The sequence below is a fragment of the Zingiber officinale genome, chromosome 8A (assembly GCF_018446385.1).
Source record: "Zingiber officinale cultivar Zhangliang chromosome 8A, Zo_v1.1, whole genome shotgun sequence".
NCBI classification, from domain to species: Eukaryota; Viridiplantae; Streptophyta; class Magnoliopsida; order Zingiberales; family Zingiberaceae; genus Zingiber; species Zingiber officinale.
In genome coordinates this window covers 9308424-9380512 of record NC_056000.1, presented here as the reverse complement: position 1 = coordinate 9380512, position 72089 = coordinate 9308424, and the positions used below count along the sequence as shown (strand labels likewise).

Below are 72089 nucleotides of genomic sequence, written 5' to 3'. Positions count from 1 at the left end.
CGGCTGATGACACAGGCGGTCCTACCTCTTCTTTTCTTAACTGCTGATTGCCACGTTCTCCTAACTGTTGACTGTCATCCCCCTTGACTTCTGACTGTCATGTCTTCTTAACTTCTAATGACCTAACCCTACTATTATGCACTGTATTAATAACACGCAAATCATACTTGTACCAGAATCAATTTGATTCAATGCAATTTAGGTCATACATTCTCACCCGTGCGCACTCACGGATGAGCGAACAGCAGATATATATATATACCATGAGATTTCAAATACGGCCATACGAGACTTAAACACTCATGCATAATAATGTAATTTGTTTCATCCGCCTATTATTATTTCCATTCAAATTTCCAACAATACAGCTATAGAGGGGAAAAAAGTAATTAAGAAAGCTGATCGAGGGAAGTTTGCTAATTTGCTGGTCAGATTACATGTCATAGTTTGGAGCAAGGAGTCACTCTCCAAGCCCAGTTACTCTTTCCAGTTTTGTATAATTGATCCCAGTGTCCCAAACTCATGTCTTTATGATCTCTTTTTTGTTCTGTATAAATCTGTCCATGTGGCCGTCGATGCTGCATGGGAGCGGGGAGGAAGAACGGCGTAAAGGCTTTTGAGCTGTAAACAAAGTCCGTGTCTCGCGGCATTCGACCTCGGCGCCATGACACAAACCACGCCAACCTCGTCGTTCGACAGCATTCGCACCGGCACCGCGCCACGCGCGATGTGTAAACGAAATGGAAATGAACCTGTCCGTTTCTCTCCACCCACCAACCGTCGTTTAACTGCCTCTTCCACGCCGCAGCACGCTGAGTAGATTCGAAACACGAGTACGATACTTACCTTGTCTTTTTTTCTTTTTTCTTCTAGAGAAGATCGTCGTGGGTCATCCTACGTCTCTCGTTGTAGTATACTTTGTCTTGGGAAATGTTATTTTCGTTAATGCAACTCTTCAGATTTTCAGCTGATAAAATGCGAAATTTTCAAGCAGATCTAATTTCCATTTGTTTTTCGTCACAAGAAAACTAACCCTTTCTTTTTTTCGAATAGGAAGATCAGTTTTTTTTTTTTAATAAAAAAGAGAGACAGAGAACTCAACATACCCACAGGGAACCTTTTTTAAAAAAAAAAATATTTTGCATTCTCTACGTTTTCGCCAGATTGAAAAGGAAAATATCTCTATAAATCAGTATGAAAGTCCCTTCTTTCTGCTACTGATCGAGTGCACTCGGGATCTCGTGGATATGCTGCAACTGCCATATGTCCTGGTCCTCCTCTTCCCACAAAAGGCTTCCAAATTCTCCACTTCCTCTGTTCGGAGAACAGAGGAAGTCATCGGCAGCGAAAGGGAACCACCCCGAGAGCCTTTCCTCCTCCACGCCCCACCACCACGCAGTCCCACCGAAGGAGTGCTCCGCCGCCTCAAACCATTCGACATCCACCACCGCATCCGGCACCGCTGCCACCGTAGGGGGAGTCGGTTCCGCAGCTGCACTTCCCACTATTTCATCTAGGGGCACCGCCGGCTTCTCCACTGGCGTTGGCGCTGGCGCCGCCCCTACTTCCTTCATCGTCAGTCCCGTGGAGTCCTTTCCCTGCCAAAGAGATTTGGCCGGAGGAACTCCCGGTGGTATTTCGCGGTTGGGCGCGAGCTCTGCTCTGTTGCGTTTCATCTGCCGGGGTGCGAATCAACCGTGGCAGCACGAGAAGAAATCCAAGTCTTTATATAGAGAAACTGAGAAACTCAATTAATGCAATGCGATCAATCAAGCTCCAGTTGAGTTAGCCAAAAAAGGGTATAAATTTCACCCTACCTGTACAGGTACTGCCCCAACCTCTCACAATGAGGTGGTGGGACCCACTACTTAAATGTGGGTCCCACCATCCCAATGTGAGAGGTTGGGGCAGTGCCTGTACAGGCAGAATCGAATTAACCCCAAAAAAGATATTACTTATTAGGTCATCCTATGCTAATTACCAGGACCAAACTAATATGAAAAGGTTTCGAAGACCTATTTCACACTCTTCATATTCTGAATTTAAATGGTGGAAGATTCTGCTATAATATTTCCTTTCAGACACAGCGGCAAGTCAAGATCACAATGAGGACAGATCAAGCAAAACCCATATGTTAGGGGTCTTTTTAAGCTGACCAAGCCGGGAATCAAATATCAAATCAGGAGTTAGACGCCGGCTGGAGCAATAAATGGATCCCGACATGCGACAGGAGGCTCAATTATTTGAAATCTATCTATCTATCCAACGGCAATTATTTATATAAATATAGAACACTTTCGTGATTCATGATTACATGTTGCCGACTGTTTGCAGTTGGTTTATTATTGAGAGGACAGATAAATTCGTTGGGTGATCTTAACCATCAACAATCCAACGTCCTCTAATTTCCTCACATACACAAATGGTTTGCATTGCTTTGGTTGACTTGTGTGATAAAAAACAACGCAGCTTCTAGGTGCAGTACTGGTTGAAACTAACACCCCATTGTCCTTGATCGTGTTTCATGTTCGAGGACATAGAAGCTTCTTTTTTGTTTTTTTTAATGCTAGTAATCATTAGATACTCCTTTCTAGTGTTTGTTATATATATTTAAATTTACTTGTAAACGGGTGTAATTATTCTATTGTTTTTCATCGTCGTAAAGTAAGTAATTAAATTGTCATTTTAGTATAAGCGTGATGATGATAAGGGAAATGTGTTTGGCACCCAAACAAATTAAAGAGGTCGGCAGCTAGCGAAATTGTAGGCCTTCGTGGTTATCCATGAACAGATCGATTCCTTTAATTTGCATGCGCAACTGGCGTGCAGCTTACTGTACTCACTATGATTAATATCCGGTATGAAGGGAGATATGTAGTGAAAATGATTGGTAGGTGGAAGAGATGCATTGTCTCCAATCCCTTAAGTGAAATAAGTGACGAAGATCGTGAAGCATGTGCATGTGGGTGTAGGCTGTGTAGCCATTTAATTAATTAATTATTAGAATTGGCCGAATGCAACTCAAAGCGATATATAAGAAATAGAAATACTAATTAAATTATGTATTTTCAAGATAGACATGTGCATATGCATAGAAAAGTTAAATAAAATTAGAATATTATATCGTTGCCCATGGTGAGCGTTTGATTTGTAATTTTTTAAAACTTTATGCGAGTGTTTTTCTTTCTTGCTAAATTAAATAAATTAAACTGTAATTAATCACATCTTTAATATAACTTAATAGTATTTATACACAAATAACTAATATTTTAAATTTTATTTTAAACCATCTAAAATTTGTATACAAATAAAAGTTAATGATCATAGCAATAGAAGAGGCAAAATAAAATGATAAGACACTATTCGAGTCCAATCGACATAAAGTATGTGATAAAAAAATAATTTATTCGTTCCCAATGTCTCCATTAATCTACCTCTAGATTAATACGGAGATGATAAATTACCAATAATTATTAGTATATTAATTGGTCAAACCATGATAGAGATATATCACATAAAGTAGGAATCATCACGTGTGTGTGCAGGACGCTAACTCGTAATGGTTGATTTTGGCATTTGACGTGAGCATGGACTCTATTATCATTATTTATTTATTTTATAATTCAAGTGACTAGGCTAATTCGTCGGATTTATTTGGAGGTAGATGATCGTTTTTCTGATTCACGACACAAAAGTCAAATTCGAATTACAGGCCACGTCATGCCTGAACAATCCACGATTAAATCATATCTAATTAATCTAATCTCGCCGGGACAAAAGATGAATATATTCGTCGTATCTTCGTCAATTTATCTCAGGATCAATACAAAGAAGATATATAACTAATTTGATCTCATAATTAAATTAGAAAAATAATATGTTCAAAGAAAGAATTTCAATGAAATATTTAAAGATAAACATATAAAATAGTGCTAAAAAAAATAAAATAATGATATCCTTAAATATTTTATTAAGATTTTCTCTTGAACTATATTATGACTCATTAAACTATACCCGAACCTACCTCATGGGTAAAATCACGTTCACTTGAAACCCTCATGGGACTAAATCTGGTACAGTTTAATATCTGTAGAATCTTGTTAGATAGAGCTAAAAGTCATGGACATTGGAGTCCGATTGTCTCCTCTAAGTAGCCATGAGGCTACTCGTATCCAATTTTCCACAAATGAATATTTGTAGCTCCGTCCACATATTGTACAAAAACATGAATTAAGCAGGCCCTAAACTTCTGGGGCAATGGTGGTGGATGCATTCTTTGATAAATTAACGGATAAAATTCTCTTAATGAACGATTAACTTAAGAACATTGGACTGATGAATATATCGTTGTAAACACTTATTTACTTTAATGATAAGTGAAAAATTTCTATGGGACGAGCTGAATCAATCATTCTTAGGATTAGTCGATGTAAACTAGATATTTGGTGTCAACTAAAATTAAAATACGAATAAAATGAGCTCCAATATAACCGGGGTTTGAAACTTACGCAAGACATCTCATATGTCCATGGTGTTTAAATTACTCGTGATGCTAAATCGTCCTGTGCTTTTGGATTTATTTTAGTAGTCGATAAAAAACTTCCGAATTAATCATTTCTAGAATTAATCCGCTCAAAAAAATTAAATAACCGGATTAAAAAAAAACATGAATAGGATTCTAGAAAGCTGAAGATAGTTATGTTGTAGAAAATCTAAAATGGAAGCAATAAATACTGAAATAGAGGCATGGGAGCATCTTCATTGCAAAGTTTTTGAAATAAAAAAATTCTAAACGTAAAGGTTTGAAGTTTATATAATTCAAAAATAGTAATAAAATTTTAAAGTTGTTTTTTTTAAATTAATGTAATATGTACATAACTATATAATTATATGTTATGAATTTGACCATATAAAAATTATTTAGAGCTTTAATTAATGGTGGTGTTTTATTTTTCGAATATTGATGTGATATAATGTGATGTATTAAGATATATATTTTTTTAAAAAAAAACTAAAACTATGGAAGATGCCCTAAATCAACTACTAAAATTACCGAGATAGCAACAGCCAAATAATAACTAAAATAAGCAATGTGAGAATCAGTGTGATCTGGTAGATAAATAAATAAATAAACAAAAGGTCTTCAGTTTCCCACGTGTAATTTAACCCGATTCCATAGCAATCACGTCACACCCAATTAAAAGGAAAACAAAAAAAGATGCCTAGCTTAAAGACGTGGTCGGCAATGTTACATGCGAGTGGTAGATATTGATGCGACGTGTCAAGGTTCATTAATCCTAATAGTCACATCATCTCGCACATATAAAATAAAAAAAATAGTATAGTTCTGTATTTAATTCAAATTTATTATTCCGACTTCAAATAAACAAATAGTATAGTTCGGAGGATTTAAGAAGTAATTTTCGATTGTTTGGCTCAAACTGGATGAAGAACCTAAGATATATATTAAGGGAACTTGGGAGATCAAGCTATCTTTATTAATACACTTAATGAAAATGGGAAAATCGTGACCAGATATGAAATGGATTTAGTGAAATGAGTGGACCATTTTCTAAAAAAAAATCCAAATATAAAATAAAATTGTGAAAAAAACAATAAAATTATTAAAAATAAAGTATTGGATCCTAATCCATTTATACTTACCTAACACAACCAAAGTGTTTATACAACTCTTTTCTCACTTGCATGGAGGTCTCCCTCCTACAAATAAGATGGTATTATTTTTATAAATCAGTACCAAATTAGAATTGATCTTTAAAGATCAACCCAATGTGTTAGTCTTTAAAAACGAGCATCAATACATTGGTGCTAGTTTAGACCACGTTGATATTAGTTTATGCAAACCAATATTATTATTGGTGTTGATCTTTAAAGATCAGTACTAACATAGAATAAACCAGCACCAAACCAACACCAATAGTGGTGCTGCAAGCTTACACAAACAAGTATCACTATTAGTGTTGGTTTTATATATATATATATATATATATATATATATATATATATATACCTACTGCGGACGCGCTGCCGTGTGACCCTACTGACCTCGGGCGCCTGTATTTAATCCAGGTGCCCTATGTTGGATCGAGATCACGCTAGAGAGAGGGTGAATAACGCTCGTGGCTTTCACGCGTTCTGGATTCGTAAAACTAACGAGTTAAAGCAGCGGAAATAATAAAAATACAATCACCCACAAGAAGACCAAGATTTACTTGGTTCGGAGCCTGTGGCGACTTCTACTCCAAGGCCTGCGATCGTTGATCGCTTTCGGTGGGCAACAACTATAATATCAAAAAATATTACAACTGAAGTACAATAAGGTTTACAATAAGCTGAAAACTAATACTGAATACAAAGGATTGAAGAATCGTAGCTCCGGGTCATCGGTGACTTGTCGTAGCACTTCTGGATCGTCTTGTTAGCAGCACACAGGAGAAAGGGCACTTGCTAATTGATGCTTTTGATGCTGCCTCGAGACTGCCTTTTATTAGGCGTTGAGGGCGCCTCCAATGCCCTATGGAGGTGCCTCGGACCCAAAAAATTATCCCGAGTTGACCGCTGTGATAAGCTCTCATCGCTGCCTCTTATCCGCCTGAGGGCGCCCCAATGCCCCATGGAGGCGCCTCTAATGCCTATGGAGGCGCCTCCAAGCTCCATGGAGGGCGCCTCGGGTACTGTTCATCCGAGGTAAACTTTGTGTTTTAGTCCCTGCAAGATATGTTAGTCCCAAAATATCCTGCAGCACAAAGTTAGTACATAGTAAATATAATAAATGAAATGTTTGACAGTCTTCGGGCTGTCCGGTTCTGATTTCGAATTTCCTACCAGAAACCCTAGGTTGAACCGACGCCTACTGTTCCCTCTTCCGGGGAACGCATCCTCACCTACTCCACTCAGGAGAGTTTACCTTTTGCCAGTTCGGTCCTCCAGATCGACTGGACTTTTGCTTGGCGCTCGAGTCTTCCGGTCTTCATGCTGGACGTCCGTTCCACGACTCGTCCAGTCTTCTACCCGGTTCGCGACACCAGGATTTCAACCTAGGGTTACCGCTCCCTAGGATTTTTACCCGAAGACCTCGACTCGCCAAGGCTTTCCGTATAGGGTTACCACCCCCTATGATCTAGGGTTACCGCTCCCTAGGGTTTTCCACTTGCCTAACCGCAGATAGGACTTTTGCCTAAGTACACTTAGGACTTTTCCTGTAATGCTCATTCAACATATTAGTAAACATACCACCTTAACTTTGAACCCTTTAACATAATCAAAACATAGGTTCTATCGTCGGATGTTTCTCGCACCAACAATCTCCCCCTTTTTTATTATGGCAACACAATTCAAAGTTAAGTAAAACATAACAGTAATTAAGAAAATTTCTAACAAGAAATAGGAGCATAAGTAAACTAAAAATATTTTAAATTACAAACACTTACTCTAAAGCTCCCCCTAATCAAAGGTTATATATTTTAAATATGTTTAAATTAACTTTGACTTTTCTATCCCCTTTGACATAAATCAAAAAGAACCCAAGTAGAGAGAGGTTTGTTAAAAAAATATTAACTTTGTTTAGTTTTAAGCTCCCCCGAAGGGTAGCTAAGTTTTGACCAAAAAATGTTTTAAATTTTCATAATAAATGTTTTGAAAAAAAAACCCTTAGCTATTTTTGAAAATGCTTTGAAAAGACTTAGTTTTTTCCAAAAAAAAACATAGTTTCTTTAAATACTTTTTCAAATAATTCTTAAAGAATTTTCAAATAATTTTTCAAATAATTCTTAAAGAATTTTTGAAATAATTTTTAAATTGATTTTAAAATGATTTAAAATAATTTTTAAATTGATTTTCAAAAGGATTTTGAAATTGATTTTCAAAAGGATTTTTAAAAGATTTAAAATGATTTTTAAAAGAGTTTTTAAAAGATTTTAAAATGTTTTTTCAAAAGATTTAAAATGATTTTTAAAAGAGTTTTTAAAAGATTTTAAAATGATTTTTCAAAAGATTTAAAATGATTTTTAAAGAGTTTTTTTTTAAGATTTTTAAAATGATTTTTCAAAAGATTTAAAAATATTTTTAAAAGAGTTTTTAAAAGATTTTAAAATGATTTTTTAAAAGATTTAAAATGATTTTTCAAAAGGGTTTTTAAAAGATTTTTAAAATGATTTTTTAAAAGATTTAAAATGATTTTTAAAATGTTTTTTCAAAAGATTTAAAAGGATTTTTAAAGGATTTTTAAAATAATTTTTAAAATGATATTTAAATATTTTTTCAAAATATTTAAAATGATTTTTCAAATGACTTTTTAATAGGGTTTTTAAAAAAATTTTAAAATGATTTTTTTAAAAGATTTAAAATGATTTTTAAAAGAGTTTTTAAAAGATTTTTAAAATGATTTTTCAAAATATTTAAAATGATTTTTCAAAATATTTAAAATGATTTTTCAAAAGGGTTTTTTAAAAGATTTTTTAAAAGATTTAAAATGATTTTTAAAAGAGTTTTTTAAAAGATTTTTAAAATGAGTTTTCTAAAGATTTAAAATGATTTTTAAAATAATTTTTTAGAAAGATTTAAAAAGATTTTTAAAAGGGTTTTTAAAAGATTTTTAAAATGATTTTTCAAATAATTTTTAAGATGATTTTTAATTAATTTTTCAAATAATTTTTTAATGATTTTTAGATAATTTTTCAAATAATTTTTAAAATGATTTTTAAATAATTTTTCAAATAATTTTTAAAAAGATTTTCAAATAATTTTTAAATGAATTTTAAATAATTTTTCAAATAATTTTTAACTTGATTTTTAAATAATTTTCCAAATAATTTTTAAAATGATTTTTAAATAATTTTTCAAATAATTTTTAAATAATTTTTCAAATAATTTTTAAAATAATTTTAAAATAATTTTTAAATGATTTTTATATAATTTTTCAAATAATTTTTCTAATATTTTTTAAAATGATTTTTAAATAAATTTTCAAATAATTTTTAAAATGTTTTTTAAATAAATTTTCAAATAATTTTTAAATGAATTTTAAATAGAAAATTACATATTTGACTTAGTTAAGTTTAAAAGATGGTATTAGATTAATTTGAATTGATTAAGTTGATTTGGTTAATTGAGTTGTTTAATTATTGAAATTGAATTAGATTCAACTAAGTTCAACTTATATTCATCTCACACGATTCTAAGTTTTCAATCAGGGAATCTTATGTATTTTTGTGAGATGGTTAATTTTATTCTTTTAAATTGTACTCTAAGGGTTGGTTTACAATTGGAGTTAGACTCAGGTTTTACCGAAATTGATTAAATATACATTTCGAGGATTGGCTTCCAAGCAGTGGCGAGGCACTAGACCTTCTTGGGTATGGGATCATCCACCACTTTCTAGACAGAGCCGCTATAAGAAATTATATATTTAATTTTCTTACAGTAACTCCTAGGTTTAACTACAATGTAAATCAAACTCATGTCCTTATACTATCCTAATCTAAGCATGTCTATTAAAAAGCAAGAAAAACAAGCATCAAACAATTTTAAAAATAATTTTTCTATTGGCTCCCCCTGGATCATAGCCTCGATATGGTCTATCAAGGTAATAGACTTGATCCTTGGGGACCCAATATTGACCAAGTCCAACTTGATTGACCAAGTTGGACTTAGGTACCCATGCTTGGACTACCTTTCTATTTGATCTATTAACTAAGGATAGATATGCTTTGTATTTTCTTTTGGTTTTAAATCTAAGTCTGGATTTGTTGAAAATAGCTCGCTGTTTTCTAAGAATCAGATAAAGGTTCTTGAAACTCAGGGTGAACCGTTCCAACATGTCCTTGAGTTCTTTAATTTGAGTTTTCAAATTAGAATTTTCTTCCTCAAGTTGTCGGACTTGAGTTGAACTTCCAATTTAAACTGTCTCAATTAAAGAACTCGAGTCAGTCGCTTTCTTAAGGGTTGTTATCTCCTTTTGGAGTGACTTGACCCGGACGTTGGATTTAGCCAACTTTTTTAATAAATAAGGAACTAAATTCTTTAAATCATCTAATTGAGTTTCGGCAAGTAGAGAACTTACAATGGGGTTCGATCCTTCGGAAACAGATGTGGATTCGTGGCTTCGCTCGGACTCGGTTTCTAACTCGCTCTCGCTTTCAGACTCGAACTCGGACTCAGTTTCGACGATGTTTGCTTGCACTGGTAACGCGAGGAAGCTTGTCGGTTCTTCTTCGTCTGACTCGGATTCATTTGACGACTCGGACCAAGTTGCATTTAATGCTTTCTTTCTATGTTGCTTCTTATTTGGACAGTCCGGCTTGTAGTGCCCCTTCTATTTACAACCGTAGCAGGTGACTCCAGTCTTATCCTTCATGTTTGTTTAAGTCACCTTTTTCAATTTGCATATCTTCCGTACGAGCTCTACCAGTTCAGAAATAGCCTTGTCGTCGTCTTCTGCGTCTGATTCGTCTTTGGACTCAAGTTTGGTTTTACGCTTTGATTTAGCTTCCCGGGTTCTGCTTGTACCTGCAATTAAGGCAATACCCTTCTCGGCTGGGTGGGCATTAGTCTGCTCATGTAATTCGAATTTAGAGAACAATTCATCTAACTTAATTGAAGATAAGTCCTTGGATACTTTGTAAGCATCAATCATGGATGCCCACAAAGTGTTCCTCGGAAAAGCGTTAAGCGCATACCTTATGACATCACAATTTTCTATTCTATGGCCAATTGCGTAGAGGTCGTTAAGAAGATCCTGGATGCGTGCATGGAGCTGGCTTGTCATCTCACTTTCCTGCATTTTGATGTTATATAATTTATTTAAAATTAAGTCGCGTTTGCTTACCTTAGCATCGGGAGTGCCCTCGTGCAGCTCGATCAACTTTTCCCATAACTCTTTGGCGCTTGAGAAGAGTCCTACTTTGTTGAGTTCCTCCTTTGTCATCCCACATTGTAGCATGCAGGTTGCTTTGACATTGGCTTCAACCTTCTTCCTTATGTTGGTGTCCCAGCTGATGCATGAAACTAGTTCTCCGGTGTCATCACGTGAAAGCTCGAGACCAGTCTGGATAATGATCCACATCTCGACTTGTATCTTGAGGTGGTATTCCATCCGGTTCTTCCAATAGCCAAAATCGTCTCCAGTGAAAAGCGGGGGTCGAGCTGTACTGTAGCCTTCTTAGAGAGCCATGAAAGCAGAATCTCGCACACAAAGGAAAAATGGAAAGAATGTCCCTCGACTTAATCCTAGATTAGTAGTGCAGAAAAAAGATAGAAATGGAAATTCAGGATTTTTGAGAAAAAATAATAAAATAATAAAATATTATTAAAAAAATATTATTTCAAAATTTTCTAAATGTGATATTTTATCAATACTAATAAGTGGTGAAGAGATGAAAGTGAGTTTTTCGAAAATAGTTTTGGAGGGAAAAAATAAAAGGCGTAAGGTTTTATTTTTACCCTAAATGAATGAGAAAGCGACGAAAAAATGCTCGAACGGTAGTTGTACTAATTCAGAGCAACTCTGCTCTAATACCAATTGTTGGATCGAGATCGTGTTAGAGGGGGAGTGAATAGCGCTCGTGGCTTTCACGCGTTTCGGATTCGTAAAACTAACGAGTTAAAGCAGCGAAAATAATAAAAATACAATCACCCACAAGAAGACCAGGATTTACTTGGTTCGGAGCCTATGGCGACTCCTACTCTAAGGCCCGCGATCGTTGATTACTTTCGGTGGACAACAACTATAATATCGAGAAATATTACAACTGAAGTACAATAAGGTTTACAATAAGCTGAAAACTAATACCGATAACAAAGGATTGAAGAATCGCAGCTCCGGGTCGTCGGTGACTTGTCGTAGCACTTCTGGATCGTCTTGTTAGCAGCACACAGGAGAAAGGACACTTGCCAATTGATGCTTTTGATGCTGCCACGAGACTGCCTTTTATTGGGCGTTGAGGGCGCCTCCAATGCCCCATGGAGGTGCCTCGGACCCAAAAAATTATCCCGAGTTGACCGCTGTGATAAGCTCTCATCGCTGCCTCTTATCCGCCTGAGGGCGCCCCCAATGCCCCATGGAGGCACCTCCAAGAAGCAATCCAAGGTCCCTCTAATGCCTATGGAGGCGCCTCCAACTTCTCTTCGCAGCCAACTTCTGCCTTGTACTCGAGGCGCCTCCAAGCTCCATGGAGGGCGCCTCGGGTACTGTTCATCCGAGGTAAACTTTATGTTTTAGTCCCTGCAAGATATGTTAGTCCCAAAATATCCTGCAGCACAAAGTTAGTATATAGTAAATATAATAAATGAAATGTTTGACAGCCTTCGGGCTGTCCGGTTCTGACTTCAGATTTCCTATCGGAAACCCTACGTCGAACCGATGTCTACTGTTCCCTCTTCCGGAGAACGCATCCTCACCTACTCCACTCAGGAGAGTTTACCTTTTTCTAATTTGGTCCTCCAGACCGACTGGACTTTTGCTCAGCGCTCGAGTCTTTCGGTCTTCATGCTTGATGTCCGGTCCACGACCTGTCCAGTCTTCTACCCGGTTCGCGACACCAGGATTTCAACCTAGGGTTACCGCCCCCTAGGATTTTTGCCTGAAGACCTCAACCCGCCAAGGCTTTCCGCATAGGGTTACCACCCCCTATGACCTAGGGTTACCGCCCCCTAGGGTCTTCCACTTGCCTAACCGCAATTAGAACTTTTGCCTAAGTACACTTAGGACTTTTCCTGCAATGCTCATTAAACATATTAGTAAACAAACCACCTTAACTTTGAACCCTTTGACATAATCAAAACATAGGTTCGATCGTCGGATGCTTCCCGCACCAACACCCTAGATTCAATCCAGGTGTCTGGATTTAAGCAGAATGTTTTTTTGTATTTTATTTATTTTTTGGGTATATTATATATATTTAGGGTTCAAAATTTTAGAAATTAGGAGTTGAGTTATAATAGGTGGCAGATCCTTTGGTCCAAAAAAAAAGTGAACTAGGGTATGGACCACTTGTAATTGTGGTCGGATTGTGGCCGCGATCCTACTGCAATTGATTCTGATCCCTTCCTGGGTCCACCGTCCCCCAAGCTATAGTTTGGATCGAGGGAGGTGGCTAGAGGCCGCCGGCGTTGGGCAAGTGGGCAGGCAGTTTGGTGTCGAGCGGGAGGTGGCCTTCGGCCACCTACCCCAACCCAAACTATAGCGCGAGGGGAGGGGGCGGTGAACCCAAGAAGGGATTGCAACCAATTACGGCTAGATCACAACTACGGTCCGAAGCCCAAATCTTCTGGTCCATAAAAAAGTGAACTAGGGGATGAACCACTTACAATTGTGGCTAGATCGTGACTGTGATCCGACTGTAATTGACTGTGATCCCTCCCTGGGTTCAACATCCCCCAAGGTTATAGTTTGGATTGGGACAGATGACCGAAGGCCACCTGGAGGCAGTCTCCCACTTGGCGCTAGGCTGCTTGGCCACTTGCCCACCCCCGATGGACTTCAAGCGGTCTCCGGCCACCCGCCCTGATCCAAACTATAACCTGGGAGATAATGAACTTAGTGAGGGATTGCAACTAATTACGGCTGGATCACGACCACGATCCGACCGCAATTGCAAGTAGTCCATCCCCTAGTCCACTTTTTTGTGGACCAAAGGATCTGCCCCGTTATAATTGTTAGTACCCTAAGGTTATTTTGATGTGATCAAACAAATTAGATTAGGTCCTGTTGTGTTTAATCATGTGTCTAAGTGTGTAGGAACTTAGGAGCATAGGGAGTCGAGCAAAAGACGCAGCTAGTGAGAAGGATGACACGAAATAAAGCCGACGGGCTTGGTGCATCTGAGAAATGAGGTGTTGCAGAAGAGTACATCGGTGGACGAGAAGGGAGCATGCGGTGTTTCCGAGGGACTAGAAGTCGGAGCAGAAGATTGCTTGAGGAGCAAAAGATGCAGCTAGCGAGAAGGTCGGCACGGGAGAGAGCCGACGGCTCTATGTGTCCGAGGGACGAAGAACTGTGGAAGAGTATGCTGACGAACGAGAAGGAAGCAAGCGATGATTCCGAGGGATGAGAAGTCAGAGCAGAAGCTTGCTCGAGAAGGCGAAGTTGGGTTCGAGTGAGCTCTATTCCGGATGGATGAGATCACCCAAGTAAGAGGAACAGGAGCGAAAGACCCGGACCAAGACGAGCAAAACCGGAGTGGAAGGTCCGGACTGGAAAAAGTCAACTTGGTTGACTTTCCTGGTACGGACGCTGGAACCCTTCCTGTAACGACCCGCCTTCTACTGACTAGGCTGTAAGGCGAATCGCTACAATACTGCTGTACTGACTGTGCCGTACTGTGCGGAAAACTGGGTAAAATAAAATTTCACTAACTGACTCGGTTAATCTGACAACTGATACACCCATGCTGTTATAAGGAAGGATTCAAGACCCTTTCCGGTTGGTGTACATGTGCTAAGGAGGAATACTTGACCTCCCATCTGAGCTAGGAACTTAGAACTAACTTCCCAGCTAGTTGCCGATCGATCCACGGATCGATCATACTTGCTACGATTCTGTGCCCTGCACCAGGCACCTGGAGACGCGGGGATGCTCTCTGTTCGGTGCTGGATCGGTCGGACGACCGATCAGATAGCATACAGTAGCATACTGTATGCCTCTGGATCGGTCGGCTGACCGATCCAGGACCCTGATACTGCAACGGATCGGTCGGCAGACCGATCCAACTCTGATATGAAATCAGAGTTTCTGATTTCAGAAATTTCAGGCACTGGAACGTACCACCATTCACAGACATAGGTTCTATATATATGAAAAACAATCTAACATTAATCTACATGCGTCCTAAACTGGACAAACTGAATAGTGCATAGTTTTACTGGATTAAAACATTTAACTAGCTAAGGACTAAACCATAAATAATCTAACAACGTAAATGCTGGAATTAAAATGTTTCGACCCCTAGGATCTTTATTCCAAACCCCTTGCACACACACACCTCCATAGCATTGTCCTCCAGCCTCCGCTAGTCCACTTTTCTTTTACCTGTATCTGCAGTATAAGAAAAGTAGTACCTGTAAGCTAAAGAGCTTAGTAAGAAACCATCTACCTCACAAAAACATGCAACGATGCGATTATGTTTTTAAAACATGCTGTTTGAAAATTGAACTGAGCATGGCAACATGGCATGGCATATAAAAGCATAAACTGGAACTGAAACATGAATAGCATATAAATTGAACATGCTTTAAACTGAACATGACACACTTATAAACTGAGTATGAAACTGAACTAGTCATGCATATATCTAAATCTGTACATGAACTCAAATCATGTAAACTGAACCTGAACTGAACTGAAATCTAAATTCGTGTTCTCATCACTAGTTTCAAATTTGAAAACTATACATATAATAGATGAAAATACTAAACATGCTGCTGGGGCCCTGACATCTGTACTTACTGTGCGCGCATCCCTACGAGACCCGGGATTGCAAGTTCAGAAAGGTTACTAGGTTATCTGAACCTAGGGACGATTAGGAGTCCAGCCCATGGATATCTGATCCAAATACAATGCCAAAATAGTAAAATACTGAATACTATTTTATTTTACTTTGCTGTTCTAGGTTATCTGAACCTAGAGCTAGGTTATCTGAACCTAGAGGCTACTATGGGAGCCCACCCAATGGATATCTGATCCATATAGCTGTAATAACTGATAATAAACTGAGTAAAATGTTTCTAATACGTTTTACATGCTGTTAGGACGCCTACTGGTGCATCCTTCTGAACTAGGCATTCTACCGAATGCTTGGTGTGCACTTAGAGCACACCCTATAACTGAAAACTGTAAAACTACTAAACTAACGCCAAAACTAACAAGCAAGAGCAATTATACTGCAGGTGAGGGGTTTCTTACCTCGTGTGCAAAGATTCTTACAAATCTAAGCGTTAGGTTTCCGGAGACGAAGACCTTCTCGACGAGCTGCTTGCGTCTACGCGTTCCTCTCGCGGAGGGGAACGTCCTTGTATCGAAGATCTTGCCGGAAGGTGCTCTCGTGACCCTTAGGGAAGGAACCCTAGGTTCCTTTTTGCTTGTGCTTGGGGGCACCGAGAGAAGGGAGGAACCGAGAGGAAGAGAGGCGTGAGGGCTTCGGTGGAGAGGGATTTTGCCGAACCAAGCTTCTCAAATAAACCAAGCCCTCTTTAAGTTTTTAATTTATATTAAGTGGTTTAATGAACCCAACTCTAATACAAATATATTTGGTTCTCCTTTCTTTCAGCACGGCCCTGCTGGGTACACCGGTTACTAAACTTATCCGTAAACCATAGGTCTCGGGTTCGATTCCCGCCTAAGCTATTTTACGGTTCCAATTATTTTTGCTACTTCCGCTACTCGGAAAATTCCGGAAAAATATCTAAAAATTCCAGAAAAATCATAGAATAATTCTAAAATAAATTCGGGAATTTTTCGGGCTTTACAATCCCCCATACCTTATAAAAAGTTCGTCCCCGAACTTAAAACAATTCTGGGTACTTCTGTCTCATGCTGGCCTCTGTCTCCCAAGTCGCCTCTGCTGCTGTGTGATTTTGCCAGCTGACTTTGACTAATGGTACTTCCTTGTTCCGTAATTTCTTTACTGCTCGGTCTATTATCTGAATAGGCCGACTGTCATAGCTGAGATCATCACGGACCTGTACCAACTGGGGCTCAATCACCTGGGTGGCGTCCGGAATATGCTTCTTCAGCATGGAGACATGAAATACGTTGTGGACAGCTGACATCTCCTGAGGTAGCTCTAGCTCATATGCTACCTTGCCCACTCTCTTCGTGATAAGGTATGGTCTCACATATCTGGGAGCTAGCTTGCCCTTTTTCCCAAAACGCATGACTCCCTTCATGGGAGCTACTCTGAGGAAAACTGTATCCCCAACTGAAAACTCTAGGGGTCTGCGTCGTGTATCAGCATAGCTCTTCTGACGGCTCTGTGTTGTCTCTATCCTCTGGTGAATCTGCTGTATGGCTGCTGTAGTATCTGCTACTAGATCTGTCTGAAGCTCTAGTTCCTTCTGTTCACCACTCTCATACTAGCAGATTGGTGATCTGCACCTCCGCCCATAGAGTGCCTCATAAGGTGCCATGCCGATAGTGGCCTGATAACTGTTGTTGTATGCAAATTCTGCTAGACTCAGATATTTGCACCAACTTCCCTTGAAATCTAGGGCACAAGCCCGGAGCATATCTTCGAGTACTTGATTTACTCGCTCCGTCTGACCATCTGTCTGAGGATGGAAGGCTGTGCTGAATTTTAACTGGGTGCCCATAGCTGACTGTACACACTTCCAGAAGTGTGATGTAAATCTGCTGTCTCTGTCTGATATAATGGTTCGTGGGACTCCATGCAGCCTGACAATCTCCTTGAGATACAACTGAGCTAACTGCTCCATGGAATAGGATATTCTGATAGCTAAGAAGTGGGCTGATTTAGTCAACCTGTCGACTATTACCCAGATGGCATCAAAACCATTCGTGGTTCTGGGTAATCCCACTATGAAGTCCATAGAGATATCCTCCCACTTCCATTCTGGAATCTGGATCGGCTGCAGAACTCCTCCTGGTCGCTGATGTTCTGCCTTAACCCTCTGACAGGTTAGACAGATGCTGACGTATCTGGCGATATCTCGCTTCATCCCAGGCCACCAAAATCGTTTCTTCAGATCCTGATACATTTTGGTGGAACCAGGATGCATCGCATAGGGAGTCCTGTGGGCCTCATCTAGAATCTGTTTCCGTAGTTCCTCCTGATCTGGAACACAAAGTCTGTCACCACAGTACACTACCCCACTGGCAGACACTCTGAACTCTCCACTTTCTGATTCTGCTAACCCTTGCTTGATTTTCTGGATTTCAGGATCCTGCTCCTGAGCTGTCTGGATATCATCAAGCAAGGTAGATGCTAAGGACATAGTGGAAAGCTGCCCGACTATAAGCTCGAGACTAAAAGCTGTAATCTCCTTCCTTAGGGGTGGTGACATAGCTGCTAAAGATAGTAAGGTAGCACTGGACTTCCTGCTGAGTGCGTCTGCTACCTTATTAGCTTTCCCTGGATGGTAGAGGATATCTATGTCATAATCCTTGACCAGCTCTAACCATCTGCGCTGCCGCATATTCAGATCCTTCTGAGTAAAGAAATACTTCAGACTTTGATGATCTGTATACACTCTGCACTGAGCTCCGTACAAATAATGTCTCCAAATCTTGAGAGCGAACACCACTGCTGCAAGCTCAAGGTCGTGAGTAGGATAGTTCCTCTCATAATCCTTGAGTTGTCTGGAGGCATAGGCGATCACCTTGCCCTGCTACATCGCTCCTAATCCCAATTTAGAGGCGCCACTGTAGATGTCGATGTCTGTGTTTTCTGGTATGGCTAAAATAGGAGCACCGTCAATCTCCATTTTAGTTCATCTTGAAGCCGTCTCATGATCCTCCGTCCACCGAAATTTCTTGTTCTTCTGGTGAGAGCTGCTGGGGAGGCTATCTGGAGAAGTCCTCTACGAATTTCCTGTGTAGCCTGCTAATCCCGAAAACTTGATTTCATGGCGTTCTCGGTCTCTTCCAGTTACTTATCGCTTCTATTTTGGGATCTACCATAACACCATCTTTGGAGATGATGTGACCAGAAAGGCTACCTCTAGCAGAATTCACATTTCGTGAATTTGGCGTACAGTCTACTGAAGGATCTGCAAACTGTCTTCGATGCTCGCATGGTCCTCTGAGTGCTCGAATAGATAAGAATGTCATCGATGAACACGATGACAAACTTGTCTAAGTATTCTCTGAATACTGCTCATGAGGTCCATGAAAGTAGTGGAGCATTTGTCACGCCGAAGGCATGACTACGAACTCATAATGTCCGTGTCTGGTCAAGATTGTTTTAGGTATATCACCTTCCTTGACTCTAACCCGGTGATATCCCGATCCGAGGTCAATTTTAGAGAACACCGTGGCTCCCTTTAGCTGTCAAACAGTCATCTATCCTAGGGAGAGGGTACTGTTTTTATGTGACCTGGTTCAAGGCACGGTAGTCTATGCATAGGCGCATGCTTCCATCCTTTTCTTCACGAACAACAGGCTCCCCATGGTGAGTGACTAGGGCGTATGAAACCCTTGTCAAGAAGCTCCTGCAATTGCTCCTGAAGTTCCTTCAATTCAGCTGGAGCCATGCGGTACGGTGCCTTGGAAATTGGATTTGTGCCGGGAATGAGCTCTATCTCAAATTCAATCTCCCTGTCTGGTGCTAAGCCTGGTAACTCTTCAGGGAAGACTGCTGGGTAGTCACAAACGACTCGAACCTCTGATAGCTGTTGGTTCTTGTCCTGGCTGGTGTTGACTACATTTGCTAAAAATCCCATGCATCCTGAATCCATTAGCTGCTGTGCTTTCAGTGCTGAGAGAAACTTCCTGGCTTTTCTCTTTGGTTTTCCTATGTACTCAAACTGTACTCCTTCTTCAGGTTGGAATATGACCTTTTGTTTACGGCACTCTATAGAAGCGCCGTATCTGATCAGAAAATCCATCCCAAAGATGACATCGTAGTCAGTCATTTCTAGCACTATCAGATCACCAAAAAGTTCTCTGTCTGCTAAAATGACTGGCACTGCTCTGAGCCAGTGTGTAGATGCCATAATGTCTCCTGAGGGTAGTGTTGTCAGAAACTGACTATTGAGTACCTCTGGAGGTGTTGCTAATTTTTCGGCAAACGCCCTGGATACATAAGAGTGGGTTGCCCCAGTATCGAATAAGACAGTTGCATTATGCTGTAAAATACTGATCTGACCTGTGACAACTGTCGAGGCATTTGCTACGTCCTCTCTGGTCAGTGAGAAAATCCTGGCATTCGTGGTAGCTGTGGGGGCTTCTAGACCGATCTGTGGACCATCTAAGGCAGCATACATCTGGTGTAGCTGCGCTGGCTGAGCTCCATACTGTATCGGCTGAGGCTGAAGAAGACTGTTCTTATTCGGGCACTGCTTAGCCATGTGCCCTTCCTGTCCACATTCAAAACAACCCCGCGTACCCTTGCGGCAAACTCCTGGATGATGTTTCCCACAAGTAGCACACTTGGGATGTCTGGAATGTTTTCCAGCTGGTCCTCCTTTTGGGTCACTGCTTGCCTTACGTTTCCCCTTCCAGTTGGAGCTATGTCCTTGTTGTTTCTGCTGAGTACCTGAGCCCGCTTGCCCCTTGGGCTCTGTGAAAACCTACTTCTGCTGGGTGATGTTGATAGTGCTCGGTGATCGAGCACTACTCACTAGCTCCTCGTGGTTTGTGGCCTATGAACGCCACCACCCACATTCATCGCGATCTCCGGTTCAGCATCTTGATCAACCGTGCCTTCTCCGAGTGACTAGTTACGGACACGACGGCCAACTGTTGAATTTCTTCACGGCCTCCGGAACGATAGGTTGCCTGACGAAACTCCGTAAACTCGTCATAGTGTCGGTTCGTGACTTGCATGTGAAAGAATTCCTCAAGAATTCTTTCTCGAAGTTGGCCCATGTCATCTGATTTACCGGCCACTCGATTTAATCCGCTCCCACCACATACGTTCCTTCAGGCATAAGGAGGCACACTTCACCTTTCCGTGCTGGCCGCCTAGAAGCTCCATCGTGCTTTCGAGTGTTTTAAACCATGCTTGAGCATTCCATGGTTCGCTGGTGCACGAGAAGTTCTCGGGCTTAATTCTCTGCCACCGGATAAGGTAAGCTTCTCTCTTAGTCCCTACTACTGGGGCTGGTACTACCTCTGTGATTACCGGAGTCGTGAGGTTTGGTACTGGAGTGATGGGGGAGTAGTCTGTTGGTTAGCCTTTAAGGAGGCTATCTCCTGCTTCTGTTCAGCTAACTACTGCTGTAGCTGAGCCCCTGCCTCATGCTGGGGCTCAGCCGCTGATGCTTTCTTAGCTGGACGTCCTCGTACCATTTTCTAAATAGCAGAGAACACATAAATATAACTAGGCTATCATGTCATAGTTAACTACTGGTAACATGTCAAATACTATTACTGTAAACATGAATTAATTAACTACCAACATGAGAGCAAACATGAAAGCACATATAACTGATATGAAAGCTGAAAACAAAACTGCGTGAGAGATGTTCTTACTTGGAAGCTGTAGGCACAATGCTGATGTGTGTGTAGGAAGTATGGAACACTGCTCTGATACCACTCTGTAACGACCCGCCTTCTACTGACTAGGCTGTAAGGCGAATCGCTACAATACTGCTGTACTGACTGTGCCGTACTGTGCGGAAAACTGGGTAAAATAAAATTTCACTAACTGACTCGGTTAATCTGACAACTGATACACCCATGCTGTTATAAGGAAGGATTCAAGACCCTTTCCGGTTGGTGTACATGTGCTAAGGAGGAATACTTGACCTCCCATCTGAGCTAGAAACTCAGAACTAACTTCCCAGCTAGCTGCCGATCGATCCACGGATCGATCATACTTGCTACGATTCTGTGCCCTGCTGGATCGGTCTGCTGACCGATCCAGCAGAGGCTGGATCGGTCGGCAAGACCGATCCAGGCACCTGGAGACGCTGGGATGCTCTCTGTTCGGTGCCGGATCGGTCGGACGATCGATCAGATAGCATACAGTAAGATCGGTCGGCTGACCGATCTAGGACCCTGATACTGCAACGGATCGGTCGGCAGACCGATCCAACTCTGATATGAAATCAGAGTTTCTGATTTCAGAAATTTCAGGCACTGGAACGTACCACCATTCACAGACATAGGTTCTATATATATGAAAAACAATCTAACATTAATCTACATGCGTCCTAAACTGGACAAACTGAATAGTGCATAGTTTTACTGGATTAAAACATTTAACTAGCTAAGGACTAAACCATAAATAAACTAACAACGTAAATGCTGGAATTAAAATGTTTCGACCCCTAGGATCTTTATTCCAAACCCCTTGCACACACACACCTCCATAGCATTGTCCTCCAGCCTCCGCTAGTCCACTTTTCTGCAGTATAAGAAAAGTAGTACCTGTAAGCTAAAGAGCTTAGTAAGAAACCATCTACCTCACAAAAACATGCAACGATGCGATTATGTTTTTAAAACATGCTGTTTGAAAACTGAACTGAGCATGGCAACATGGCATGGCATATAAAAGCATAAACTGGAACTGAAACATGAATAGCATATAAATTGAACATGCTTTAAACTGAACATGGCACACTTATAAACTGAGTATGAAACTGAACTAGTCATGCATATATCTAAATCTGTACATGAACTCAAATCATGTAAACTGAACCTGAACTGAACTGAAATCTAAATTCGTGTTCTCATCACTAGTTTCAAATTTGAAAACTATACATATAATAGATGAAAATACTAAACATGCTGCTGGGGCCCTGGCATCTGTACTTACTGTGCGCGCATCCCTACGAGACCCGGGATTGCAAGTTTCGAATCCAGCAGGATTACTAGGTTATCTGAACCTAGGGACGACTGTGGGAGTCCAGCCCATGGATATCTGATCCAAATACAGTGCCAACTGAATAAAAGTAAAATACTGAATACTGTTTTATTTTACTTTGCTGTTCTAGGTTATCTGAACCTAGAGCTAGGTTATCTGAACCTAGAGGCTACTGTGGGAGCCCACCCAATAGATATCTGATCCATATAGCTGTAATAACTGATAATAAACTGAGTAAAATGTTTCTAATATATTTTACATGCTGTTAGGACGCCTACTGGTGCATCCTTCTGAACTAGGCATTCTACTGAATGCTTGGTGTGCACTTAGAGCACACCCTATAACTGAAAACTGTAAAACTACTAAACTAACGCCAAAACTAACAAGCGAGAGCAATTATACTGCAGGTGAGGGGTTTCTTACCTCGTGTACAAAGATTCTTACAAATCTAAGCGTTAGGTTTCCGGAGACGAAGACCTTCTCGACGAGCTGCTTGCGTCTACGCGTTCCTCTCGCGGAGGGGAACGTCCTTGTATCGAAGATCTTGCCGGAAGGTGCTCTCGTGGCCCTTAGGGAAGGAACCCTAGGTTCCTTTTTGCTTGTGCTTGGGGGCGCCGAGAGAAGGGAGGAACCGAGAGGAAGAGAGGCGTGAGGGCTTCGGTGGAGAGGGATTTTGCCGAACCAAGCTTCTCAAATAAACCAAACCCTCTTTAAGTTTTTAATTTATATTAAGTGGTTTAATGAACCCAACTCTAATATAAATATATTTGGTTCTCCTTTCTTTCAGCACGGCCCTGCTGGGTACACCAGTTACTAAACTTATCCGTAAACCATATGTCTCGGGTTCGATTCCTGCCTAAGCTATTTTACGGTTCCAATTATTTTTGCTACTTCCGCTACTTGGAAAATTCCGGAAAAATATCTAAAAATTCCAGAAAAATCATAGAATAATTCTAAAATAAATTTGGGAATTTTTCGGGCTTTACACTTCCGGGCGTTCGGAATCGGATTTTATCCGGATCACGTTTGACCTCGGTCCGTTGTGAAAGGGATAAAATTTTATCCCCCTCCAGGCGCCTGGAACCCTTCCAAACACCCTGAGCAGGGCTATATAAGCTGTCATGCTCCCAAAGCTAAAGCACAACGCATAATGGTTTGAAACAACACTTGTGTACTTCCTAGTTCTTGTTTAGCTTTGTTTTGTGAGCTTTAAATGTTGTAAGAGGCTTCTCCGCCCAGAGGAGATTTTTTAGTACACCTTTTCACCTTGGATTAACAACCTCTTCGGTTATAACCAAGTAATTCGCTGTGCCTCTTTCTTTTCAGTTTATTATTCATTTTTATGCAAGTGTTTATTTTATTTAAGTTATAAGCCAAGATAGGTTCTTTTTGTTTTGATTTGTGCAAGTGCTATTCACCCCTCCTCTAGCCGACCGCCAAGGGTCCTAACAAGTGGTATTAGAGCAAGGACGCTTCAGGAGGACTAACCGTCGATCGAAGCAAAAGACGATGGCCGGAGTTGACATCTACCCACCATTATTTGAGGGGGAGTTCGCTTTTTGGAAATGTCACATGAAGGTATTTCTTAAAATAGATTTTAATATTTTATTAATAATAAAATATGATTATGAAACACTAAAGAACACAAACGAAGAAGAAATTGAAAAACACCTCTGGACCAAAAAGCAGCGCGATGACTTTACATCAAATGGTAAGGCTGAATATCATTTAATAAGCGTACTACCGGTAAAGGATCTTGACAAAATCAGCAACTACCAAAGTGCGAAAGAACTTTGGAAAAAAATTCTTGAAGCTCTATGAATAACCAATTGAAGCCGAAACTAACTCCTCAAAGGATACCGAGTCATCATCAGAAGAATCCGAGACCAAGGAAATTACCGAGACAACCCTTATAGCTGAATTTTTCCTGAGGACACAGAAAGCTCATCCCAGATGAGCATCGATGAAGGGGGAGAGTCTTCAGAAGAAAACAGCAGTTCAAGGTGAGCTACGAATAACGGGATCGATTAGGTAAGTCAGGTACGATCTCTTCCACCTGATTAGATGTTGAAATTTGTTAAATTGCTATCAAAAACCTGTTGCGTGATAGAAAAAGAAAACAATGAATTGAAATTAATTTTAGATAAATCTTGTCTAGTAGAAGATTGTGATAAGTTAAAAATAGAACATGATAAATTGAAAGTACAAGTAGAAGACTTGACAAATCGTGCATGCTTAAATGTTAAAACTTAAAATTATAATAGACTAAGCTGACATCTTAGATTTCATAGGGGCCAAATCGGAAAACTATCCAGATAATATGTCCCAAAGAAAATTTTAATTAATTCAGTTGGAAGAACTTGTATTGGGTTCTCAAATCTTGTATAAATTAAATTTTAATTAGGCTTAGGGCTTTTAGTGAGAAAATTAAATGTTTGATTTCCTTAAGAGGCTTTGTCTATAAAGTAGTTGTTGCTCTAATAACCAAGAATGCTTAGTACCTCGCCACAGCCTGTAAGTCAATTAATGAAATAAAATATTTAATTGACTAGCTGACAAAAGGATTTAAATATGATTAAATAATGCTTTAAATAGTTGTTAAAGTTACTCAATCATTTTATTTGTTTTTAACTTAGGAAATTATTGATGTTTTTTTTGTGATATCGAAAATATTTTTTACTTAGAATTTTTTTTAAATTTCTAAAACTATTGTAATTTTTTAAGTGTTATCAAAATTATTTTCAAATACTTGAGAAGTTTTTCAAAATGTTGAAAATGAGATTTTTTTTAAACATTCATATTTTTTAAAAAATTTACTCTTAAATTTCTTTTGGTACCTCATTTTTTATGTGATCAAAGGGAGAGAAGGGAAGATTAAGTCTAGGGGAGGTAATTTTAACTTTTTTTTAATTTTTGCACTTTAATTGCAAATTTATTCTTTTACTAACTTAACTTAGGGGTGCTCACATCAAAAAGGGGGAGATTTTTGGTACCCCAAGGTTGTTTTGATGTGATCAAACAAGTTATGTTATGTCATGTTGTGTTTAATCCTGTGTCTAAGTGTGCAGGAACTTAGAAGCACAAGGAGTCGAGCAAAAAACGCAGCTAGCGAGAAGGACGACACGGAAGAGAGCCGACGGGCTCGGTGCATCTGAGGGACGAGGTGTTGCGGAAGAGCACACTAACGGACGAGAAGGAGCGTGCAGTGTTTCCGAGGGACGAGAATCCGGAGCAGAAGATTGCTTGAGGAGTAATAGACGCAGCTAGCGAGAAGGTTAGCACAAGAGAGAGCCGACGAGCTTGATGCGTCTGAGGGACGAAGAGCTGCGGAATAGTACGTTGGTGGACGAGAAGGACGCAAGCGATGATTCCGAGGGACGAGAAGCCGAAGCGAAAGCTTGCTCGAGAAGGCCGGAAGTTGGGTTCGGGTGAGCCCTATTCCGGATGGCTGAGATCACCCAAGCAAGAGGAACCGGAGCGGAAGACCCGGACCGAGGCGAGCGAAGCTGGAGCGAAAGGCCCGGATTGGAAAAAGTTAACTTGGTTGGCTTTCCTGGTTCGGGCGCTCGGAATCAGATTTTATTCGGATCGCGTTTGACCTCAATCCGTTGCAAAGGGGATAAAATTTTATCCCCCTCTAGGTGTTTGGAACTCTTCCAAGCGCCCCGAATAGGGCTATATAAGCAGTCTTGCTCCCAAAGCTAAAGCACAACACAGAATAGTTTGAAACAACACTTGTGCACTTCCTAGTTCTTGTTTAGTTTTGTTTTGTGAGTTTTGAATGCTGTAAGAGGCTTCTCCGCCCAGAAGAGATTTCTTAGTGTGTTTTTTCACCTTGGATTAACAACTTCCCTAGTTGTAATCAAGTAATTCGTTGTGCCTCTTTCTTTTCAATTTATTATTTATTTTTATGCAAGTGTTTATTTTATTTAAGTTATAAGCCGAGAAAAGTTCTTTTTGTTTTGATTTGTGCAGGGGCTATATACTCTCCCTCTAGCCGTCCGTCAAGGGCCCTAACTAGGGATGACAATTTCACCCGAACCTGATGGAGGATCCGACATTCGACCCGAATAGAGGAGAGTATGGAGGGACTATCAATATCCGATACCCGACCCGAATACCCGATTAAATAATATATATATACATATATTAAAGATTTTTTTTCTAAAATCATTTTACTATTTTTTTTATATTAGTAGGAGACTATATAAATGTTTAATCTATTTTTTTAATTTTATATATATATATATATATATATAATGTTGATATGGTGCGCGACGCGCACAGTGCGCGACTGTGCGCGTCGCGCACAATATCAACATTTTTTATTTTTTATTTTTTATTTTTATTTTTTTATTTTTAAATTAAAAATTAATTAAAAAATTTCTTTACGATTTTATTTATAGGGTTCAGGCTTTGGGTATAGTGTTAAAGTTATTTTTTTTTAGATTTTATCTATAGGGTTTAGGCTTTCTAATTAGGTTATAGTGTTTGGTTTTTAAAAAAAAATTAAAATAAAATTAATTTAAGTATTTATTGAGTATTGTAATGTGTTTAGGGGATATATCTATATATTAAATTTTAAATAAGGAAATATTAAATTTTTTTAATTCAAAAAATAAAAAAAAAACAAAAAAAATGCTGATATTGTGCACGACGCGCACAGTCGCGCACAATATCACCTCTCTCTCTCTATATATATTTTTTAATAGGATGTTAATTTTAATATGTTTTTTTGAATGATAATAGTTCGATAGAAAGAAGTAAAATTATACGTATAGAAGATATCCGATCCTTTAATGGGTATGGATATACCCATCGGATATCCTATACCCGATGGGTATATGGGTACGGAGGATATAGAATCCGACTCGAACCCGACTCATTGCCATCCCTGATCCTAACAATAATGAGTTTGAGTTAATAATTAGATTTTTCCTCTAAGGTTTACGCCTTCCTCTTGGATTATCGTGTTCAAAATTAAAAATTTTAGATACTCACGAGATATATTATATATATTTAGGGTTTAAAATTTTAAAATTTAGGGATTAGATTATAATGAGTTTGAATGAATAAGATTGTCCTCCAAGATTCAGATTTCTGTCTTATAGTATTTAAAATTAAAAATTTTAGATATTTATAAGATATAGAATTATTTTTAGAAGATGTTGATTAAAAAAACGAAATGTATGTGTCTATATCTCTGATCCAGATGCCTGGATCGCTAAGGTGTGCATGGGCGCGCGCAACGTTCTGTCCGCATAGCTGGGTTCTCTATATACATATTTTAGTTTTTTTTAAGTGAATAATTCTGGAAATGATTGATTTGGCTTATAGAATTTTGTTTTGTCATCATAATAAATCAGAAATACATTCAAACGACTAACATTTTAGGACTTATCCCACTAGATTTCTTTTTATAATATACCATAGGCCAAAATCGATATTTATACATAGCATTAATTGTTGAAGGGTTGAACTAGGGGTGTAATCGAGTCGAGTCGAGCTGAGTCGAACTCTTAAATATTTGAGCTTGACTCGTTTATAATCGAGTCGAGCTCAAGCTTTATTTAACGAGTATATTCATGACTCACGAGTTTATTCAAGCTTTTATCGAGTCTAAATGAGTTTAATAAATATAAATTATAAATTTAAATATTCATTAAAAACTAAATTATATATTTAGAGAAAATTATAATATTCTTATTAAAATTTATAATTTTTATTCTAATAAATCAATTTAATATATTTGTCTATATTTTTCATAAGTAGAGTGTAAAATCTATAAATTCAATATCAAAACTATTATTATTTTTATTTAAAAGTTGATTCATAAATTTAACATGTTCACGAGCTAACGAGCAGAGTATTGTGAAGTTTGAAGTTGACTTGTTTATCTTAACGAGCCTAATTAAACGAGCTCAAACGAATTTTTATCGAATCGAGCTTCGAATAACTCACGAACCGTTTAATTTATTTATATTCCTAAGTTAGAACCCTATATATCCCTCAGGTATTAGTATGGCATTTAGCTGACGATGAGATGAGCTAGAAATGGTGACAGCGCTCCAATTTTCCAATGCGTGTAGTCAACACCCAGCCAAGTATTCCCGTGCTCTACATGACCGTGAGATTTCAGACATTTGAATTTTTATTGGAAGTAGATATTGCTCAAGGGATAAGTGGAAACATTACGCCAACCCTGATCAGCATGTGCGATTACGACGCACCGTCCCAATCTCTTGGAGCCCATCACTACCAAAAATTAATAATAATAAATTTATATTAAATTTTACGATGAAAATTAGGGTAAAAATATTTTCATCGTTAATTCACAGCCGGCACATATTTGTGACGAAATTATAAAAATTTATCACAAATTTTATGATATTTTTTTTTTAAGAATTCAACACATCATACAATTAACATTCAACACATTCTATATAATTAACATCCAACACATCTTACAATTATCCTTTCCAACACATCGGACCATTAACATTCAAAGAAGTCTAACAAAATGAAGTTTAACTTGAAACTATCAAATCCATAACTACAAGCCATACATATCATATCCATAACTACAAGTCATATAACATATCAATGTTCAACAATAAGTCATACTATCCAAACAACACATCTAACAAATTATCAAAAATAACAAGTATATACGTAGAATATATACACTTTATGCATACTTTAACACACATTCATTTACTTTTTTTATGTATGTTCTATGCATTTTTATCACTCTTTATCATATTTTCAGCATAATTACTTTCTTTATCGGAGATCTATTTTTGTTTGATTTTCTGTTAATAGGATGCATTTTTGGAACGAAATTGGTATTGAAACGTGCTTTGGAGAGACAAGGAAGAGAGAAAATCTTTGCCAGTGTGATTTCACACGACCGTGTCTCTTCATCCATGGCCAAGCAGTACACGACCGTGCCAAAGGGCACGACCATGACATCCATCTAGAGAAGAGTCCACCTTTGGTTGTGTGGTTTCACACGGTCGTGCCTGCTCACCAGAACCCAATCAAGCTAGGGTCATACCAAAAGGCATGGCCGTGCCGAACAAACAGAACCAGATCAATGGTTGTGCCATTTCCAGCAGAGCAGAATTAAACCATGGAACAACCATGTCACTCCAACAGCACAACTTCAAGGTTTGGCCGTGCCAAAGGGCATGGCCGTGACACGGACCGTGCCCTGGCTTATGCCCGGCTCTATTTAAGGGGAGTTCTTCCCCTTCTTGAGGGAAGGAAGGTTCTCCCCTTTGAGAGACTCATCTTGGTTCAAATCTACGCCCTCTCTGCACTCTGATTGAAGATCTGGAGCTGTTTTCATTATCACCTTTGACTCCAGAAGAGTGGGATTGGATATGAAGAACACTCAACGTCTTGGATAAGCTTCTTCTCCCAACTTCTCTTTAGATTGGGTTTTGAACTTATGATTTCTTTGTCTTTGGATTCTTTCCTTCTTATTATGGGGTAGATCTTATTGTTCTAGGATTAAGAGAGTAGTTGTGATGTGTGATTGATGTATACTCTTGGATTTGCCAATTTCCTTTCCATATGATATTGCTTATACCTTGTATTCATTCGATTTTATGCGTATGAGATGTGTTGGTGCTTAATTCTCATATTTGGTTAATGTTTGTGTGGTTTTGTTCACCCTATAGAGGGAATACTCTAGATTGTATGACTGAAAAACCCTAGTGACAAGGATAACCCTTTAATCGAACATCTAGAGCATCATCACTTTGAAAGGAAAGTAATTCTCTACAAGGAAGTGTTGAATTAGACTTATTGAGTTATTTCTATGTTCATGTTATCAAATATTTTGTGTATCTTATGGATGTATGACCGGGGGGCTTTAGTGACAAAGATATCCCTAACCAGACTTCATAGGAATCACTTCCATTGGGTAACATTGGATGTTAATAGAGATGACACTTCGACATAACCGTCGCGTGAAAATGTCGGTAATGAATCAAACTTACTACATGTGCATAGGGATAGAGGATGGGTAATTGGTGATCCTTAGTTCATTGATTAGCATCACAATAAAACTGAACTTCTAGAATGTTTCCCTCAACCAAAGTCTTCAATCAATCCTCAACTCTCTCAAACTCTCTCTCTTTCTCCTAATCTTGTTTCTCTTCACTTTAGTGCATAAATTCTCAACCATCGATCGTTTAGCTAATTCATCGTGATTAATCTCTAGTGCTTATATCCAGTGTTCGTGGGTTCGATATCTTTTATTACTTAATGATAATCATGTAGTTGTGGATTGTACACATCATTCATTAACATATGTCATCCAAACAAGTTTCATTTTCTGTCTTAGGAGACACTTCCTTCTCCTTTTTCCATTCTTCTTCTCTTCCAAATTACAAATAAACATTAAGTAACATTTATAACAAAAAAATATGTCTAACATATAAATGATATATGTGTCTAATATTTATAACAAATAAAATTCAATTCATTATCATAACATATGAAGGGTATATATGTGTCTTGTGAGTTGTAACATATACATACGTTCTTAAGTGTCAAAGGATGTCATTTATACTTAATTTTATTAAACATATACATACATGAAACTTGTAACTAAGTATAACAAACAAAAAATGTATAAGTCATGTAATAAAAAATACATGTATCAAATATTTCATGACATAATAAAAGTATAGAAACCTATATATATAACTAACTTTACATTGATTAGGAATAGGTAAGTCAAAAATATGCAAAACATGACATAACATGCAAAGTATCAGGGTACAATAAAAAATAGAAGTAACTATAACATGGCATGCCAAAAAAAATCCTAACATGAAACTTAATATCTTCATATTCCTTCTTACCAACCCTGTTCAAAGCAAATTAACAATATTAAAAAGATATATAAAAAACAAACTCAACCAAATAACAAATGTTCATATAAAAAAAATCACGAAGAACCATCACCACCATCACCATTATCACCAAAGTCGGGAGGAATCTAACTTGGAATGGAACCTAACTAAAGATGTCACATAGTAAAGTATTGTTGTCAATGCATTTATCTCATTTCCTGATCCCTTTCCAATATGATGCCCCTCAAATGAGTAACTGTAAGGACCGAAAAGTAGCTAGAGGGGGGGGGGGGGGGGGGAATAGCTTCGCGTGTGCTCGTCGAGCTTCGTTGCTTGTTTCTTCAAAGTGATGCGCAGCGGAATACAAAGAAACAAACTACAACAATGCTAACAATAGGATTTTACTTGGTATCCACCTCACAAGAGGTGACTAGTCCAAGGATCCACGCACACACACACACCTCCACTAATAAACACTCCTTTTCGGTAACTACCGAAGGCGGAGAAGCCCTACAAGACTCTCAATACAAGTAGAAGAAAAGGTAGTAAAGAATAAGCAAAAGCTTATAAGAGATGCAGTAAAAACCCTAGCTTCTTCTTCTTCTCGTTACAACTCGCCTCTTGACTTGGATGAACCTCCAAGAACCTTCAAGAACTGGCGGTGAGGAGCTTAGAGAGTGCTGGGGAGGAGCTGTGATGAATCTGGAATGAATCGGTGAAGTACTACCGAATGAAATGAACGCCTGCGGCTTAAATCGACGCTAACGGTCGAATCTCGATCGATTGGAATGCTCCCAATCGATCGGGGAGGCTTTGGATCGATCCACGGATCGATCCAGAGCGCCTCTGTGCTCTGGAAAAACTTCTGGATCGATCCACGGATCGATCCAGCGCTTATCGCGCGAAGCAGCAGCGTCCCAATCGATCTACTGATCGATTGGGACCTCTGGATCGATCCACCGATCGATCCAGAGGGGTTCTGTTCGCGGGGACTCACCAGATCGATCGATGGATCGATCCAGATCTTCTGGATCGATCCACTGATCGATCTAGATCTGCTGGATCGATCCACGTATCAATCCAAACATGCTGGATCAATCCACGGATCAATCCAAACCTGCTGGATCAATCGGCTGATCAATCCAGATCTTGGTTTTTGCCCAAAATCAAGCCCAAAGCCCCCTAAACCAACATCTAGTCAACCATGACTTGTTGGTATATAAGACCTAGCATCCGGTCACCCTTGACCAGCTAGGACTCTCTCACCAAGTGTCTGGTCAATCCCTTTGACCCACTTGGACTTTTCTCTTCTTGCCAAGTATCCGGTCACTCCCTAAGACCTACTTGGACTTTTCTTCCTCGTGCCAAGTATTCGGTCAATCCCTTTGACCTACTTGGACTCTCACCAGATGTCTGGTCAACCTTGACCCATTTGGATTTCTCTTGCCTGGCTTCACTCACCAGGACTTTCCCAATTGCCTAGCTTCACTCACTAGGTCTTTCACCTGGCTTCACTCACCAGGATTTTTCTCCTGCCTAGCTTCACTCACTAGGACTTCCCAATTGCCTAGCTTCACTCACTAGGTCTTTCACCTGGCTTCACTCACCAGGATTTTCCTCCTGCCTAACATCCCAGTTAGGACTTCCCAGTCAAGTATCCGGTCATCCTTGACCTACTTGACTCTTCTTCAATCAACCTTGCATTGTCAAACATCGAAATCCAAACCAAGACTCAAGCTTGGTCAACCAGGTCAACCTTGACCTGAGGAATGTTGCACCAACAATCTCCCCCTTTTTGATGTTTGACAATACCAACACTATCACTTGCAATACCACATGTAAGTTAGGCTAATCTCATAGCCTAAACCACCACATGTAAGTTAGGCTAATCCCATAGCCTAAACCTTCTTCATGCCACTAGGTAATGAATACATAAGTTAAGCCCTTCATTCTCCCCCTAAGAGGGCAAACTCCCTCTAGGTGATAAAAGCCTAACTTACTCCCTTTCATTCTCCCCCTATTGGCACACATCAAACCATGCCCCATTTTTGGGCACACATCAACAGATTCACTTGTTGAAAACTCTCCCCCTGAAGAGTTGCTCATCGTCGTTCACAACTTCACTCGTTGTGATCAGCACGATAATGAAAGTCCCATACCCTTCATTAACCTTAACCCTACATTCTCCCCCAATGTAGGCAAATGCCCATCCTTGAGCATTATCCACTTGAAACCACTTGAACAATGAGGATATCCACTCCCCATTAAAGTTCAAACGCTCAACCTTGAGCATGTTCTTAACGGAAGGTTAACCACCTTCCAAGGTTCATGAAAAATAATTTTTATGTCTTTAAAGAGTCCCTCCCCATAAAGACATGGTGGTAACTTCTGTCATTGCACCAACAATGACTTGGAATCCCCAAAACTTTAGGAAACCCAATTTTAGAAGTTTTGAGGTTCAAATATTCAAAATTTGAAACAAACCTCAACCTAAACTTCAACTTAGCCTTCCTTAACCAATCCATCCTTGTTTTCCACACGAAAACACCCTTTTTATGTATACAAATGTATTTTCAGAGGTTTGGAATGGTTACCTAGACTAAAATAGGTTCAAAATGCTGAAAATAAGTTTTCCCAGCCAAAATCAGCATCTTCAATTGATTGGAGTTGGGTTCCAATCGATTGAACCCTGCTGAATCGATCCACTGATCGATTCAATCTTCTTGGATCGATCGGCTGATCGATCCAGCGAGCTTCTGCTCGCGAGAAATGCCTTCTCAATCGATCGGCTGATCGATTGAGGCACTCCATTCGATCCACTGATCGATTGGAGGCCTGAAATTGTTGAAATTCAATTTCAGCCAATTTCAGAATCCCCTAGAAAATTCTACAAAATTCTAAAAATCGTAAAAATTTGTGTAGACATTATTTAGGGTATAATTTATCATGGAAAAATAGTTTTCTATGAAAATACATCATATTTTCAAAGATTGACACAAACTTGAGAACTTGCAAAAACTTTAGTGTTTTCTTCAAGTTTGTGTCTAACTATTCAATGGTGATTACTATCAAAAGATAGCCTTCACCAAGGTTTTCCAAAATTATTTTGAAAACATTTTCAAAACCAATATCCCACCATGTTCCTTGGCCTTAATGCACATGACTTGTACATTAGCTTTCCCAATGATGAGAAAACACATAACTATGTGTTTTGATGAACTTAAAACTCAAGGAAATGCACTAACTCAGCATGTTGAGTTTTGTTCATCTTCCTAACATCTCACTTGTATCTATTGTGCATAAAAACACATACAAGTCATCTTATAGGTCTTTGTGAGATGTAGATTCTGGTTTTGCCCTAATCTAGGGATCATGCATCTATAACTAGGCATTTTGAGTGGTAAACATCCACCAAGGATGTTACTTGTTGATGATCAATTTGTTGGTACCATTTGTTGGTAACCAAATGTTGATTAATACCTTTTATCCTTAATTTTAGGGAAACAAAACAATGTATGATGATGTTATGACATACATTCAAAAGAAAGATTCCTATGACTACATGATGTATGAATGTCATGACATGGTATTTTTGGATTTTTCATAATAAAATATAAATGCAAAAATAGACATGATGTCATGACATATGATGGGCAAATAATCATGGCAAGGTTTAGCATAAATAAAATATACCTAGATTACCTATCTAAGTATCCTTAACCACTTAGCTAACCCAAAATATATCACTTGTTTTAACTTAAAATGTTAAATCTAGATTGCCCTAAATGCTTCAAAGAAATGCCAAAACCTAAATTGACATTTCTATTTCTCTTGATTTGTTTATGCCACTTAAGATTAAGCATATTCCTCAAGTGTTGGCATATTTCATTTTCCCACAAGAGTAGCACATAAATTAAGGCCCGGAGTGCCTTAAATTTTTTAAGAGAATACCAAAATCCCAACTTGGTATTTCTCTAGGTTTTCCCAATTTATGCCCTTTTAAGATAAAATCAAATTTTCACCCAATAGGCACATTTTACTCTTTTAAGGAGTAAATAATAATTCCATTTCATTTTCAAAGGCTAACAAAAACCTTGAAAATGCTCCTTGAGTGTCAATTTCCTCAAAGTTGGGTTAACTACCCTTCTAATCGGAGTTGAAACTCTCTAACCCCTCTATGGGGTAGAGAAGATGCTCCTAGGAACCCAACACCTATTGGTGCTCCTTGGATGCTCTAGGTACTCACTAGGGATAACTTCCCTAGATACCTTCCTAGTGACCTTGTTGGGCTTCTTAGAAGCCTTGATCACATTTTCTAGGTCAACTCTAGGGATAGCCTCCCTTGTGACCTTGTTAGTGACTTTCTTAGACTTCTTAGAAGTCTTAGTCACTTTGGTTGCAAAGGTACTTCTAGGGATATCTTCCCTTGTATCCTTGACTTGACCTCTAGACTTAGGGTTTGTTCCATAACTATATGGAACCCTATGATAACTAGGCACATCCTTTTTAGCTTTGGGTTTGTATCCCAAACCTCTATGGTCATTGGATGGCTTTTGTACCCCTAAACCTAGGTTATGCTCATTTTGCCCTTTTAGGATATTTTCCATCCTTTTTAGGGTCTTTTCCATTTTATCAAGCCTTGACCTCAAGACTTGATTTTCTATCATTAAATCCTTAGATTTTGAATTTTTATTACATCCATGAGCATTTTTGTTTCTAGGCTTGTAGCTAAAATCCTTAGAGTTCTTGCCTAGACTTTTACCTACATTCCTAGCCTTAGGTGTAGTAGTTTTAGCATGAAAAGCTATATGTTTTTCCTTAATGCTATCATGCTTCCTATTTTCATGGTAAATAGCATTAAAATGATATAAATTAGAACTATCATGCTTTTTACCATAATTTAAAGGAGTAGGCTCAATGAAAGTTACCTTTCTTTTTACCTTGGAGGCTCCCCCTTGACTTGAGCTTCCTCCATGAGCCTTGACCATCTTCTTCCCCTTGGGACATTGACTTCGGTAATGCCCTTTTTGTTGACACACGAAGCACACAATATGCTCCTTGCTCTTCTTTGTCCCGAGGGTGGTCTCCTTTGGCTTCTCCTTTCCCTTTTGTGTCACTTGACCCTTCTTCTTGGCCAAGTTGGGACACTTGCTCTTGTAGTGCCCACTTTCCCTACACTCAAAACATATTATATGATTTTTATTTTTAATTGAAACATTTATACCTTCTTGTGTAGGGATGACACTTGTTCCTCCATTTGATATTTCTTGAATTTTAGAGGTGGCACCATCTTCTTCTTCTTCACTTGACCCAGATGCGGAGGCCTCTTCTTGCTCCGGGTTCATTGATCTACACTCCCCCTCAATCCTAGAGGTGGAGGCTTCATCATCTTGTATATGGAACAAGGAGTATGCTCCCTCCTTGTTCTCTTCATTGCACTCCCTTGAAGATGAAGCTTCTTCTTGAACTTCTTCTTCGGAGGTTGAGCATCTCTCAACCTCGGAGTCCTCCTCTTGGTTTTGCTCCAAAGAGTCACCCTCTCTGGATTCTTCTTGCTCTTGTACAGTGGAGGGGATCTCTTCATGAAACATGGCCAATTTACTCCATAATTCCTTTGCATCTTCAAATTCTCCAATTTTGCAAAGGATGGTGCTTGGCAATAAATTGACCAAAAGCTTGGTCACTTTGTCATTGGCCTCGCACCTTTGGACTTGCTCTTGGCTCCACTTGCTCCTCTTGAGAACTTTGCCTTTTGAGTTTGTTGGAGTCTTGAAGCCTTCCATAAGAGCAAACCATTGCTCTATCTCCATCATAAGAAAATTTTCGATTCTTGATTTCCAAGAATCGAAGCTCGTGGAAGTGTATGGTGGAGCCACCCTTGTATCAAATCCAAGTCCATCTTGGAATTGCATCTTGAAGTTGAGCTTCTTGAAATCTTTGACTTTTGATGAATTTGCTTCAACTTCTTCACCCTCTAGCTTTGCTTGTTTTGTTTGACCCTTCCGGCGATGATTCCGGTGAAGAGCGGCCTCGCTCTGATACCACTTGTTAGGACCGAAAAGTAGCTAGAGGGGGAGGGGGGTGAATAGCTTCGCGTGTGCTCGTCGAGCTTCGTTGCTTGTTTCTTCAAAGTGATGCGCAGCGGAATACAAAGAAACAAACTACAACAATGCTAACAATAGAATTTTACTTGGTATCCACCTCACAAGAGGTGACTAGTCCAAGGATCCACGCACACACACACACCTCCACTAATAAACACTCCTTTTCGGTAACTACCGAAGGCGGAGAAGCCCTACAAGACTCTCAATACAAGTAGAAGAAAAGGTAGTAAAGAATAAGCAAAAGCTTATAAGAGATGCAGTAAAAACCCTAGCTTCTTCTTCTTCTCGTTACAACTCGCCTCTTGACTTGGATGAACCTCCAAGAACCTTCAAGAACTGGCGGTGAGGAGCTTAGAGAGTGCTGGGGAGGAGCTGTGATGAATCTGGAATGAATCGGTGAAGTACTACCGAATGAAATGAACGCCTGCGGCTTAAATCGACGCTAACGGTCGAATCTCGATCGATTGGAATGCTCCCAATCGATCGGGGAGGCTTTGGATCGATCCACGGATCGATCCAGAGCGCCTCTGTGCTCTGGAAAAACTTCTGGATCGATCCACGGATCGATCCAGCGCTTATCGCGCGAAGCAGCAGCGTCCCAATCGATTGGGACCTCGAATCGATCCACCGATCGATCCAGAGGGGTTCTGAGACTCACCGGATCGATCGATGGATCGATCCAGATCTTCTGGATCGATCCACTGATCGATCTAGATCTGCTGGATCGATCCACGGATCAATCCAAACATGCTGGATCAATCCACGGATCAATCCAAACCTGCTGGATCAATCGGCTGATCAATCCAGATCTTGGTTTTTGCCCAAAATCAAGCCCAAAGCCCCCTAAACTAACATCTAGTCAACCATGACTTGTTGGTATATAAGACCTAGCATCCGGTCACCCTTGACCAGCTAGGACTCTCTCACCAAGTGTCTGGTCAATCCCTTTGACCCACTTGGACTTTTCTCTTCTTGCCAAGTATCCGGTCACTCCCTAAGACCTACTTGGACTTTTCTTCCTCGTGCCAAGTATCCGGTCAATCCCTTTGACCTACTTGGACTCTCACCAGATGTCTGGTCAACCTTGACCCATCTGAATTTCTCTTGCCTGGCTTCACTCACCAGGACTTTCCCAATTGCCTAGCTTCACTCACTAGGTCTTTCACCTGGCTTCACTCACCAGGATTTTTCTCCTGCCTAGCTTCACTCACTAGGACTTCCCAATTGCCTAGCTTCACTCACTAGGTCTTTCACCTAGCTTCACTCACCAGGATTTTCGTCCTGCCTAACATCCCAGTTAGGACTTCCCAGTCAAGTATCCGGTCATCCTTGACCTACTTGACTCTTCTTCAATCAACCTTGCATTGTCAAACATCGAAATCCAAACCAAGACTCAAGCTTGGTCAACCAGGTCAACCTTGACATGAGGAATGTTGCACTAACAGTAACCTCTTCAGTCAAGTTATGGATTTGTGTCCTTACTGCTAGTGAGGAGGAAGAAGATGTATGAGCCATTTTCCTAATATCCTTTCTCTCCCTTTTGACCCCCAGTCACATTCAGCCATAAATCCAAATTATTACCAAAAGACGCCTCAGATCCCTCGACATTATCACTAGCACTTGAACTTCTCTGTGCTACCTCTAGCTCATTATATTTGTCCTATATTGTAATAAAAAAATTAAAATAAATTTATAATAATAATAATATTTTAGAAACGCAAGAATATACAATTAGAGCATATACATAACTAATAGAATATAAGTTATAAATTAAGATACAAAATTTATCCAAACCTTGATTGCTTTAGTTCTCTCCCCGCTCTAAGTCTTATCTTTTTTCTAAAATGTGCGGGTGAAAGTTTCTATAAATGCATGTTCCTTCCCAATTTTCTTGGTCTAAAAGATTAAAAATAATAAAATAGTGTGAAATAGATTTAAAAAATAGTGGGAGAGTTAAAAAAAATTACTAATCTATGTCTATGCTCAACGATATTGATAGAGTTTCCCACTTATGTCACAAATATGTCTCTATAATTAAAAGATTGATTTGTTTTATTTTGGCGACTCTTGTCTTTACACTCCTCAATTGCCCAAAAATTGGAGATCCTAGTCTAATTTTTCTCGATGATGAATGCTGATTTTTTTCCCTTTAGTTTTAACATGATTCAGTACATACTAGATGTGATCACCACATTTTGACATTCCTGTTATATGATCAGTTGCACCGAGTCAATGATCTAGGCATGATTAGAATTGACAAGGACAAAGGTAAGAAGCCTGTCCAAAAACACAAGGTCTTAAAGGCGACGTGGGATGATTCGTCGTCCGAATCAGAAGTCGAGGCCTTTTCCAGATTTGCACTAATGGCAAGTCATCAAGACGACGACTGCGAGTCAAGCTCTTTCGAAATGAGCATCCATGAAGGGGGGAGCTACGTCGGAAGATATCAGCAGTTCAGGGGGAGACACGGACAACGAGATCGACAAGGTAAATCAAGTATGATCTCTTCCTCCCGATAAACTATTTAAGCTTATTAAACTGTTAACTAAGGATTGCTGTAAGTTAGAAAAAGAAATTAAAAATTTAAAATTAATACTAGCTAAATCTTGCCCTTTAGAAGAATTAGACAAATTAAAATTGGAAAATGATAATTTAAAAATACAAGTAAATAATTTGAAAAACCATGCATGCTCATCTAATACAAATGTTAGAAAATTTAATAATCTAAATTGGTATTTTAGATACCACAAGGGACAAATTAGGAATATTTCAAAAAGACATGTCCTTAAGAAAGTTTTAGTTAATCCAGTAGGCTGGAACCTATATTAGGTTTCAAAGTCCTGTTTAACTTGAACCATTAATTAGATTTAGAGCTTTCAGCGAGAAAATTAGACATTAAATTTTTTTATGAGACTTTGTTTAAAAAAGTGGTTGATGCTCCAATAACCAAGAAGGCCTAGTGCCTCGCCACTGCTTGGAAGTCAAAATATTGAAAGAAAATGTTTAATTAACTTTCTGATAAAACATTAAGATTGAAATTTAATAATGCCTTAAAAAGTTTTTCAAACATTTTTTTGGAAATATTTCAAAAATATTTTTTGAATATATACTTAGAAAAAATTTCTTGCGTAAAATTTTTACTTAAAAAAAATTCTCAAAAATTATTTTTGCTTAAGTTAAAATTTCATCTAAAAATTAGAAATTATTGCTTAAATTTCTTTAAGCAGAAAATTTTCTTACCTAAAGTTTTTACTTAGAAAATTTTCAAAGATTTAAGTTAGAATTTTTTTTTTTAGCAAATTATCTAACTTAGGATTTTTTTAAGAAACTTAGAAACATTGTTGAAAATTGTTGCAAATTTTTAAGTAAAATCATTAAAATTATTTTCAAAATTTTCTAAGTTTTAACCCTTAGATTTTTTCTCGGAACCCCGTTTTTTATGTGATCAAAGGGGGAGAAAGAAAAGTATAAGTCTAGGGGGAGATAGACCATTTTTTCTACAATTTCTCTATCTTTTTACACTTTATTGCAATATTAGTTATTTCTTTTTATGTCTATTTACCCTAACTTAACTTGGGCTGCTCATATCAAAAAGAGAGAAATTGTTGGAACCCCAGGGTGGTTTTGATGTGATCAACAAGTTAGGTTAGGTCCTGTCGTGTTTTAACCTTGTGTCTAAGTGTGCAGGAGCTTAGGAGCACAGGGAGTCGAGCAAAAGACGCAGCTAACGGGAAGAACGACACGGGAGGGAGCCGACGGGCTCGACATGTCTGAGGTACTAGGCGCTACGGAAGAGTACGCGGGTGGACGAGAAGGAGACGCGCGACATTTCTGAGGGATGAGAAGCCGGAGCGGAAGGTTGCTCGAGAAGGCCAAAATTAGGTTCATGTGAGCCTTATTTCGGTTGGTCGAAATCACCCAAGCGAGCGGAGTCGGAGCGGAAGACCCGGACCGAGGCGAGCAGCATCGGAGCAGAGGGACCGGACCAAAAGTCAACCCTGTTGACTTTAGTGGTCCAAGTGCCCGGAACCATTCCGGGCGCTCGGAGCCATTCCGGGCGCTCGGAGCCATTCCGGGCACCCGGAGTTGGATTTTGACCAGGATCGCGTCAAACGCGATCTGTTACGAAGGAGATAAAATTTTATCCCCTCCCAGGTGCCTGGACCCCTTCTAGGCGCCCCAACTAAGACTATAAATACAGCTTTGGTCCAAAAGCTTCAAATCAACTCAAGAATTGTAATTCCAACATTTGTGTGCTTCCTTTAGACTTTAGCTTCTTTCTTTTTGCGCTTGCACTGCTGTAAGAGGCTTCTCCGCCCGAGGGAGATATTCTAGTGTGTTCCACTCCTTGGATTAATAACCTCCCCGGTTGTAACCAAGTAAATATCTTGTGCCTCTTCTTTTCTGTTTTAATTTATTGCTTTTTATGCAAGTGTTCTGTTGAAAATTCGAGAAGGGTCTTTTGTTGTTTTTGCAGGCTATTCAACCCCCCTTCTAGTCGGCCACCGCTATCCAACAGTAGAAAGTCACATCACGTTCCCCTTGCTTTGCTTACTATAGCCTTGATTTTAAGCTAAAAATTTGCGAAGAGTTCTCCAAATCTGAATAAGTGTCTCTAGTTGTCTCTCACACCTCTTTGGTTGTAGGTAGGAACAAAAATGACTTTCCGATAGGGGGCTCCATGGAATTGACTAACCATGCGATAAGGAGCAAAATTTCAGGTTTCCAGCCTTTCAATCTGGGGTCTCCATCAGCTGGTTTTATCGCTTCTCCTGTAACATATCCAAGTTTATTTGTCCCTTCGAAAATCAGACGCATGGTCTGTGACCATTTTGTGTATTTCTTTCCGTTAAGACGCTGAATATTAACTTGGAGTGAATTAGAGAATACCTCCGTCGAACCATTGAAAGATATCAGTGGATTTAAATTTGAGTTGACAATCATTTCTTCTTTAGACACCATCAAATCCCTACTTGTGTCGGTTAAGGCAGTCTTCCATGGATGTTGATTTTCCATGGAAAAAAATAAACCCTAGATCGAATCTAGGGTTCTATTCTGATACCATGAAGAAAACTGGAAGGATTGAAGGAAAAAAACTAGAAGAAGAGAAATTTTTTAATTCATTTTCAACTAGACATTACATTAATAAAATAGAAGATACAAAGCGATGAAATAGGAACAAATAAAAGAAAGGAAATATAAGAAATGAAAATTACTAAAATTAATTATTTCTTGATTTTTCAAAATTCTTTCCTGATTTTATGCCATCATTATCTTAAAGATTATTTTCTAATTTTCAAAGATCATTCACTGATTTATGGATCTCCTAATTTTCCAACCGCATATAAAAACCAATATATTCCTTTTTCTTTTTCTTTGTTGTTCATCAAATACATCAATTAATTAGCTAAAAACCCATTTTAAGTGACAAATGCAAACCTTTTGGAAGATCATAAGACTAATGTTTGCATAGTTGTTCTTGTGCACAGATAATGGCTGCTACAATTGGTATGCTTCAGATTGTTCAAAAATATATTTAGATATATTTCTAATTATTTTTTTGAGTTGCATTGTGGGACTGTTTGTTTTAGAAGGTTAAGAGAAGCATGAGTTTATGGCATGGGCAAGTGGGCATACTATCAATATTGGTTCGATTCTTTTGAAATATTGATGTCAGGTAAGCTGTTTTGTGGTTACTGAATATTGATTGGTATGTTTTCGTAACTAGTAGTTTCTTCTTAATTCTTTTAATTTATGCCCGCAAGTTTTCTAAGTTTTGATTTTTCAAAAACTCTTTCCAACTGTTGAAACTAGTATACTTCAAAGTTGGATTTCCATATTTTATTGAATGCCGGAGAATATAGGGCATATTGGTGCGTGTTGATAGAAACCTTTGATGCAGATTTTATTTATTCTGCTAGTGTGCTATAACTTTTGTATTTCTGAGTTGGAGGTTGAACAACGTGCTGAAATGTTGGAGTGTGGAAAATTTGTAAAACTGAAATGGAGCTGAGGTGATTTTGTTGTTGAGTTTAAAATCTTGGTTAGAGTGGAATCTGACTTGCCACATGGGACGTTGGTTTTTAATGTTGGATTTTTTAAGACAAATGTGTTGCTGTGTTAAAACTTGGATTGGATCAAATTATTAAGATGGATATTCTGTAGCATTGTAAGTCTTTTCACTTCAATGGAAGTGTGCAAAAAGGATGAACCTAATGTTGGGATTTATAATAGCTGGCCTAATATGAAAATCTATTGTGAAGTTGTATGTTTTTTAACTAACGCGGACTGCAATGATATGACTGAGTTGAAACTGATAGGTAGGCTGTTTGTTCTCTAAGCTAGAATTTTGTTTTTTTTGGCTGCTGCTGTTTTTGGCATTCGCAGCTTGGATTCTTGAGTTAGACTGCTGGGTTTATGGTTTTATGGTTGAAACATGTTCCCTTTTTTTTTTTAGTTTGATATGTTTTATGGTTTTATGGTTTTGTGGTTGAAACCTTCATCAGATCCATCAATTAATTAGCTAAAAATTCCATGACTAATTTTCTGTCATTGTAACCATTGTTATCCAACTTATTAGAGTGTATACTAAAAGCCTAGCTTTTGGTATAAACATTTATCTAGAAATAAGAATCACATTGGTCAAATGTCTACATTTATGATAAATGCAGTTGCTCAATTAATTTATATTGTAGATAACATGGTGTGTGGTGTCACATACAGAAGATCATGTTATCGGTTTCTTATAAATTATAAACAGTAGCTCACGACCAAGATGGAAAGGAACAAACCATTAGAAGGTTAGTGTAATTAGGTATTAGTTTATCTTAACTATATAATTACACTAGTACACTTAGAGTGTATTGAGTAGGACCATTTGAGGTCGTTCCTTTTATACTGATTTTATAAAGGAACAACGACCTCAGTTATTATGAAAGTGTGTGCTCTTAATCCTAATATAATAACAAGCACATATATTTGATATTTATTTCTTTAATTTATCAATGAGTAAGATTTAGTTCGATAAATCAATAAGCCCGATAAGTTGGGAAATGATATCACTTATAGTGTGTGTTGTTGATTATAGAAGGAAACTGTGTCCTAGTGATCTAGGTTGAGAATGTCCCCAAGAGGAGCTCATAAGAATTGTCATGTTAAACCCTGCAGGTGGACTCAGTCCGACATGACGATGAAGTTGAGTGGTACTACTCTTGGAGCTAGATATTAATTAAGCGAGTTGTCAGTAACTTACTTAATTAGTGGACATTTGTTATCTTAAACACAGGGAGACTAACACACTCATAATAAGAAGGAGCCCAAAAATGTAATTTGGGATTGGTGCGGTAGTTCAATAATAGTTCTTTAGTGGAATGAATTATTATTGATGAAATTAAGTTGTGTGTTCGGGGCGAACACGGGATGCTTAATTTCATCGGGAGACCAAAACCAATTCCTCCTCTCGGTCCCTATTGTAGCCTCTAGTATATAGAGATTTATACCCACCGCATACCCACCTTCTTACCCATCCTATAGGGGCCGGCCAAGCTAGCTTGGAGACCAAGCTAGGGCCAGCCATGGGTATGTTCATGGGTGAATTCATGTGGCCGGCCCTATTAAATAAAAAGGAATTTTAAATTTTAAAATTTTTCTTATGTGGAGAATATAATTTAAAAGAGAGTTTAAATATTTAAATCCTTCCTTTTATAAGATTCTACAAAAGATTAAGAGAAGAGTTAAAATCTCTTTCCTTATTTGTAGATTAAAAGGTTGATTTTAATTTTGGTAAAAACTTTCCTTTTAATTATATTCATGATTTAAAAGAAAGTTTAAAAATTAAAAATTCTCTTTTATTAGTTTCTACAAAAGATTAAGAAAAGATTTAATATCTTTCCTTATTTGTAGATTGAAAGGAGATTTTAATTTTTAGAGATAACTTTTCTTTTTGGAAATTATCCACATGTTTAAAAGAAAGATTTTAATTTATAAAATTTCTTTTTATTAACCAATCATGAAGGGATTAAAATTATTGGAGAAATTTTTATAAATTTCTAGAAATAAATTAGGAAGTTTTAATTTTTGTTTTAATTAAAACTCTCCTTGTTTTGGGGAGAAGAGTGGCCGACCATTATAATTTGAAAAGAGAAAATTATTTTAATTAAATAAATTTTCCTTTTCAATGGAAAAAGAATTAAGGAAGTTTTATTAAATTTTCCTTATTTGCCAAGACCAAGGATTATAAAAGAGGGGTAGAGGAGGCTTCAAGGCTCAACTCTATTATTTTTCTCCCTCTTTTCTTCCTTGGGTGTGGCCGGCCCTTTCTTTCCTCTCCTCTCCTTTGTGTGGCCGAAACCTTCTCATGGTGGATATAGCTTTGGTGGCCGGATCTAAGAAGGAGAAGAAGGAGAGAAAAGAAGCCTCTTTTCTAGCATCCCTTGGAGAATGGTGGTGGTGGCCGAACCTCTTCATCCTAGGAGAAGTTTTGATGGCCGAAACTTGCAAGGAAGAATAAGGTGCTTGGTGGTTCTCATCTCGGAAGATCGTTGCCCACACAACGTCCGAGGTTAGAAGAGGAATACGGTAGAAGATCAAGAGGTCTTTGTAAAAGGTATAACTAGTAATTTTTCTTTTCGCATCATACTAGTTATTTTTGGAAATAATACCAAATACAAGAGGCATACGATTCTAGAGTTTCGAATTTGTTTTCGATATAGTGTTCTTTTGTTTTTCTTTTCCTTGTGATTTGATTGTTCTTTTCGGTTAACCTAAAGTTATTTTAGGAAATTAAATATTAGCTTTCCATAAAAGGTTTTGTCTAGTTGGTGGTGGTTGCTCCCATATCCAAGAAGGCCATGTGCCTCGCCACGTCAGTACTGGGAACCAATTATGGAAATTAATATTTAATGGAATTAATAACTTAAGGTGATTTGGGTCGAACGTGTTAAGTTCCGCAGGAGACCCAAGTCAAAACCTAAAAGAACGAATAGATTAAGTTTTGGATCAAACGTGTTAAGTTCCGCAGGCGATCCAAAATTTAATTTAAAAGAACACATGGTAGCAAGGAAAAGGTTCAGACCTTTGTACAAAATTTTTGTACAATGTCTAGGTTTTCCGAGTAGCAACCAACAATTGGTATCAGAGCTAGGGTTTTGCCTCTGTGTATTTGGTATTAGTTTAATTATGCACATGTCATACATAATTTAGGCAGGATAATAGTAGGATGTGCTAACTTTGTGGATGCAGGATCCAACTATTATGGCTTATAGTTTTATGTGTGTGATTGGACCCTTGGACATGTCAAGGGCATTTATATGTGTGTGCATGATTGTATTATAAAATACATCTGTATTTAGTTTTATTAGGATTTTATTTTTGATCTAGATACATGTACATTCCTTTTATGGAATATAGGATCAAAATGTAAAATTCTATTTATGTCGCGGATCGAATCTTGCAAAGCGTGGAACCTTCTAAGGACCAGAGGCGTAGCGGAACTAGGAGCAAGATGGATGCGACAGCTAGACCCGGTGGCAGTGGTCAAATATGGCAGCAGCTTGGGATGACAACACACGGAGGACAACTAGAGATAAAAGTCATAATAGTTGAAAATTAGATTTTCTATTTATTGCTTTGTGCTGTGTGTGCATGTTAGTTTACATATTTAGTAGGCTAGCATAGTTAAAATTCCTCATTTATAAATAACTAAGTGGGAGAGGGATTTTTAAGTAAATCCCATGGTCTCCATTACTGGTTTGTAAGTGATGCAAACAAGCTTGCGCGTTGGCTCTGAGTGCCTTCCTCCATAACGGATGAGCTTGTTTGTGGATCACTAGAACAGACTTCCATTTTTGGATGACTATAGGAAGTTAATTAAGAGCGTGTGATCTTCCCCAACGGAAGGGGCATAATCTTATTAATGGACTTAGTGTCAAGTAATGGTATACACTTAGACACATCTAATAGTATCCTCCCCATCGGAGTCACTGCTATTATTTGTGTGACCAAATGATACCAACTATTAATTTTATTTGTCAAAAAGTTAGGTTGACAAGATAATAAAATTAATGGGTTAAAACCCTCCTTTTACAAATGTTGAATTTGTATACGTCCACACTAACGTGGCATGCAAAATTCACGGTGTTTGAGGTGTTGGTGAATTTAAATAATATTGTTTGAGGAATCAATATTTTTTTTTTTAATTCAAAAATTTTTGACCAAATATTTGATCAAAGACAGATTAACTATTAATTTTATTCGTCATAAAGTAAAGTTGACGAGATAATAAAATTAATGAATAAAATCTCCTCTTCGATTTTGTATACATCCACACTATCGTGGCATACAAAATTCATGGGGATTTTTAAGGAGTTGATCTTGACCAAATATTTTTGTGATTCTTAGGATTTAAATATTTGTCAATCACCTAGTAGTCATACTATAGAAAAGGCTTAGTAGTCCCAATTGTAATGATTGGAAATAGGACTTGGACATTAAGGTAGACTGTCTTCTTAAAACTAAGAACAACATAGGTGTATTTAATTCATTAGTTGAAACATGTTTAGTGGTGTTATCTACCAGAACCTGGAGTGTAGATACAGATGCCATTAATCATGTCCGCAATTCATTGCAGGGTTCCAGGAAACTCGGCAACTAAATTAAAACACCGTCCACATTGGCACTACTGTAAAAATGGTAGCTGTTACAGTGGGAGATGTTTATCTTTGATAAGAATAAAACATGGATTTTTGAGTAATTGTCTTTACGCACCAAGTTTAGAAAGAACTAGTTTTCAGTTTCTAAACTATTCAAAGAACTTGATATTCTGCCTCTTTTAATAACAAAGTTGTTATTAAGAAAAAGAGGAAAGTTATCTGTTCTGGTACATTGGTTGGCAATTTATAAATCCAATAACTCTTACAATGCAACAAATGGAAATTAGTAACACATCTTCTAACTTTAAGAGAAAGTAACCTTCGGAAATGAACCAATTATATCTTTGGCATCTAAGGCTAGGTTATATTAACTTGAGTATGATTCATTGGTAGCTGATGAACTTTTGGGTTCATTAGTAGTGGAAATCTTTCCAACCTGCGAGTCTTACTTGGAAGGAAAAATAACCAAGAAGCTTTCAAGTCTAAGGGGTATGGAGTCAAAGATATGTTGAAATTGGTTCATTCTGATTTGTGTGATCCTATGACTATCCAGACAAGAGGTAGTATTGAATATTTCGTCTATTTTATAGACAACTATTCAATATACAAATAAATTTACTTAATGTACCGCAAGACTAAGTACTTTGATTAGTTCAAAGAGTACTAGGCTGATGTGGAGAAACGACAAAGTAAAAAGACACTATGGTGAAATCATAGTGGCAAGTACCTCTTGGGAGAATTTAGGAGTCACTTATCAGAAGTAGGGATTCAATCCAAACTAACTGCACCTGGTACACCTCTACAAAATGGTGTAGTAGAAAGAAGGTATAGGACTCTTATGGAAATAAGTAGATTGATGATGAGTTATTTTACCAAATTCATTTTAAGGATAAACTCTGAAAACGGAAGTGAACATAGTACCTTCCAAAGTCAGAACTCTCTATTCATATAGAATTGCTGAATAGGCGTAAGCTTATTTTGAAGCATATTTGGATTCGGGTAGTCCAGCACATATGCTGAAGAGAGACAATGATAAGTTGGACAAGAATTCACTTGTTTGTGGGTTATCCTAGAGAAATGAAAGTAGGTTTATAGTCTTAAAAATCAGAAGGTCATTGTTAGCATCAATGACCAATTTTAGAAAAAGGACTATGTAATAAACCATGTGCCCATAAGAAAACTTGTTCTTAAGGAAATAATAAAAGACATGTCTAATCTAGTACCAATTGTACAAGATGAGATACCACAAGGAAACTGCAACACGTATCACAAATGATACACAATTGCAGAAAGTGCCTTGTCGTAGTGGGAGGGTTGTTAGGCAACCTAAAAAGATTCATGTTTTGGGAGAGTTTTTGGACTCGATCCCTGAAGGGCATGAACCTGATCTCCGGACATATGACGAAGCACTCCAAGATAAAGATGCAATATCTTGGCAAAGAGTAATGAATAACAGAATTAGAATATATGTATTCTAATAAAATCTGGAAGCTTGTAGAACCACCAAATGGTGTAAAAGCCTTTGGGTATAAAAAGATCTATAATAGGAAAAGAGGGATAGACAGGAAGGTAGAAACTTTCAAAGCAAGGCTAGATGAAAAAGGAAACTTTTTCACTGGTAGCCATGCATAAGTCAATCCGAATTCTTTTATCTATTTGGTAAGTGGATGTTAAGACAGCATTCCTTAATGGAAGTCTTGAAGAAAGCATCCATATAAAGCAACCAGAAGGGTTCATTGCAAAGGGCTAAGAGCATCTTGTGTGCAAGCTCAATCAGTCTATGGACTGATACAAAGCTTCAAGGTCTTGGAACATCCAGTTTATCAAAGTAATCCAGACCTTTGGATTCATTTAGTAACTGGATAAGTCTTGTGTATACAAAAGGTGTGATGGAAGCGTGGTGGTATTTCTTGTACTATACGTAGATAACATTTTTGGTAGTTGGAAACAATATCAAAATGTTGTCAGAAGTAAGGGTATGGTTGTCCAAACAATTCGATATAAAGGACTTGGGAGAATGTATATATTCTTGAGATCAAAGTAATAAGGGATCGCAAGAAAAGAATATTTTACTTATTCCAAGCTTCATACATCGGAAAAATCCTTGCTCGTTTTAAGCATGCAAAACTCCAAGAAAGGTTTCTTACTTTTTAGGATGGAGTAACTTTATCTAAAGATATGTCTCTGTAGACATCAAAGGAGATAAAGGAAATAAAGGCAGTTCTTTATGCTTCGGCTATCGGAAGCCTAATATATGCTATGTACGAGATCAGAAATCTATTTTGCCAAGTTAGCAGATATCAAAGTAACCCTGGACAAGGACAGTGGACTGCAGTAAAGCATATATTGAAGTACCTTAGAGGCACTAGAGATTATATGCTAGCATACAAGGCAGTTAATTTGGTCCTAGTGGGTTGCATGGATTTTGGCTTCCAATCAGATAGGGATAATAATAAGTCAACCTCGGGGTTTTGTGTTTACTTTAGGAGGTAAAGTCATAACTATGGAAGAGTGATAAGCATAGGTGTTTTTCTGGACTCCACCATAGAAGCTTAGTATATGGCAAGCCTCTGAGGTAGCCATAAAAGCTGAATGACTTAATAACCTCAAGATAGACTTAGATATGATTTCTGGTTTGTCCAAAGATTGTTACAATTTATTGTAATAATGTTGGTGCAGTAGCAAACTCGAAGAAACCATAAGTCTATAAGGCAAGTAAACACAATAGAGCGCAAGTACCACCCAATACGAGGAATCGTATAAACGAAGAGAAGTTGTTGCCGCTTAGATTGCATCAGGTGATGACCTATAGATCCTTTCACTAAGGTCCCTAAGGCAAGAGCTTTTGATGGGCATGTTGAAGGGATGGGAATCAGATGTATGGCAGCAGATATGGCAGCTTAGTCTTTTAGTATAAGTGGGAGATTGTTAGAGTGTATACTAAAAGCCTAGCTTTTGGTATAAATATTTATCTAGAAATAAGAATCACATTGGTCAAATGTCTACATTTATGATAAATGTAGTTGCTCAATTAATTTATATTGTAGATAACATGGTGTGTGGTGTCACATACAGAAGATCATGTTATCAGTTTCTTATAAATTATAAACAGTAGCTCACGACCAAGATGGAAAGGAACAAACCATTGGAAGGTCGTAGTGTAATTAGGTATTAGTTTATCTTAACTATATAATTACACTAGTACACTTAGAGTGTATTGAGTAGGACCATTTGAGGTGGTTCCTTTTATACTGATTTTATAAAGGAACAAAGACCTCAGTTATTATGAAAGTGTGTGCTCTTAATCCTAATATAATAACAAGCACATATATTTGATATTTATTTCTTTAATTTATCAATGGGTGAGATTTAGTTCGATAAATCAATAAGCCCGATAAGTTGGGAAATGATATCACTTATAGTGTGTGTTGTTGATTGTAGAAGGAAACTGTGTCCTAGTGATCTAGGTTGAGAATGTCCCCAAGAGGAGCTCATAAGAATTGTCATGTTAAACCCTGCAGGTGGACTCAGTCCGACATGACGATGAAGTTGAGTGGTACTACTCTTGGAGCTAGATATTAATTAAGCGAGTTGTCAGTAACTTACTTAATTAGTGGACATTTGTTATCTTAAACACAGGGAGACTAACACACTCATAATAAGAAGGAGCCCAAAAATGTAATTTGGGATTGATGCGGTAGTTCAATAATAGTTCTTTAGTGGAATGAATTATTATTGATGAAATTAAGTTGTGTGTTCGGGGCGAACACGGGATGCTTAATTTCATCGGGAGACCAAAACCAATTCCTCCTCTCGGTCCCTATCGTAGCCTCTAGTATATAGAGATTTATACCCACCACATACCCACCTTCTTACCCATCCTATAGGGGCCGGCCAAGCTAGCTTGGAGACCAAGCTAGGGCCAGCCATGGGTATGTTCATGGGTGAATTCATGTGGCCGTGCCCTATTAAATAAAAAGGAATTTTAAAATTTAAAATTTTTCTTATGTGGATAATATAATTTAAAAGAGAGTTTAAAAATTTAAATCCTTCCTTTTATAAGATTCTACAAAAGATTAAGAGAAGAGTTAAAATCTCTTTCCTTATTTGTAGATTAAAATGTTGATTTTAATTTTGGTAAAAACTTTCCTTTTAATTATATTCATGATTTAAAAGAAAGTTTAAAAATTAAAAATTCTCTTTTATTAGTTTCTACAAAAGATTAAGAAAAGATTTAATATCTTTCCTTATTTGTAGATTGATAGGAGATTTTAATTTTTAGAGATAACTTTTCTTTTTGGAAATTATCCACATGTTTAAAAGAAATATTTTAATTTATAAAATTTCTTTTTATTAACCAATCATGAAGGGATTAAAATTATTGGAGAAATTTTTATAAATTTCTAGAAACAAATTAGGAAGTTTTAATTTTTGTTTTAATTAAAACTCTCCTTGTTTTGGGGAGAAGAGTGGCCGGCCATTATAATTTGAAAAGAGAAAATTATTTTAATTAAATAAATTTTCCTTTTCAATGGCAAAAGAATTAAGGAAGTTTTTATTAAATTTTCCTTATTTGCCAAGACCAAGGATTATAAAAGAGGGGGTAGAGGAGGCTTCAAAGCGAACGACTCTATTATTTTTCTCCCTCTTTTCTTCCTTGGGTGTGGCCGGCCCTTTCTTTCCTCTCCTCTCCTTTGTGTGGCCGAAACCTTCTCATGGTGGAGATAGCTTTGGTGGCCGGATCTAAGAAGGAGAAGAAGGAGAGAAAAGAAGCCTCTTTTCTAGCATCCCTTGGAGCATGGTGGTGGTGGCCGAACCTCTTCATCCTAGGAGAAGTTTTGATGGCCGAAACTTGCAAGGAAGAAGAAGGTGCTTGGTGGTTCTCATCTCGGAAGATCATTGCCCACACAACGTCCGAGGTTAGAAGAGGAATACGGTAGAAGATCAAGAGGTCTTTCTAAAAGGTATAACTAGTAATTTTTCTTTCCGCTTCATACTAGTTATTTTTAGAAATAATACCAAATACAAGAGGCATACGATTCTAGAGTTTCGAATTTGTTTTCGATATAGTGTTCTTTTGTTTTTTTTTCCTTGTGATTTGATTGTTCTTTTCGGTTAACCTAAAGTTATTTTAGGAAATTAAATATTAGCTTTCCATAAAAGGTTTTGTCTAGTCGGTGGTGGTTGCTCCCATATCCAAGAAGGTCATGTGCCTCGCCACGTCAGTACTGGGAACCAATTATGAAAATTAATATTTAATGGAATTAATAACTTAAGGTGATTTGGGTCGAACGTGTTAAGTTCCGCAGGAGACCCAAGTCAAAACCTAAAAGAACGAATAGATTAAGTTTTGGATCAAACGTGTTAAGTTCCGCAGGCGATCCAAAATTTAATTTAAAAGAACACATGGTAGCTAGGAAAAGGTTCAGACCTTTGTACAAAATTTTTGTACAGTGGAACCTCTAGGTTTTCCGAGTAGCAACCAACACAACTACAATGCACTTAAGAAGAAATTGAAGGATATGATGCATGACTTCCAGGTACTTGTATTAATACCTCATAGACAATTTGAGGTCAGCTACTAGTGTGCAGTATGTTTGATCAAGGTAATTTCTAGCAGATTTTGAGGCGAACTATCCAGAATGACTATAGAGAGGCATTTGAGAGATGGGTGTTCACAGGTTTCATTCTTTCTTCTTTTCTGACAAAAGTATTTAGATTTACTATTTCTGAATTTTTTTTTCTAGATTTGGCAATAACTGGAACTCGACCAACTGAGGAGGTAAGCATTATCACTATATGCTATTGGAAAATAATCATGCTGGATAATATAGACTTACAGTGAGCTGCTCATATTCATGTGTAGGTGATTGATCACCTAATTGAAACTGGAAATACTGAGCAAATATTTCAGAAGGCAATTCAAGAAATGGGAAGAGGGCGAGTATGTTGAGTTCTTTTTTGAGTACTAATTATGAACAAGAACATTAACTTACAGATAGTTTTTTAGTTGTTCAGAATAATTATTAATTGGTTCTCCAGGTAATTGGCACAATAGAGGAAATCCAAGAGAGGCATGATGTTGTGAAGGAGATAGAGAAAAAAAACTACTTGACTTGCATCAGGTAATTGTTTCAGAATAAACAAATAAATTAAAGAAAATTCAGATAAGTTACCCAGAAGATTTCTTCTTCTTCTTTTTTTCCGGTTTTCTTTTGGCACATAGGAGTTTATGGACATGGCTGTATTAGTGGAGACACGGGGAGAGATCCTAGATAACGTTGAGTCTCAGGTTTGTCTTCATTTATTCAAGACATGGATAGAATTAGATCTTTTATGATCTTGATCTTGACACTATTTATATAATCACAAGATGAGTATTTTTCTCCTTCGTGTTGGCCCTGGGACGGATTGACGGGGGCGCTAAGGACGAACGTATTCATCTTTTACCATCACAAGATAAGTATTTTTTTTTAAAAAAAACCTCAACTCTACAATTAGCCAACGCGATTAACCATGTGCAATTTTGTACATATGCTTTGCAGACTGCGAAAAGCCTCTCAAAGAAATCAAGAAAGTGCATGATAATAGTTATAATCATCTACTACCACTGGTGTGTAGTTTCAATTTCTTATAGACAATTAGATATTTGTCTCATCATAGCTGGTTTCATATAAGTTCCTTCTCATATGTTATTCCTCAAGAAAAAAAATAGATGTGTTTATTACTTTTTAATAAATCTATTATATTCAGGTCCCAATACCTTTATTGAAATTCTTTGAGAGCGGATGTTTAAGCCATCTTTGTCGACTATCCTTCAAGAGAATTCAAAGTAGGTAATATTCTCTTTTAAAATTACATTCTTATGTAGGAAAAGTGGCATTCATTTGCAAGCTAAGTAGCCTAGTGGTATATGGGTTGAAGCATAATTAGTAGGAAATTTAAGTATTCATAACTCTTTGGTAATTAGGTGTTTTAAGCTACAAGTGTTTTGGTTATTCATAACTCTTTTTGGTTTAGTGAGCCTTCTTTTTACAACTAGTTTGTTCAACACATGTGTAGGTGTATAGTTGTTTTGCTACCAGTGTTATATATATATATATATATATATATATATATATATATATATATATATATATATATATATATATAAGGGTGGTCATTTAAGATGGGATGATGTCTATTGTTTTGTTACGAGTGTTGTATATATTGCTTGTACTTCATATTGCTTTGGCTCGATAGATTTTTTTATAATTCTTTTTGATGTTATTGTATGATGCATATTAATCTACTAAGGCATTCAAATTTTAAATGGTTTATTATTCTCTTGTGTGTTGAGAAACGATAACGGTTAAAAACACAACGGTTAAAATAACAATGATTTATTGTTCTTTTCAATACAATGACAACGGATAAAACCCGTTGTCTATCAACAAAAAAATCCATGGTAAATTGACACATTGAAAAAAATAGGGCGCTCAAAAATAATAGTTAAAAATCGTTGTCTATTCAATTGAAATACAATGGTGAAAAACTATTGTCATTTTAGGAAATGATAACGATTTTAACATTAGTCTTTGAGCGCTTTATCTTTCTCAATGCGTTAATTTTCCATACTTTTTTAAAGTAAAAAATAACGGTTTTTAACTATTATCTTTTAGTATTTTTGTTGTAGTGGAAAATCAATTTATATATCTCATAAGAACTATAAAGTTAACTTGTATGTGTATTAAGACACATTAGACACAAGTATGATGTTAGGATGATGAACTAAGTTCATGTATCAAAATGAGCTATAATTTCATCAAAATATATAGATTTTATGTAGACCAATCATGGGAAAAGCTAATATGTAAGTCATGTGTATTCGGTCCAAAGATTATGACTGGAAATTATTTTTGAAAATAATTTCAAAAATAATTTTAAAAAATATTGGTGACGTCTATTTTTAATTTTCCCTATAGCATTTGACATAAGTAATGTCTATATGAAATTTTATGATTTTTCAAAAATCTTACAATTATTTATGAATTTCTAAATTTCGGTTTGAAATTAAGTTACAATTTCAAATACACCAATCGATTGACCACTATTACCAATTGATTGGTACATGCAGCAATCGATTGACAGTTAATACCAATTGATTGTCACAAGTAGCAATCGATTAGTAACTGATATCAAATGATTGGTAGCTACTGATTTTGGTTGAAATGAGTTTATTTCAGTCGATTAAGCCATATTTAAGTAATTTAGCTATTCCCAACCCTTTGAAATGCTTGAATAAGTATGTAAGAGTAATTTCTTAATGAAAATGAGAGAGAGATGGTTAAAGGAGAATGATGTGAAAGTGAGGAAGAGATTTAGATTCAAGGTTGAATTTTTTAACTTCATGATTTAAATTTTAAGATTTCCTAAAAGTTTAGGAGCTCTAAATCATTGTTACTACAATGGTTGAAGATGGAGTATGTTTGAGGGGGAGGTCCACCTTAAAGCCATGATTTAGGTAAGAAAGGAGCAATTTTGAAGGGTAATGGTTGAATGCTCAAGGTGGAGCGTCGGAAACAATGGGAGATAGAGAACCTCCATTGGGATGATGGAAAGTTAAGATGAATGAAATTTTGAAACAAATTTTTGATGTGTGTCAAAAAGGGAGAATGTAGATTTAAGAAAGAAAACTCTCATTCATGCTTTGGCATGAGAAGAAGAAAGTTGGGCTAATAAGTTAACCTAACTTCAACATATTGTCAAAAATTTAAAAAAGGGAAGATTGTTAGTGCAATCAACCTCTGGTCAAAGTTGACTAGGTTGATCAAGTTCAAATTGACTCAAGCTTGGATTTCGATTTTTTGATAATATATGAGAGAGAACGATCAAGTAGATCAAGGGTGACCGAATACTTGATGATGTCAAAAGTCCAACGGAAAGTTGGTAAGAAAAAAGTCGAAGTGAATCACGGAGGATCAGACACTTGACACAGATGAGAAGTCTAAGTGAGTCACAGAGGATCGGACACTTAGAACAAGAAAAAAAACCAAGTGGGTCACGAAGGACCGGACACTTAGCACAAGAGAAAAGTTCAAGTGGCTCACAGAGGACCGAACACCTAGTGATCTAAAGTCCAACGGAAAGTTTGCAAGAGAAAAGTCTACGTGGGTCATGGAGGACAAGAAACTTGATGATCGAATGTCCAACGGAAAGTTGACAAGGGAAAAGTACAAGTAGATCAAAGGTTGACTGGACACTTTGTAAGAAAATCTCGATAGGCCAAAGTTAATCGAATATCGGGCAACATGAAGTGTCAACAAGTCTGTATTAAAAAGGACAATCAGATACAGAGCAATACGTGATTTCAGTATTAAAAAGGATGAAACAAGAACAATTGATTGACAAGAAGTGGAAATCGATTAGCAAACCTTAAACCCAGAATTCTGGGTTTGCTGATCGGAATTGATTGGGGGGAATCGATTAGAAGCAAGCATTCAATTGGAGAAATCGATTGGCAACTTATAGAGTCGTCAATTTGGGTTGAGCTCGTTGAGTTAACCTACATTGCCAAATAATTTAAGCGGGTTGGGTTGAAATTTTATCAACTCATTTAAAATCGAGTCCAAGCGAACTGACTCACCTAGGCCCGTGATTAGGGATGTAAATGAACCAAACGGTTCGCGAGTTATTCGGAGCTCGGTTCGATAAAAAACTTGTTCGAGTTCGTTTGTTTATCTTATCGAGCTGAGCTCGAGCTTGATTTCGAGCTTGACAGTTTTATCGAGCTGAGCTCGAGCTTAAGGATATTCGGCTTGTGAGCTCGCGAACATGTTCATTTGTAGGCTCATGAGCCAAAAAATGAGCCTTAAAAGGAGCCTTAAATCGAGCCAAAAAACGAGCTCTAAAACGAGCCAAAAAAATGAGTTCTAAAACGAACCTTAAAATGAACTTTAAAATGAGCCAAAAACGAGCTCTAAAATGAGCCTGAAAACGAGCCTGAGCTCGCTTAACGAATTAGGCTCATTAACTATGATAATCGAGCTAATAACGAGCCAAGTTCGAACTGTACGCGAGCTTGATAATTCCAAAATGAGCCGAGCTAGAGCCTTGTAATAAAAGTTCGATTCGAGCTCGAGCCAAGCTTGAGCCCAAATATAACTTAAAAGAGTCGAGCTCGAGCCTAATACTGTTCGGCTCGGTTCGTCTCATTTACATCCCTACCCGTGACCTACACAGATTGGTGTGCGACAAGCTTGGGTTGACACGCGGGTTGAGGGAAAAAATCCTCAAAACTTAAAATTAAAGTGAAAAACTCAATGAGTTCATGGGTTTGGTCGGATCTGTAGCTCGCCTGGACCTGCGAGTATACAAAGTCCCTTTTTATCATTATGGTGTAAGTTACTGGATTTCAATTGATTTTTTTTCTTGTGTGTGTTATTCAAACATGTCAGCTTTGTAAATGGCATTGCCACAATCAAGGGTGGAACTTATAAGTACCTCGGGTTAGTTTTGATATGGTAAACTGAGTTACATTAGGTCATGTGGATTTGATGCCTTGTGTCTAAGTGTGTAGAGACTTAGTGTTGGATTGTAAAGACGCTAGAGGAGGCGGTGAATAGTATTCATTGCTTTTTCGAAAGTTGGGAATACACAGTAGAAAAGAAACATGAAAATACAAACGCTAATGCAAGTAGTTTTACTTGGTTTGAAGCCTTCAACGACTCCTACTCCAAGACTCGTACTCATTGAGTGCTTTTGTTGGGAAATTCATTAATAGTTCGAATGCTACAAAATTGAGGTAAAAGAACTATAAGGAAAAGTTACCGACAATAGAGTAAATAAGTAAAACTTGATTGTCGGCTGTCAGAGGAGTGTTACAACATCGTAAGAGCTTTTTCAGAACAACGCTCAAGAGTGAAAGTTGGAGCACTTGATGTCTTAAAGATGCTAATCAAAGCCTCCTTTTATAGCCTTGTCCAGGTGCCTAGAGCCCCTCTCGAGTGCCTAAACTGTGCTAACATGGCAAGCTCTCTTCGAAACTTCATCTCTGAAGTTTATCTACCTCCAGGCGTCCGTACCCCCTCTAGGTGCCTGGATTACTGACGTGGACCGACCAATTGTTGTGGTCCACCACACCGTGAAGATCAACTTTCATTGGTGTGGGCTCCTTGAGCAACTCCGGGTGCTCGGACCGCCTGGGTGTCTGGCCAGGCACTTGCTCGGGGTCGCTGCCTCAGCGAAACTTGCCCAGGTGCTCAGATCACTTTTTGCCTTTCTTTTTCCTACAACAAAAAAGTTAGTCCATGTATAAAAATTACCCTGCAAAACAGAGTTAGCACATTAAAAATATAATCAAATTACTTAGATCCTGTCTTCCCAAGACCAGGATCTAGTAATGGTCTCAGCTTAGACTTCCCAAACGGTTCTAAGCTAGACTACGCCTTAAGTCTCATCGGGATTCTTCCTCACTAGATCTCTCTCCTCCAGTGACTTACCTTACATACCATTTGCAGACTTCCTTGATGTCAGGTCCTTTGACCCACCAAGACTTCCTGTCAGATCTCAACCAATCTGAACTTCTGCCAGTTGTTAACTCAATTAAGTTCCTCCTGCCAGATTTCAACCAATCTAGACTTTCTTTTGTTAGATCTCAACCAATCTGGACTTCATGCCACCTATCAACCTAGCTGGACTTCAGCAATTGGTATTCTGGTCCTCTAGACCTATCAAGTCCTGCACACTTGGTAAAAAGGTTAGACAAACATAATATCTAATTTTAATCCATTTGTCATTCATTAAAACTCAGGTTTGATCATTGGTACCAATTACATAAATAATCTTCCCCTTTTTATACAATGACAACCTGAATTAAAGTTAGAAAAAAATATACAAAAACATATATAAAAAATGTGACAAGAGTTTGTTGAGTTAATTTATTTTTCTACCTAACCCTTCCCTCCCCCTTTGGCATTTATCAAAAGGCAAAAAATAAACAATGTATAAGAACATAATAGAAAGGAAGTTAGTAGCAAAATAATAGTCAAAAAAGCAATGCATGGAGTAAGAATCCAGAAGCTATGAATATAAAGTAATAACAAAAATATAACTCAAAATGTCTACTCAGAGGAGGATGACGGATGGTGAGCTAGACCCCATGATCGAAGTATCTCTAGATTCTACTGTTGTCTAGCCGCATCTCCTGATGGCTAGTCTTCATCTCCTCCCGAAGATCATGTACCTTCTATTGTAAGCTAGCCATAGATGTCTATAGACGGGTAACTCGGTCCGAAAGAGTAGGATCGACTGGAGGTGGTGGTATCGGTAGATACTCAAGCATCAAATTTGCCTCTGGAGGGCAGGAGGATGTTGGGCAGGCTGAGGCTGATCTGGCTAATGTTGGGTTACCCTCAAGACACTATACCCTAATCATTTATATGTATGGAAGCTAACAACAAATTCCTAGCACATATCATCTAGAACTCATTTAGAGGTATGATATCAATATCTAATGAGTGTAAGTAGGTCGTCAGTATATGACAGTAAGGTATGTGGACTCGTCTATGAGTCACCCTTGCTAGTGGTGTAACCCCTAGTATTATGGGATTTCACCAGTGGAGATAGAGGATACCACCCTTTGTTCCACGTAAAAATTGTCTCTCCATGCTTGAATTACTGGATTCACCACTACTTGTCGTCTAGTGCAGATACTGACTGAGTAGATAATGGTACGAAACATGTGAAGGCTAATATCATTATCTAACCTCTGACAGAATGCATAAAGGAGGAAAGAGTGAAAAGGTTGCATTATAGCGACGTCTCTAGTGGTGAGTGTCAAGATACACTTCACCAAGACCCAATAGAGAATGTAATGTTGAACACTAAGTGTGATTGATCTAAACTGGGTGACCGTTGGTACCCTCTCACCTACAAAAAAATATGACTATATCATATCCAAAGTGATGTGGGAGTAGGGATAACAAAATGGTAAATCTTTTGGAGGGTAACAGACAAAGAGAGCAGCTGAGGGTTGCAGATCTAGGAAGTCTCTAAGGATAGTAGGAGATAATGTGACTTCCATAGTAGCGACACTAGAAGTGTATGTAAAATCGTCGACTTTGACCAAGTAATTGTACAATTCGGCACACAAACTTGGGTTAACTGAACTAGAACAATAAACTAGTCTATGTAATGGATAATACTCAATAACTTCTATACTAGGAATGCATGAACGTTGAAAGAAAGTCCTACATAAATACTGACTAGGTAAGGGCACATAAGAAATGGATGAAAATCTAGCCCTATGTTCTTCAGTGGGAAACCTAGGGCCATTGCTAGAAGTCCTAGAGGGGCCAGCACCAACATCAATTGTTTTTTTCCTACTCAATATTACAATAATAAAAATGAAAAACTAAACTATTATTAAAATGATAAAAAAAAGTTTATGTCCGAGTTTTAACGAGGCATTCTAAATATTTATAAAAGAAATGATGAGCGACCCCAGTTGACATAGCAACAAGGCTTGAGAACCAGACGAGAAAAAGTTTAAGATTTGTGTGGGAAGAAAAAAAACTTTTTAAAATTTAATTGTTCTTTTGTTTTTTTTCTTCGGTTTGGTGAAAAACATAAAAACAACAAAGGAGAGGGCAAGTGTGAAGACCCAATTTTGGTCATGGAGAAGGACACTAGTGGATACTATGCTATGTTGTAATGGTATGGTGACCATTCATCTAGCCATGACCCTTCACCCAGCCTCTTAATGGATGACCTTCTACCTAGCCATGACCTTTTATCTAGCCATGACCCTTCACCTAGCCTCTCAACGGATGCCCCTCCATCTAGCTATCTCTTCATATGCCTTGGTCACACCTTTCATGACTAGAAATAGCCAATGTATTGTCTTCCAAAGGCACACTCAAATCCTTTGATCAACACTTTGTGAAATTTGTCCAAATCTCAACTGCATTTTGTGCAAATTTTTTCCCAAGTTCGATTAACACGCATAAGTTCAAGTCCTGTAAAGTTTCTGTCCAAAATCGAAGAAGCTTCTGACCAAGTAAGTAGGCTTTTCAATTTCGATTATAACTTTGTATGATCTATGTTTTCTTTTCATTATTAATCATTTTATATTGCTCATTTTATCATTCTAAATTCTAAGATGCACTTTCTGAATTCCAAGATGCATTGTTATAACTCAAGTTAGATATGGTAAAAGGAAATTTTCGAAAACATGCTAAAATATGACAAGTTATAGCCCTGATGCAGAGTGTATTAATAATTGATACATGATCCCACCCTTTAGAGGAATTACATATATGGGACTTATCAGTAATATCATGGAAAACAAGATAATTAACAGTAATATAAGTATATGTTTTCAATTAAATTATGTTTCTGCCATGTTTTATGAATTATGTTCCTGTCATGAATTCTGAATGTCTTGTTATGTTCTATATTCTATCATTCTATACTCAATCGACCCCCACTTACTCAGTGTTTTCCAGAGTACTCACCCTCTTACTCCCATCCCCAGATAAAGACGAGGAACAAGTCAAGAAAAAGAAGTAAGAGATGCTTTGGAGCTGGTAATGGAGCCTTGTTCAAGCAATTATTTCTTTTAGTTCATGTTATCTTTACTTGTATGCTTCTGCTTATCACTTTTGGATTTTTAGTTTGTAGAGACAATATTTCTATTATATCATTACCGGTTTAGTATTCACTATATGAGACTTATTGTTTTCGAGTATTTATATTCACGAGCAATGCCAGTGTCAGTACGCGTAGGTCTTGGTGCATGACATTATAGTGGTATCAAAGCCAAGTTTTAAAATTCGGTTGGGACATTTTGTATGCAAATCTGATGAAGCTGGATTTTCGACAAATGGCAAGTGCCCCTCCGAAATAGCTCAACTAGCAAAAATCATGATCCCTTCATCGTGACGCATGCCATTTTTCTACTGAATTCCATCGTTTAGACCTCTAAAATCATGTTTTTGCTATTTCAGGAAGGTTTATGATTACCTATACCTTCACTTAGGAAAGTCAAAATTTGATTTCGCCATTACTTAAGGAGTTATCTTTGAACTATCATGAACTATTTCACTTATCCGATTTTAGGAAATGGCCGACAGACCCCTCCGGAACAATCGTAACCCCAACTATGCCAACAACAATAACAATGAAGATGCAAACCCTCCCCTAAGAGTTAGCCTCAGCCAAGAAGATTTAATAGTCATCACTACCATCGTAGCAACCACCCTGCAAGGCTTAGCGACCCTAAGCGTTAATCAAAATGCCAACTCGCCACCAGAAGCTCAACCGCATGGCATTAAGTACCACTATGAGTCTGTTAGGAAGAACAAAGGCTCGACGTTTGATAGCAACCCCAACCTAGAAGTTAGTCAAAACTAGCTCAAGAATATCGAGACTCAGCTTTGACTACTAGAAATACCGGAGGTGTTTAAGGTGGACGTTGTGACACCCTTCTTAGAAGATAAGGCACGCAAGTGGTGGGAAATCGTTTCACCAGCAATGACTGAAGCTGGACCAGTGACATGGCAACAATTTAAAGAGATATTCTTGAAGCAGTATTATTCGACTGAGTTTAGGTTACAAAAGCGAAGTGAATTTGAAAACTTTACTCAGGCTCCAGGTATGTTCGTAGTGGAGTACACCTCAAAGTTCAACTCACTTAGGATCTATGCCCAACCATCATGGTAGATGATGCCTTGAAGCTATATTGCTTCAAGAAGGGTTTGAGTAGCCAAATTCAATCAACATTAGTAGTCTACAAGCCAACCAACTTCGTCGATCTGATGAGAGCAGCCATTAGAGCTGAAACAAACTTCAAATGGCGTGAAGATGAAGGCAAGAACAAGCAATCTCTCACGAGTCAGTGTTCCCCAAGTGAACAAAGGTTAAAATAACCCAACCTATCGAGTGGCTCGTCGAAAGGACCCCCTTTCACTTCACCCTCCCAAGCATTAAGCCATGTTCTACTTGTAACTTAAGACATCTTGGAGAATGTTGTAGGATCTCTGGTGCATGCTGCAACTGTGGGAAGATGGGACATCGAATTATAGATTATCCTTAACCCAAGAAACAAGGGATGGTGTCAAATTTTGTTGCGATCCAGAATAAACCAAAGGAGAATAAGCCCAATGCTCGGGTGTTCGCTATGACTCAAGAAGTGGCGGAAGACGTAAGCGATGTGGTGGCAGGTACCATCTAATCAACAAAATGACTGGCTATGTATTGTTTAACTATGATGCCACTTATTCTTTTATATCTAAAAGATTCACTAAGAAGTTTAGACTCAAAGCTGAAATAATTAGTGAACCATATAGAGTAGCGAACTAGCGATGCCCACTAATAAGGCCATCAAAACTCATAAGTTGCATTGAAGTTGTCGGGTCAGTATTGGTAATCATTCATTCGAAGTTGATATGATTCAACTAAAAATGGTTGAGTTTGATACCATTCTTGGAATGGATTGGTTGGCCAAGAACCATGTATTGTTGGATTGTCATAGGAAGAATGTCAAACTTTGGACTTCAAGCCAAGAAGAAATCATCTACCATGGCAAGGCCAAGGAAAAGAGACTACTCCTATCCGCATCTCAGACTTGGGAAACCATGAGGAGCGGTGGTGGAATCTATCTAGCTATGATAAGTGAGGTGGAAGAGAAGTATGAGGCCAGGCTAGAAGAAATTTCAGTCATTCAAGAATTCCTAGATGTATTTCCTAAGGAACTACCTGACACCGTTCCAAATCATGAAGTAGACTTTGAAATTAATTTGGCACCATTCCAGGTGTTGTACCAATATCAAAGGCACCCTACCGAATGACCCCGGCAGAACTCAAAGAACTAAAAGAATAACTTCAAGAGTTGTTAGAAAAGAAGCAAATCAGACCGAGCACATTTCGATGGGGAGTCACAGTTTTATTTGTGAAGAAGAAAGATGGGAGTATGAGATTGTGTATCGATTATTGGGAATTGAATAAAATCACAATCAAGAATAAGTACCCCTTCCAAGGATAGACGAACTCTTCGACCAACTTAAAGGAGCTACAGTGTTCTCCAAACTTGATTTAAGGTTAGATTATTACCAGCTGAAGGTCAAGGCCGAAGATATACTAAAGATGGCTTTTAGAACCAGGTATGGACACTACGAGTTCATGGCAATACCATTCGGCTTAACCAATGCCCTGACAGCATTTATGGATCTCATGAATAGAGTGTTCAGACCATATCTTGATAAATTTATGGTGATATTTATCGACGACATCCTCATATATTCACCAAGTGAAGAAGGCCACAAAGAGCACTTTCGCCTTACCCTCCAGACACTGAGAGAAAATGAACTATATGCCAAATTCAAGAAGTGCAAATTTTGATTAAAAAGTGACACCTTCTTGGGTGACATAATTTCCGAAGCAGGCGTTTCTATAGACCCCAAGAAAGTGGAAGCAATTTTAGATTGGCCAAAACCAAAGACAGTAATAGAGATTAGAAGCTTTTTGGGGCTAGCTGACTATTATTGAAAATTCGTTGAAGGATTTTTTTCGATAGCTATAACTCTCACCAAGCTTACACAAAAGAACTCCAAATTTAACTGGAGTGAAGAATGTGAGAAGAGTTTTGTAACTTCGAAGAAAAGGCTTGCATCTACACCAGTACTAGTACTACCCGCAGAGGATAAGGGCTTCACTATTTACAGTGATGCATCAAAAGGAGGTTTGGGGTGTGTCCTCATGCAAGAGGGAAGGGTTATTGCTTACGCTTCATGACAACTAAAACCATACGAGCAAAACTATCGAACACATGACCTCGAACTAGCTGCAGTAGTATTCGAGCTAAAAATTTGGAGACACTACCTATATGATGTCAGGTGCAAAGTGTTTATAGATCATCAGAGTCTCAAGTATCTGTTTACATAGAAAGAATTAAACATGAGACAACGACAATGGGTTGAGCTCTTAAAGGATTATGACTTAATAATAAGCTACCACCCAGGCAAAGCAAACAAGGTAGTTGATGCATTAAGTCAGAGGAGAATGGACAAGACAGTTTTGGCATCGCTCTCAGCACAACCATGTCTTCAAGAAAAAATCAAGTTGAAGCAGAAGCAAGACCCGACTGGCAAGACTTACAGAGCAGATCAAAAAGAGAAAATCACCTGATCTTTAAACAAATGATAGCAGGATCCTATGGATGAAAGGAAGGTTATGGGTGCCTGATATTGATAATCTTCGACAAGAAGTAATGTTTAAGGTCCATAAATTAAAATTCTCGGTCCACCCTGGTAGTACAAAGATGTATAGGGATTTGAAGAAGAACTTCTGGTGGAGTGGAATGAAGAAGGATGTCAGGGAATTCATCTCTAAGTGCCTAGTATGCCAACAGGTCAAAGTAGAACACCAACAACCTGAAGGACTTCTTCAACCTTTAGAGATTCCAGAGTGAAAATGAAAGCACATTTCCATGAATTTTGTGGTGGGATTGCCAAAGTCAAGACAAAGCCATGATTAGATATGGGTAGTGGTGGATAGACTCACAAAATCTGCACACTTCCTACCAATCTACATGAATTATAATTTGGATAAGTTGACTACTCTATACATGGACAACATTGTGCGGCTGCATAGAGTTCTGGTAAGCATACTATCCGATAGAGACCCAAGATTTGTGTCCCAGTTTTGGCAAAGTTTTCAAAAAGCTATGGGGACTAAGATCATCTCAGCACAGCCTATCACCCTCGGGCTGATGGCCAAACTGAGAGGGCAATACAGACACTTGAAGACATGTTAAGAGCATGTGCTCTGGACTTCAACAGTAATTGGAGTGAGCATCTACCTTTAATCGAGTTTGCCTATAATAACAGTTATCATAGCAGCATTGGAATGACCCCATACGAGGCTCTATATGGGTGCAAGTATCGGTCACCTCTATATTGGGATGAAGTAGGAGAAAAAACTATTATTGGACCTAAGCTTATCAAAACAACGGTATAAAAAGTGACTGTCATCAAGAAATGACTCAAGGCTGCTCAAGATCGACAGAAAAGTTGGGTTGATTTAAAAAGAAGACCAGTGGAATTCAAAATAGGTGATAAGGCCTATATAAAGGTGTTGCCAATGAAGGGAGTGGTTTGATTCAAAAAAGTTGGAAAACTGAATCCTAGATATGTAGAGCCTTTCAAAATTCTAGAGAAAGTGGGATCACTAGCTTATAGACTAGCATTACCACCGAATATATCAAGGATTCACAATGTCTTTCACATTTCCCAACTAAGAAGATGCATTCCAGATCCAAGCCACATTCTGGAAACTGGACCACTCCTAATCGAAGGAAATTTGAATGAAGAATTAAAGTATGAAGAAGTTCCCATTCAAATTATTAATACTAAGGATCAAGTACTTAGACAAAGAACCATCCCATACGTCAAAGTACAATGGTCTAATCACACTAAAAGGAAAGCTACCTGGGAACCCGAGGAAAAGATGTGCAAGCATTACCCATATCTCTTCGAAGATCAAGCAAGCTCAAGTTTCAAGGATGAAACTTCCAATAAGGAGGGTGGGATGTGAAGAACTTATTTTGGTCATGGAGATGGACACTAGTGGATACTATGCTATACTGTAATGGTATGGTGACCATTCATCTAGCCATGACCTTTCATCTAGCAATGACCTTCCACCTAGCCTCTTAATGGATGACCTTTTATCTAGCCATGACCTTTTATCTAGCCATGACCCTTCACCTACCCTCTCAATGGATGACCCTCCATCTAGCTATCTCTTCATATGCCTTGGCCACACCTTTCATGACTATAAATAGCAATGCATTGTCTTCCAAAGGCACACTCAAATCCTTTGATCAACACTGTGAAATTTGTCCAAATCTCAACTGCATTTTGTGCAAGTTTTTTCCCAAGTTCGATTAACACGCGTAAGTTCAAGTCCCGTAAAATTTCTGTCGAAAATCGAAGAAGCTTCTGACCAAGTAAGTGGGATTTTCATTTTCGATTATAACTTTGTACGATCTATGTTTTCTTTTCATTATTGATTATTTTATATTTCTCATTTTATCATTCTAAATTCCAATATGCACTTTCTCAATTCCAAGATGCATTGTTATAACTCAAATTAGATATGGTAAAAGAAAATTTTCGAAAACATGTTAAAATATGACAAGTTATGGTCCTGATGCAGAGTGTATTAATAACCGATACATGATCTCACCCCTTAGAGGAATTACATATGTGGGACTTATCAGTAATATCATAGAAAATAAGATAATTAACAGTACTATAAGTATATGTTTTCAATTAAATTATGTTTCTGTCATGTTTCATGAATTATGTTCCTGTCATGAACTCGGAATGTCTTGTTATGTTTTGTATTCTATCGTTCTATGCTCGATCGACCCCCATTTACTGAGTATTTTCTAGAGAACTCACCCCCTTACTCTCATCCCCAGATAAAGACGAGGAACAAGTCAAGAAAGAGGAGCAAGAGATGTTTTGGGGATGGTAATGGAGCCATGTTCAAGTAATTCTTCCTTTTACTTCATTTTATCTTTATTTGTACGCTTCCGCTTATCATTTTAGATTTTCACTTTGCAAAGATAATATTTATGTTATATCATTACTGGTTTAGTATTCACTATATGAGACTTGTTGTTTTCGAGTATTTATATTCACGAGCAACGTTGGTATTGGTACACCTAGGTCTTGGGGCGTGACAGTAAGGAAAATGGGCAACCCAAGGCCCCCTTTATAGCCTTCGTCTGGGCGCTCAAAATTAACTCCTGGTGCCCGGACTATTAAAACCTGAGGCGCCTCTACAAAACCATGGGCTAGTTTCGTGTAGGTAGAGGCGGGGTGCTTGGTCTAAATCCAGGCACCTGCAGCAGCGTTTTTTTTTAATGAAGTTGTGTAGAAATTTAATATATTTTTTTTTAATTTAATGAAGTTGTGTAGAAATTTAATTATTTTTTTTGTTTTTTTTAATTTAATGAAGTTGTGTAGAAATTTAATTAAGTTTTTTTAAAAAAAATTAATTAAGCTTTTTTTGTTTTTCAAAAAAATTGATTAAGTTTTACAAAATTTAATGAAGTTGTTAAATATTTAACTAAGGTGTAAAAAAACTAAGTTGTTAAAAGAAATTAGGTTGTAAAAAAAAATTAATTAAGTTGTTAATATAAAATTAATGGAGTTATTAAGAATAATTTTTAAAAATTAATTAAGTTTAAAAAATAATTAAGTTGTTGTAAAGTATAATTAAGTTATTAAAAATTTTAATTAAGTCTTGAAAATTTACTTGAGTAAAATATTAATTAGGTTATTGAAAAGTTAATTAAGTTTAAAATTTGATAATTTGTAAAAAAAACTAAATTAAGTTTTTTTAAATTTTTTTATTAATATTTTTAATTTTTTTAGATTTTTTAAAAAGAATTAAGTTGTTAAGAAAAATAAAAAATAAAAAACTTAGTTTAAAAATACTCATCTAAAATTATTCCTTAAATGTCTAATTTTTAGTTACTAGCTAACTATACAGAAAATAGTAATTTTCAATTAGTTGGTCAAGTTAAGTATTATTGTCCAGTTAGATATTTGCTAAAAAAGTACTACTTAACTTGATCAAGTACTGTTGTATTTTTCATCTAGACTTATGTTGATGCATTGCTATAAGCATTTAAAGTCCAGGCAAAATGTCTACACATCTCATGCCATTTTAAATTTTTGAATACGCAATCAAGGTAGATCTAGTGTGCTTGTGAGATGTATGTTGCCTAGATCTATAGGATATGCTTTCTAGGGGTTCGATCTAGACTAATGCTAAAATAAATTTTTAAACACTAAGAATATGAAATTTTTTAGAAAATGTAAGTAATGAATTTTCTTAGAATTTGCAACTCTTTTAAAGAAATATCCTCTCCTCAATCTAAGGTGTTAAAGAAAGATATACTAATTTACAGATGATCCTGTCCGAATCGCCGAACCAAAGGACGCTGGGCACGTGGCGCTCTCCTAGTCGATGACGCAGGCCTCCGAAGCTCCGGCGATCCTGCACAGAAGTCGGGTCGGGCAGGGGTTCCCGGTGGCGACCCTCCGACGCTCAAGTCAGGTAAGTAGTGGAAAAAGGAGCTCCCAAGCTTGTCCAAAAATTGCGTACCTCCGGCAAAGGAAGAGGCTCTTTATATAGAGCGATGAAAGAACTAATGCACGTCCCCCGGGGCGCATACGTGTCCGCAGCCCATACCTCGGTATGTACTTGTCAGAGAGCTTACCTGACACCATACTGCTACAGTTCAATCATGTCTTCGATGGGACAACAGAATACCTTGTTTTCAGACTTAGAGTATGGCCTGGCCATACGACTTGACGGCTGTCAGAAGATGTTCCTATCCTTCACTCACCGCCCGGCCAGGACGTCCGTCCGGCCGACCGGCGCGAAGAGCGTCGTCCGGATGGCCCTAATTCCCCGCGCCAGCCGGTCGGCGCACCCATTATGTCCTGCCTTCTCCTAGGCCTTCCGCTCGGTCATTATTTACTGTTTCATTGAGCGTCGGAACCCCGACTCCTGTCAGGGCGTCTTTCCCTATCAAACGTTTACGGGTAGGCCGATCGGCCTGCCCTTTTTCCATGCGTCCGGTCGGCTCACCCTTCTTCGACGGACCACCTGGCCCTTTGACCTCCACGTGGCATTGACCCCTCGTTAGGGGGTCCCGGGCTCTTACCACCGGATCACTTGCCTCCCCCTCGAGTCTAGTCGAAGGAGGCGAAGTCCGACTGACTGGACTGCCGATCTGACTGAGAAATGATGGCTGCATTGGGCCGATCGGCCAGGCGTAAGGATGCTCATCCGTCCGGCGGTATCTTGTCCATGCCTTGTGCTTTCTTGGCATCCATGTCCGATGCTCTCCCCTATTACCCATCACGTGCGCTGAGCACGGTAAGAGGAGCTCATTAAATGCGGCCAGTATCCCGCTGACACGTGGCGATCATGCGTTTGTCAGCGTATGGCGGTGGCGTCACTTCCGATGGGACAGCCGTCATTTGAAATGGACGACTGGATGATGACCTCGTTATCGACGACCTGGATCGGACGGTGGAGGTTGCTCCCGGGCGGCGATATAAGCCTGCGACTTCGTTTCCGCCGCCTTGTTGCTTCGTCTTCATCCGGTGCTCCTCTGCTCGCTTTTTTTCTCTGGCGACCTCGCCCCTTGATTCTTCGGCAACCCCCAGGCCCCCGTCGATCATCTTTCTTGCTCGTAAGACCCTCTTTCTCGTTCCCAACGTTTTCTTCTTGCTGTTAATCGTTTCCTTCATTCAGTTTTCCTCCATTCCTTGCTTGAACCTTCCCCCTTTGTCCCGCATTCCTGTCTCTCGATCATGACTAGTACTTCGCAGTCAACCGGCGGTACTCCGGGTCTATGGTACTCGACCATGGAAAGTCGTTTTGACGAGGAGGACGCGTTGAGTCTCGCTCGGACTTACGACATTCCTTCCGACCACCAAATAGTATTAGCCACACCGGTCGATCGGCCTCATGAACCGCCGATCGGCACAGTTCTTTTTTTCCGAGACCAATTTCTGGCCGGACTACGCTTCCCACCCCATGAATTTTTCCTGCAAGTCTGCAATTACTTCCGCATTCCGCTCGGCCAAGTAGTTCCCAACTCTATTAGGCTGCTGAGCGGAGTAATAGTTTTGTTCAAACTGAACGGCATCCCCTTAGACCCAAAAATCTTCCACTACTTTTACTATCCCAAGCAGGCCGAGTGGGGAACTTTTGTTTTTCAATCTAGGATAGGTTTCGTCCTCTTCGATGGCATGCCGAGCTCCAACAAACATTGGAAGGAGCACTTTTTCTATATACGTTTTCCCGAGCGGCCAACTTTTCGTACCAAGTGGCAGACGGCGATGCCAGCGCAGCCGGAGCTTGGAAAATTTAGAGGTGACGCGGCCTACCTTCATG

The 72089-nt window shown here is 38.2% G+C and overlaps 1 pseudogene; it reads left to right on the top strand.

Moving 5' to 3' along the window:
* Positions 1 to 13422: 13422 nt before the first annotated feature.
* Positions 13423 to 63515, top strand: LOC122010489 (annotated as a pseudogene).
* Positions 63516 to 72089: the final 8574 nt, after the last annotated feature.